Source organism: Ptychodera flava, chromosome 16, assembly GCF_041260155.1.
Source record: "Ptychodera flava strain L36383 chromosome 16, AS_Pfla_20210202, whole genome shotgun sequence".
Classification (NCBI taxonomy): domain Eukaryota; kingdom Metazoa; phylum Hemichordata; class Enteropneusta; family Ptychoderidae; genus Ptychodera; species Ptychodera flava.
In genome coordinates, this window is record NC_091943.1 from 3,458,087 (window position 1) to 3,530,175 (window position 72,089).

At 36.0% G+C, this 72,089-nt stretch overlaps 2 protein-coding genes across 12 annotated transcripts; one reads left to right on the plus strand and one right to left on the minus strand.

Moving 5' to 3' along the window:
* Positions 1 to 5,007: 5,007 nt before the first annotated feature.
* Positions 5,008 to 53,221, plus strand: LOC139152538 (TNF receptor-associated factor 2-like). 9 transcript variants are annotated; one of them, XM_070725747.1, is made up of 8 exons: positions 5,019 to 5,515; positions 39,071 to 43,103; positions 46,703 to 46,893; positions 47,542 to 47,643; positions 47,766 to 47,930; positions 49,723 to 49,797; positions 50,528 to 50,614; positions 51,346 to 53,213. In XM_070725747.1, exons 5-8 carry the CDS (start codon positions 47,823 to 47,825, stop codon positions 52,363 to 52,365), a joined length of 1,290 nt encoding a protein of 429 aa, XP_070581848.1. In that variant the 5' UTR covers positions 5,019 to 5,515; positions 39,071 to 43,103; positions 46,703 to 46,893; positions 47,542 to 47,643; positions 47,766 to 47,822; the 3' UTR covers positions 52,366 to 53,213. The 9 variants fall into 9 exon arrangements, with proteins under 9 accessions (XP_070581852.1, XP_070581847.1, XP_070581844.1 ...); XM_070725748.1 differs by having other exon boundaries at positions 5,020 to 5,515; positions 43,041 to 43,103; XM_070725751.1 differs by lacking the exon at positions 46,703 to 46,893 and having other exon boundaries at positions 5,008 to 5,515; positions 52,141 to 53,221.
* On the minus strand, positions 5,902 to 32,034 carry LOC139152537 (TNF receptor-associated factor 2-like). 3 transcript variants are annotated; one of them, XM_070725739.1, is made up of 9 exons: positions 31,357 to 31,476; positions 30,927 to 30,982; positions 22,389 to 22,425; positions 20,329 to 20,489; positions 18,474 to 18,549; positions 18,108 to 18,206; positions 13,756 to 13,827; positions 10,528 to 10,614; positions 5,902 to 9,860 (listed from the first exon to the last, which is right to left on the minus strand). In XM_070725739.1, the coding sequence occupies exons 1-9, from the start codon at positions 31,471 to 31,473 to the stop codon at positions 8,865 to 8,867; spliced, it is 1,701 nt and encodes a 566-aa protein (XP_070581840.1). In that variant the 5' UTR covers positions 31,474 to 31,476; the 3' UTR covers positions 5,902 to 8,864. The 3 variants fall into 3 exon arrangements, with proteins under 3 accessions (XP_070581840.1, XP_070581842.1, XP_070581843.1); XM_070725741.1 differs by lacking the exon at positions 22,389 to 22,425 and having other exon boundaries at positions 31,357 to 32,034; XM_070725742.1 differs by lacking the exons at positions 30,927 to 30,982; positions 31,357 to 31,476 and having other exon boundaries at positions 22,313 to 22,492.
* Positions 53,222 to 72,089: the final 18,868 nt, after the last annotated feature.

Genomic DNA, 72,089 nt, shown 5'->3' on the forward strand with positions numbered 1-72,089 from the left:
ATTCATGTTGACATAATTCGAGCTTTTCTCATCGTCTGATCACGTGCAAGTTTATAGGTCTGGTCTGAGTATATGACGTCGTAGAAACCTTGATCAAATTATGGTCTGTTACAGTATAACCTACCCATACAACATTCCATCGCTCAGGCTTGTTCCACAATGGCCGTTCATAGGAGGATGATAATATCTTTGCTTTATTGAATGAATCATTACGGAGATTCTGGAAAATTCACAACACAACACTTCATCACTAAAAGTGAGATGGCAAACTGATTTCTGATGACGTAACTGCAAACTGCACAGGCGTAGCAGATTCATTCCTTGGTTTTGCTGAAAAATATGCAAAACTCGAGCTCTGTACTATCAAGGTTGGCTTAAAGTGTTGAGCTTTCGTGAACAAGTTATAGCAGAAAAGATAATAAATCGTTTCGCACGTAGAAATAAAAGAAAATTTTGAAGTTCAGCCTGCCCGTTGTATACAAAAGTACTTCGCCTTCTGGTCGGTAATGGCGCACTCACACAGCGCATACCGCAACGTGTTTAGAAATGTCACTAAATGGCGAGTTGAAAGCTTTGTTAATTCCGTTGCCTCAAGCGTGTTTCAAGAGACCATAGAAAATCGTCCATATTAAGCGTTCACATTTGGTTTCCAGCCAGAAACTGTAATCTGTAGTTGGTTCGCTATCGCAAATAAACTTGAAATGCCACAGTAGTCTATATTGTCTGTGTTGATGTTCTCGCCAATGTCGGTTTTATTCTGCACATGCACAGCAATCAGTCTCCAACAAAATGTGTCGCCGTGTAGGCTACAAGAGTACACTCAATTTAATTTATAATATTTACTCTATAACAAATAAAAAGTAATACTTACCTACGTACCTTAACTTTACCTACCTAGCTACGCTTTATTTATTATTTATTTATTTATTTATTTATTTATTTATTTAGATGACCACTGGCTGCCAAGAGACCGTAGCTGGTTCGATAGACGACTATAACCGTAGACGTCTTGCAGAGAGTATGTCCCGACGGAGTGAAGCACCAAAACCTACCGCAAAAGCATTTACAGACGGGGGCCGGTTGTTATGTAACCCAACGGATCATCGCGAATCTGATTTTCCACATCTAAGGCATCGGAGGATTGCGAACGATTTGATCTTTCGCGTGAGGCAATACAGCATGTCGTGTGGAAATCATGAATAAGACCGCTTCCACAGTACCAGAAAGCCAACAAAGCATGATAGAAGGCGACAAAACAATAATGTTATGATTGCAATGAAATATCATGGAATATTATACTTTTCAAAACAATGATCATTGTGTAAATTTTAATTTTCAAATGTTCAAGGGAGCGAATGTCGTCATTTCGTCTATAAGAAATATAAATGAGGTCGTCCCGAAAAGCTTACAAAACCAATGTGCCCATTAGTTTGAGACACGAAGATTTTAAAATTGAAGACAAATTGACGTTGAAAACTATCATGCGAACTTCCTCTTTTACCATGCACATTTAATGATTTCATCAAGTTGGCTGCAATCTGGATGAGTCGTCGGTAGGAATCCATACCCAGTTTTCTAAAGCAGTTGGATCTTTTTTTTTCGGAGAAGACGTCGACTGTAAGTTGAAGGTCTGGAGGAGAGACGATGCACTACATAACCTTGGAGGACCGTTATTTTCTCAACTGTTATTGGACATACCAATGAAAGCGTGCCATGTGCTGACTTCTGCAGATTGAAACTGCCGATAAATCTGTGAAATATCAAACTGACGACATAAAGATGTCGTGTTACATTTTTCGACTAGTAGTAAGGTACAACATATGACACAGCAGACATTAAAATATTGGTCATCTCAATTCAACAGATATGTAAGTGTCTATTTGATTGAACAAAGTGTACTTAAAGGCAGGGTTGACCTACATATACGCAACAATGGGAACTCTGACGAAACAGCATGTTGCAGTGATTAATAAGGATTTTGTTATCTGTGAATACAGTGAACATCATCGTATGTCTGACTTGTACGGACACAAAACAATGTAAGCATTTTTTACTAGTATGTCCACCTTTTCAAATGATGAAAACACTTTCAAACAATGACAAAAGAAAGATTTTCCATAATGTTGATCGCTTAGTATTTTTATATAGAAGGTAGTATTATAGCAATATTCCTAAAAGGCAAACGATGTGTTGCATTGCATATCGAGGGATTAAGTAAAAAGTATGAGAATTCTGATGTTTTAACTTCTCTCATATAAGGGAGTAATTCAAATTACGATTCTGCACTCATTGCGTCCCATTCAAAACATAGCAAGAGTTTTGTCGTAGTTTTCTGTATTTGTAATGCCAGGGTCAAATCTCAGAGTTGATTATGATATTTGCATGGTCATAGCATAAAGGTAATCGATTTTAAAATTCCATCGACGATTACCTCCGTTTAGAATCGTTTTTTTCCTCAGTGAGGAAGAAAATATTTACAGCAGTGATATTCCCGGATTCGACGGAAAGGTTAAATAGATATAATTTATAACTCTAAGGAAAGGAAGTTAATGCGGCCAAACAACATTAGATCATACATAATGAAAAGAAATAGAATATGTAAAGTATTCACTTAAAGCCTCATAATGCTAACTTTCGATGATGTTTTTATTATTTTTATTTCATATATCAATTGCAACTTCTTATTCTACTCCCCAAAGAATGTCGTAACGCCCATTATTTAGCTTGTAAAGTTATCATTCAAATGTGTAAAATGCATTTTTATTGTTTACATTTGAATTGTAGTCCGGACCATGACGTCACTTTTCAACAATAACAGTGCAGTTTACATCAATGGGGCTGAGTTGACAAGCTGGATACTGTGTATATAAACATTTTTGGGGAGAAGAACAAGGAATTATGGTACACATTCAAAATAAAATGATGAAATTATCACAAAAAGTTATCATTACTGGGGCTTTAACAAATGGTGTCTATATTTTTGAAAAATGTTAAGTAAACACGGCGTTTTTTGACAGATATCAATTCAATGCTTTTATAAGGGAATAGGAGAATTGTTGATAATACATTGTGTAAATATATTTCATTCTTTTGTTGTACAAAGTTTGTATTCAGGTCATCAAAATAGTTTCCAATCTCAATAGTGGGAGGGTACATACATGTCTATTACAAAAATCACAATGCAATGATATCAGTAAATGACCGTCAAGATGTCTCAGACTATATGCATATAAGATATTTCATTCTTTGCATTGTAAGTTTTACCTCGTTAAGAGCTCCGTATATACGAGCAACTGTTGATGCATTTTCAGTCATTTTTATAAATACAGTTTTGTTTTTTTTATCCGACTTCCAAATTATTGCGAAATGCCACATGTTCAACTCGTCAACATAGCCGAATGTTATTGATGACTCGGACAAAAGATGCTGCCATTTTAAAAGTCAGCACTGTGGACTTTGAGTCAATCGAGCATAATGCCATGTAGTTGTTCTAATGATACTAATTGACTTTACCATGCTAGGACTCGGCCAAATAGTTATTCATATGTTTGCAATTGCTATAGAAGGCACAGCCACATTCTTACGAAAGATTGTGAGAGAACCGTTCCATTAAACTGGTAACGATTTACTATTACTTTGCGTGTTGCCTGGTATATCCTTTGAGAAGTACTTATGTTGACCTTTCAAATCTTCATTGCTATTATTTCCCTTTAACCTTACAACCCTTTTAGACATACTTTGGAATCTCACAACAAAGTTGTGCTGATTGAAGTCGACAGTTCAAATAAGGTCGCCCAAAATTCATACGTTATCGCAAAGGAAGAGGCAATATTTTGTAATTCGCGAACAGATTCATGATATTGTAAACTTGATGATGTTTCGAAAGTTTGTATGGTATTCGTGATAGTTTCTCATTATATGAAACACCAACCAGCCAAACTAATCGCGAAACTCCCTGAAATACAACATTGATGACGTCATAATGCGAGATTATCACTGATGATATATTGCATTATTGGGGACTACACGCGAATGTTCCGAAAATAATGAAAATCTTATTGAAGTCATCTGCCTCGTGTATGCAAACGTTTTTATTTCCTTTGCGACACCGATGACTAGCTTATTAATTATGTCGCCTGCTTGTAACCATGATTTTCAGTAGCGTTCACAAAATTGGTTGACGTTGTGCGCCAAAGTGATGCTTATACCTCCATACCTGTGGGGGCGTAGTTTTTATTTAAATAAAGACATGCAAAATCATCATAGTTTGATACATCCCAAAAGTCTGTTATCACATTATCATCGGTAACCGTTAATTTCAACTCCAAGCGACACTTAAGTCGGAGATATATGCGTGTTTCACAAGGATAGTATATGAGTTTATTTACCTCAAAATTCTACATAATCAGCATACGGAATAACCCCAGGACTGTAACGATATCTGAATTAATAATGTATGATTGTTCTTTCTGAAGAATTGAGGCAATAATCGTTGGTAAATGTTGTGCTAGAGTTGATATATTTAGATTTTTGCCATAACCGCATTGAAGAAACTACGGCAAATTTACGCTAACGGTTGTACTTTTCCTTGCGTAAAACGCATTGTGAAACATTAGTCCAGCGGTATGCAAGTGAATAAGGGCAGTTTCACGCACACGTTTTAATTCAGTTAGCTTTTTGCCGGCAGTAGTGTTTGTTTTGCTAAATAAATATAAAAGGCCGTCTTCTAATGTACGAATTAGCTAAATGTTGCATCACCAAGCTTGTTACATTTGACACTGATTGGATGTGCCTTTGTCTGTAAAATGCGCGGATTTCTGTTTCGATTAACATTCCATTTCAGTTACAATTTCACCGATATTGACAAGCGTACCCAAGAATAACAACGTGCGCCTCATGCAAGCGCCTCATTAGTGATGAACGCCCTCTATTGGCAAAGGTAGCTTCATATATCTTGCTGTTCTCTTCCTCTTGACGTGTTCAAAACAGCGTAATTTATCAGTGCCGTAACCCCTGAGGGCAGCTGTTGACTGACCTGTGACCCTGCAGTAAAGTGTTTATATTTTTCTGTTTAGTAGGAGTTGCACCATTTGAGAGTTAGACGCAGCGTCGATCGAGCGGATCAAAATCCAAGGATTTCTCACAAACATTTTTGTAAAGCTTCAGGAATGAGTTCTCTAATTCATCAAGTGGACGCTTACTGTACAAATGGAACAAAGTTTATCCGGTAACACACATGATGTATACATTGACCGATCGAAGTGTCGTAGGGTATCGTGTTGCGTTTGTATTGGATATATTTGTGTACAAGAGATATGTCGAGCTTGAGATCTGGAGTGCAGGCGACGGCTGCATAAGAGGGATACCAATCGAGTATACATGAACCCAACAATACTGATCAGAGGTATATTTGCAGAGAGTGCGATGGTATACTGCGAGACCCTATTCACACCGAGGCCTGTGGCCATAGATACTGCAAGCACTGCTTTCAACAGCTGATTAGAAACAGCTGCAGGTAAGAGTACAATTAAATTCTACTATTTTATTGTCATTGTGCAAATTTGTCATGTGGTTGTCACGCTGCAGTCACTGTGTTTTTGTAGTTCTTGCTAACCACATTTAGAAGTATACGTTACATGCGGTGAATGTTGGCCTAACCTGTGAATGTTTTCGTCACACTATTCAGAGATGACCTTTAGTAACAAGGGCAAGGTCCTTGCTGTCACAGCTGTCACAGCTGTTGACGTTTTCAACCTAGTGTGAAAGGTTAAAGGTCGTGGCCGGTCAGTATTCATCATGACACAAAGGTTGTTTAAACCATATCCTTTCTAACAGAGTTCGTGTTTTCAATAACATGTTTTCGTTGTCGAAGTAAGGCCTGGAACCTCCATGAATGTAGTACTGTATAAGTTTAATACTGACCACAATTGTAGTAAAATCGACCATAAAGGTAATAAAACAGTCAACCTGTAAACCTGCACGGTTATACGAAAAACTTACGTCATTTGCAAGACCACTCGAGTATTCAACAATGAGTGAAATACAATACACGTTAATTTACAGGACAACTTCTTGTCTGATCTAATGGTAACGGCTTGAGTACTTATTTATGTAAATAATGATTTTGTGATGTGACTTCCTGAAAAAACGGTTTATGAAAACCCTGGATGAAACCTTTAGTTCAAACTCAGAGCTGACAGCTCAGTGCATGCAGACAACACAGAGACAAACTACCTTTCTACAACGTTCGTACCGTGACAGAGAAGAAGCGGTACTTAATTTTTGTAATAAATAAATGTGGTACCGTACAAATAGCTTGTATCCAAGGGAAACTTGATCAGGATGTTTGGATAAGGCTCAGCTTGATGACGGTCCCTCGCTTTTCAGTGCCGGAACTGAACTCTAATCATATGTTGTGAATGAAAGTCATCCCGCTGATGTAGGAGCATTGAAATTAACAAAATGATGCGCCACTGCCCCTTATAATGCGGCTGGGTGTGAAAATTATTTTTACAAGCAACACTGAATAAAAATTTCTAGTATTTGACAGTGATTCATCATTTGATCGCCACTCGCTCCCGCTTTGCCCAACTGTGTACAAGACCATCTGCCCCCGCCTATGCCAAGTCATTGGGCACACGTACGTGCACCTGGACCTCATGACTCGATGATAGACGTCGACTTGTCAATCATCCCGGAAATCATAAACACTTGTTTGTGTCGCGCAAAAGTTTGTCTGCCCAACAACCTGTAAAGAAACTTTCAAAATCGACAAAGAAAGAAACTTTGAACAAAAAACCGATGCGGAAATAGCGGTGGCAACTAACAAAGATTTTTTATCAACAATGGGGAAGGAGCTGTTACAACATCGACAGCAAAGGCAGTACCTTGTAGTACCATTATAAAGTATATTTGCGTAGTTGCACATTTTATGATAAAGTGACTTCCAAAAGGATGTACACCAGCCAATGATTCAGCTAGAGCAGTGCCGTGCTGACCACTTCGTACGGAGCGACGTCGTTGATAACTCAGTGAAAGCTTGCAATGTTTATACGCCATGTATGTTTACCTCTTGATAACTTGCGATGATTTTATGTCTTATTTTAGTAAAGAACCATAAGAAATATAATAACTTTGATTTGTAGTTCTCAGAACAAGGGCTTGCAATTATGAAACAAATATGTCAACTTGGTTATCAGCTAAAATATATCGGAAAGTAGCTCATAAGAAATTTTGAGTTAACTCGAGAATTTAAGTCATAAATTACCGCCTTATCTGAATCAATATCGCCACGTTCGTAAAACGGGGTGTACAAGTCAATTCTTGGCTAGCTTGCACTTTCTTTTTTGCACCAGTGTGAGGGTAAGGGGTTTACCATTTTAGTTATCTCGGGCGAGGAATATTTCTTTATTATCATTTATTAATTACTTTATTTCGGACTGAATAAAAGTTCGTCCATAAACAATGAATGACATACAAAGACAGTCGCTAATACATAACAAGAAATTAAAAGCCAGACATTTAAAACATATTTTTATACTAAAAATTCACTTAACAGTACAAAAGATATCACTGTAACCGAGAAAAGCACGACCAGAAAAGAGAGTTGGAAGTTTGAATAGAGCATGGTGTTGAGAGGACAGTCCTACCGCTTCATAAGAACGAGAAAGTAACAATAGGAGATTCGATGCGGGGAATTTGTCGGAGAAGAAGTTTTCAAATCTTAGCTGAACGCGTAACGGCACTTGCTCGGAAATTGTATTTCCCCATGCAATCGTTTTTGTTCGAAAAAATTTTAGAATTTTATTTTCCACGTAAAATCATCCCTGGTTACAGTTCCTTCAATGAAATCGCTATGAAATATATTTCTAAGAAAATACGAGCAGAGAAAAATGTCATCTCGCAACTCTAACAGCATCTTAAGGGGAATTAAGTCATCTTTGGCTGTATGATACGCCCTAAACATACTGTTGGTAACCCATATTTTTCACAAACTTGCGTGGTTCTAGCGGAAATCAAGAAGGAAACTAGTCAAATTTTAAGACTCCTACAGAGTCGATGTTTGCTAAGACGTAGATTTACAGCTTAATAAAACATGAAAATTTCACACAAATACTAATGATCGTCTCTTCAAGAAACAATATGTGAAAACTGCAACAGTCTCTTCAAAGTTTAAAGACGTATTTAATGATACCTACAACCACATAGGAGATATGAGGGACAGTGTCGCAGCATGGATAATTTTTCATCAGCCGTCTCGGGCTAGTTTGTTAGTTTTTCCCAAGAAAGAACGAACGGTGAGCGTAATTTGCTTGTAACATGGTTTTATAAATGTGATTATACTTCTTCAACGTCCCAAAAGACTAATTGTCACCTGAAGTCCGAGGCTTGAGATTACTGTCTAGCTATATCTACATTTGAAATATTTATTGTTTTAAAGGAGTACTGAAATACAAAGAAACGCCTGTGATGACAGCTATTGACGAATGCGACCGACCTAAACTATGCAGTAGAGTTCCAACTTAAACAAATTTAAAAATATCATTCAGTCTACTGTATAAGAAAGTATACAAAATAAGGTGTATGTCTGTCTCTTATTATCATCACTTTGTTATTGTTTTTGTTTATTGCCAGAGTAACCAACATTTAAAGTGCACGCTGCGTGCACGCGTGTATGTATGTAGGTAGCTAGGTAGATAGGTAGGTAGGTATGCATGTACAAGCGCCCGTACATTCGCACTTGCTACACATTTAATCAACTTGAAATCTCTTTCAGTATAATGCACCCTTTCTGCTGCCCATAGACATTTCCGACCTCGGCACGGGGAGCCAGGATGCAGAGAGGTCATATATGTCACTAGTGTCTATGGTATACGCAAAAAGGCAGTGTCGTCTTTGACATAAGCGTGCTTTCCATCGTCTAACATTGACAATGGCATAAATAGAGGACACCCACTGGCGATGTTCATGTCACCTGTCGGTCGCTTGAAAGATGAGGAGTTTGGATCTGGTCGGAACGCGTCAATCATGTGTTCCCTGTTGTTCTGATCGATCCACATGTAGGTGACTTTCTGCTGGAACGGCCATCTTAAAATGGCGTCATTCTCTCCTTTCATGACGACGAAGAACAGTGACACGTGATTTCCTTTCCCCATTCCATCACCATTCAGGTAGATGCGCGCGCACATCTTGTATCCAAACTGACTTGAGAAGAAGTATGGTGAGTATAAGGACAGAGTTCGACCGGAAATCGCGTCACGCCTCTTTCTCCCAAATTCTGAAATCTTCCAAGTCAGGATCCCATCATAGCTTGCCATCTCCAATGACTGGATACGTAAATCCTGTTCAGCTAACGTGACATCCTTCAGGGCGATGATGCGATCTTGGGCTTTTGTCTTTTTCTCAATGGCTCCCAGAGTGTCTTTCAGCTTCTTCACATCACTTTTTACTTTCTGAACCAGGTCTGCATTTCGTTCGACTTCCCCGTTGAGGAAAACGATATTTGCTTCGTAAGTTGATACTTTTGTTTCAAGAATACCGTTCTTACTTTTAATCTCGCTGGTAGTTTTGCCGAGCTTGTCGATCATCTGTGTCAGGGATTGTTTATCTCCTCCTGTGACCTGTAACCTTGCACGATCAGGAAGATCTTTCAGGTCATCCTCCATGCGGGCTAAATGTAGTTGTAGGGTGTTTAATTTCCCACCGTGTTCTTCAACCGTGACAGTAAGTTGACGACGTTCTTCTTCGCTTTCCTCGAAGGTTTCTCTGAATTGCTTCAATTTATTCACGCCCTGAAGCAGCAATCGCATGTGATCCTGGACAGCGAGGGCGCTGTGCTCAGCTTCCTTTCCCATCTCGATCTGGGGAGGGAAGGAAGATTTCAAGAAACTAATGATGTATTTGAAAAGTGGAAAACTGATGATAAAGTTTTGAAGATGTAGAGCTGCGTGTAAGATTGATCAATAAAAAGGGCAATGTTGCAATTCCGCTAATATTTATGACTTTTCTCTGCTATGAGTTATATTTATAGAGGCGAAAAATAGAACGCTATCACGTCTTATGGCATCCCGTGTAGATGAGAAGATATTTCAAGAGTGTCGAGACATAGTGAAAGAGGAAACTTAAATCAATATTGTACTGCTTTTTATAACGACATATTTCAATTGAAAATCTTGTTTGTTAAAGTTTATGGGCCAATCGGACCTTTGATAAAATCTACTGAACCAAGACCATGAACTTTGGCCGTTCTATTTAAATAATTCCACAAACTACAGCCAACATAGGCAGAACTTGGAACATTTGTATTCACATGTTTTGTATGGTAAGGCACACCCTAAAAAGAAACAAAACCTATTTAATCGCTGCTAAGCTGTGTACCAATATTTAAACCACATAAATTCTGAATGTACGCCATTTTACAACAAAAAGTATGCGTAAATATCATTTCTTGATACATTACAATCAAGGAGAGAGACAAACAGTTCTATGTAAGCGCAGTATTATGTCTCACTGTGCAGTTTCACTTACTGGTGTCTTACAACCAATGTAGTAGAATTTACATGGCTGCATTTTCTTTGGGCAGTCACCATTCAGCATATCAGTATGATCTTGCATCTGCAGGGGCAATGAACAGTAATAAAACATGATAATGATTCACTACTCTCTTAAAACTGAAGTGTATACGGTATTACTACTTATTGTCATATTGAAGTTGCCGAGTTAAAGATATATGATCCTTATCAAATTATTCGCTCATTTACTAGCAAATCCTAATTTGTCTATACATACGATTGCAGACATTTAATAGATTGAAGTTTAAACTTAAATATTTATTAGAAAACTTCTAAATTTACAATATTCCCGGGATCTACATAGTTACACCATGATGAACTCCTTTTTTATAATTGATAAGAAGATGCTAACGATACCATCCTATGATTTCTATCGAAAGTTTCAGCTTGTCACAGGTAACCACTGTGTATACAACCCAATGCCCCAACAAGCACTAAAAGATTACCAGATATGAACTGAAAATGCTCATGTGTTTCATTATTATTGCAGTTATGTATAAATTTGAACCTTTGGCACATGTTTGCAGCTTCATTGAAAGTATTATGATCAACGTAATGAACAATATTCACCGCCGATTAACTCTAAAAGATCATGAAGTATACAAATACGGAATTAGCTAGAATAAAAATACCTTCTTTGACTGCTGTCATTGTACCACCACTTTATATGGCAAGTGTAATTGCCTTTAGCCAAGTCCTTCAAGCCATATATGCCAAACTATAAAGCTCATTAGATATGCAAATTATAAATTAGCTGACATGAAAATGTGAAATGACTTTCAATATTGTTTTAACCTGGTATAATCATCAATGTAAACAGCATGTTTTGCCAACTTTGATCAAGTAAATCCCAGTATATATCCCTAATTAGAAAAGATCATTGAAAATGCAAATTAGGAATTGGCTGAAGGAAAAATGCTTAATGATTTTCAATAATGTTTTATCGTAGTATCTCCAATATTTGTAGCAAGTTTCATCAATTTTGATCAAGTTAATTCAGATAGTTATCCCTAATTATGAAAATTTATTTAATATGCAAATTAGGAGTTGGCCGAAGTAAAAATGTCTTTTGACTTTCAATAATGTTATTTAACAGTATCTTTGATGTATACAGCAAATTTCAACCACTGCAATCAAGTCACTTCAGATATATATATGCCTAATTAGCTCATTAAATATGCAAAGTAGGAATCGGCTGAAGAGAAAATGCTAAATGACTTTCAATAATATTGTATCATAGTATCTTCAATACATGTAGCAAGTTTGGTCAATTTTGATCTTGTCAAATCAGATATATATCCCTAATTAGGAACGTTCGTTAAATATGCAAATTAGCAACTATCTTTCATGTCATCCCTTTATGGTTTCCACTGCTGATATATCTTGGTGTGATCAACATTTGTAGCAAATCTCATCAAATTGTGTGCAGTTGTTTTTAATTTATATTCGTTTTTTTCTAAAATCATTAATTATGCAAATGAGCAAAAAGTATGCAAGCCACACCAACCAAAAACTAATCAGTTCTTGCCATTTGCTAACTGAATCTATGTACCAGATTTGATTCTGATCTGATCAGCCGTTTTTGAGATATCGGACCAACAGACAGACAGACAGACAGACAGACAGACAGACAGACAGACATCGCTGCGACATATGCTCACGTGTGTGAACACGTGAGCAAACCAGATATGAACTGAAAATGCTCATTTGTTTCATTATATATTGCCAGTTATGTGCAAATTTGAACCTTTGCCACATGTTTGCAACTTCATTGAAAATATTATGATCAATTTAATGAACAATAATCACCGCCGATTAGGTCATGAATTATACAAATATGTAATTAGCTAAAATAAAAATATCAAAGTTCTTTTACTGCTGTCATTGTATCACCACTTTATATAGCAAGTGTAATTACCGTTGGCCAAGTCCTTCAAGCCATATATGCCGAGCTGTGAAAGCTCATTAGACATGCAAATTATAAATTAGCTGACAAAAAATGTGAGATGACTTTTGATATTGTTTTACCCTGGTATAATCATCAATGTATATAGCATGTTTTGCCAACCTTGATCAAGTAAATCCAGTATATATCCCTAATAAGCAAAGGTCATTAAATATGTAAATTAGGAATTGGCTTCAGTAAAAATGCTTAATGATTTTCAACAATGTTGTATCATGGTATCTGCAATATATGTAGCAAGTTTTGTCAACTTTGGTCAAGTTGATTCAGATATATATCTCTAATTAGGAAAGTTCATTTAATATGCCAATTAGGAATTGGCTAAAGAGAAAATGCTTAATGACTTTCCATAATATTGTATTATAGTGTCTTTAATGTACATGGCAAGTTTCATCACTTTTGATCAAGTCAATTCAGATAAATATCCCTAATTATGAAAATTCATTTAATATGCAAATTAGGAATTGGCTGAAGTGAAAATGTTTTTTGACACTATCTTTGATGTATACAGCAAGTTTCAACAACTACAATCAAGTTAATTCAGATATACATCCCTAATTTGGAAAGTTTATTAAATATGCAAATTCGGAATTGGCTGAAGTAAAAAATGTTTAATGACTTTCAAGAATGTTGTATCATAGTAGCTTAAATACATGTAGCAAGTTTCATCAACTTTGGTCCAGTCAATTTAAATATATATCTCTAATTAGCAAAGTTCATTAAATATGTAAATTAGGAATTGGCTGCAGTTTCAATAATGTTAAATCATAGTATCTTTAATATACATACCAAGTTTGGTCGATTTTGATCGAGTCAAATCAGACATATATCCCTAATTAGGAAAGTTCATTAAATATGCAAAGTAGCAACTCTCTTTCATGTCACCCCTTAATGGTTCCAACTACTGATATATATCGGTGTGATCAACATTTGTAGCAGATCTCATCAAATAATGTGCAGTTGTTTTTTCTAAAGTCATTAATTATGCAAATGAGCAAAAAGTATGCAAGCCACACACACCAAAAACTAATCAGTTCTTGCCATTTGCTAACTGAATCTATGTACCAGATTTGATTCTGATCTGATGAGCCGTTTTTGAGATATCGGACAGACAGACAGACAGACAGACAGACGGACACACAGACAGACAGACAGACAGACAGACATCGCTGCGACATATGCTCACGTGTGTAAACACGTGAGCAAAAAATGGCCTTTCACCTTTTCACGGTTGACTTTACTTCCACAGTAGGTGCATTCAATTTCTTCCTGCTTGCAGCGTTCATGGTGAGCCTTATGGAAACAAAAATGATAACATGTCAGCTATTCGTAAACGGACACAGCCCTGTATATGGTGGAACTATGCCGTAGGTCGCGCATTTTTAAAGAGACCAAATTTTTGCTAGATTTGACTGGTTGTTTTTAGTTAGCTCTTGAACTAAAGATGCTCTGTTGGTTATGACTGTACATTGTACTCACTCGTACTGCAAAATGCCTGGAACCGTAAGCTTTGGTGCTCTGTGTCAATATCCACTTAATATCATTGTGTAAAGGGACGGGGAGACACAATCGACCACACTGAGATGGAAGTCGGGGAACGAAAGGAGCAAGTCAACGCGACCTTCGACTGGGGTTTGAAATACCTTAAAATCTACATCTGCCACTTAGTGAAGTGCGCCGGGAAGAAGAAAGGGAGTAACGGCAGCAGACGTTTGTTTACTTCTTGCTCCTTAGTAAGTAAGCTTTTATTTGACATGTCACGTTTTTAAGTTGTCGGGTGTGAATGAAGGTTAAAAGGCATCACCATAGAGATATCACCTCAATAGTATCGCAAATAACTTTACACTGGTGACTTGTGACCCATGGAGACCTAACCCGACCTCTGGAGACTTCAAATATCGTGTTCAACACTGTAAGGCCAAAGTAATTAAATTCTTTGTTTTGCGTCCCTACCCGCCTAGGTTTTTAAGGTTTTCATGAAAAACACACACAGTGTATTTCAATAGGAAATTTTAGGACATAACCGCTTAGCTTTTCTGAACTAAAATTTTGTTACATTTTTTTATTTGCTGCAATCAAATTACATTGTGTTAATTTTCTTGTGTGTGTTTTTAGCCGCTTAGACGCGTATCTTTTCCCATTTAGAGTGGACGCAAAACAAAGAATTTAATTACTTTGGCCTAAACAATATTTCGTAATGCCTTAGTATAAAGAATTCATTACTCCTCGGACCTCAAACTTAAACTCTTTCTATCCGTAACTCGTCGGTAGATTCTTAATCTTCAATTTGCCTTTTCATGTGGTCGGTAATTAGTAAAATATATAACAATTAAACTAGAGCGTCCTACTTTCTGAACTGAACGGCTCAAATTCAAATTGCTGAGCTCTTCGGTCATAAAGGCTCATTCCACGAACAAAAAGATATAAAAAATCATTTTCAATAATCAGTCGTGGGATATTATGGTGTAACTAGCCTAAATGTATCTGAATGAAAGTCAACATTATGTCCTGATTAGGATATAATATGTGCAGTTACAGTACAGTGCATTATTCCTAACAAACCCAGTTCATAACGAAAAAATTATCAGCGGTCGTTATATATCACACCAGAGTGTAATGTCCTTGCATCAATTTTGAATAAAAATGTATCAGTTCAGGCATTGCTGTGTTATGCACTGAACATAGAAAATTGTAACAAAGCAAAATTAAATCAAAATGCATTGGTAGGGCATCGGGCTATGTGCTTGTACTGAGTATAAAACAAGCGACCTGACGGCCGATATAGCTCCGCTGTGTTTATGTAGAGAATAACTATTTTTAACACATGTTGATGAAGAAGGTGGAAATCTTTGATGGCTCAATTCAATGGCCAGAAAAAAGTAGCTGAAAAAGCTGGCAAAAGTACACCATTGAAGATTTCATCATACTTTGAATATATCACATCGGACCATCCCTTGGAACATGTCAACCAAAGCTTATCTGATGAGTAGTTTTTTTGAGAATAAAATTTTCTGACCAAAAATGGCAACAATTGCCCCCAAAAATAAAAATTGCAGATTTCATCATAATTTCAAAAGATCAAGTTTAGTTCATCTGTGGGAACCTGCATATCGAATTTCAAAGCTATCAGACCAGTACTTTTCGAGGAACACGTATTTTTGGCCAAATATTGAAAAATTGCCCCAATTGCAAAAATACGAAATTGCAGATTTCCTCATTATTTCAATAAATATCGTTTTGTTCATCTATTGGAACCTGTATAGTAAATACACATTTTTTGACCAAAAATGGCAAGAATTGCCCTCAAAATACAAAATTACATATTTCATCAGAAATTCAATATATATTACCTAGTTTATCTATAGAAACCTGTATACCAAATTTCAAAGCTGTTAGACCAGTACTTTTTGAGAAACACATTTTTTGACCAGAAATGGCAAAGATTGCCCCAAAAATACAAAATTACAGATTTCATCAGAAATTCAATATGTATTACTTAACTCATCTTAAAAACCTGTATACCAAATTTCAAAGCTATGAGACAAGTACTTTTAAAAGAAACACATTTTTTGACCAAAAATGGCAAAAAATGTCCCAGCATTACAAAATTGCAGATTTCATCATAATTTCAACAAATATCATTAAGGTGATCTATAGAAACCTGTATACCAAATTTCAAAGCTATCAGATGAGTAGTTTTGGAAATACACATTTTTTGACCAAAAATGGCAAAAATTGTCCCAAAAATACAAAATTAAAGATTTCACCAGAAATTCAATATATATTACTTAGCTCATCTATAGGAACCTGTATACCAAATTTCAGAGCTATCAGACCAGTACTTTTTGAGAAATACATTTTTGACCAAAAATGGCAAAAATTGCCTTAAAAATGCAAATTGCATATTTCTGCACAATTTTAACAAATCTAAATAGATCATCCCAGGGACATATGTACTAAATATCAAAGCTATCTTACCGGTAGTTTTGAAGAAGAAGATTTTAAAGGTTTTTTTACCAAAAATGACAAAAATTGCCTTAAAAATACAAATATGCAAATTTCACCACGATTTGAACAAATCTGACTGAAGTCACCCTATGTAAACTGCATATCAAATGTCAAAGCAATCGGACAAGCGGTTTCAGAGAAGATTTTTTTACCAAAAACAGTCAAAATGCCCCAAAAATACAAATATGCAAATTTCACCACAATTTGAACAAACTGAAGTAAGGTCTCCCCAAGTTAACTGCATATAAAATTTCAAAGCAATCGGACTTGCGGTTTTTAGAGGAGAAGGCAATTGTTGACGGACGACGGATAACGACGGACGACGACAGAAAATCAACCAATTTGATTAGCTCCGCGTCGCTGACAGCGGAGTTAAAAATTAATTAGTTCTCAAATGACTCGGTTGTGCCACTAGATACGAAACAATAACAACAAAATGGCTGATCTGCAACCGTTTAAGATCACATATTGACCAAAATCAAACAGCATATCAATCGAGGTAGATATATAACATCTGCAACCAAACCATTGCGAATTACTAATATTAACGTTAATAAAATGGCAAAAAAGCCAATAAAGATTGCAAGAGAGGAGATGCATATTTTGACAAAATGGTGGCCAGATTAGATCCTAGAAAAAAACAAAATAATTTACACATTCATTACAAAGGTCTTTGTCCTTGGATGTAAAAGGTTTGGTGAATCACAATTTTTGGTTTTGGACTTTGATACAATATACAATAAAGAATACAAGATACAATATAGAACAATAAATTCCATCAGTGAGCAAAACATCAAATAAATGAGAACGGAATTTTCTCCTGTGGTTTAGAATGCAAGGCGTGAGAGGGGCCTGTTTAGTTTAAAACCTATGACAGGGCAACCTACAGCCAGATTATCTTCACAACGATTGCGATTGAATACACTGATGAAAATGACATATGATCTTTGTTATAGATTGTACAGAACACACATGATGCTGACTACTTGAATTAGCGTGTAACAAATGAAATCAAGTGTGGAGCTAAACGGAACAGCAGTTCCTATAATATTAAGACCAAAATATCTTTTTAAAAACGTAGGATTGGCAAGATACCTGCTTTAGACTTAGGTGGCGCGGAAGACATTTACAGTAACATACCAGTGGCGCGGAAGACATTTACAGTAACATACCATTTGACAATTGTAAAGGTCGTTTGACAATATTCTTGTGGATGACAACATTACCATGCACTGGTCCATGTACAAATCTTTTTTATTTCAACTTCCCCAGACAAACTGTCTGCATGGGACATACAATGTTGTCGACTTTGCCAGCTGGCTACAGCTGAAACTATTAGTGTGAGCAGTTTTATTGCAGTTCACTGCAGTGGCTTCGCGCTCTATCACTGAAAAGGGTAGTATTTCAGTCTACTTTACACCAAGTGTTAGTGAAATTAGATGTCAACAAAATTAATTCTATTTGCGCTTTCAGGAACGTGAGCAGACTAAAACTATTAATTAAAAGTAATTTCAGCTGGCAAACCATGCAGTAATATAAGCGATGAGTGCAAAGGACATAGTCACCTCATATTGCCGAAATACTCCTTGCCACCTGCATCCAAGGTTCGTGCATCTTGTCCTTAAGTCTTTCATCTCTCGAAAAACTGCTCTGTCAGAAAAAAGCTAAAACAAACAGGGAAAGGTGTCTCATCAGAAACGTATGAATTTAATGATTATGGAATATTTTATAATTGACTGTTGATCAAAATGGAATTCGATTCTTCGCTGCATCCTCATGATACCAGTGTGCTTTGAAAGTATTGTTTTAAGTAAGAATACATTTTGAGTTAAGTAAGAATACATTTTGAGTTAAATAAGTCACAATGAGATGCTTAAACGTATTTAATGCAACCAAACGTATTACGATAATTGTTTAGAATGTTACTTTACCTTATCGATGTTAAATACGCTGATTTCAGAAGAGTCTTCCCTAGAACATGCAGGACACTGATATTGATCGTTTATCCTTTCAACAGAGAGAGAGAGAGAGAGAGAGAGAGAGAGGAGAGAGGAGAGAGAGAGAGAGAGAGAGAGAGAGAGAGTTTTATTATGTTATCAACCAACATCATACCAGCATATTTAATATTCAAGTTTAAAAACAATCGTCGACTAAATGAGGTTTTATTGGCAACGCTAGTACATATTGTATCATCTTGGTACATATTCTATCATTCTGGCTTCCTTTTTCTCCCGTTTTCATCATTCCAAAACAACTTTACTCTAGCTGGATCAATGGGAAATGTTCACACGTTCTTTAAATACTACAAAAAAGACTGACAATTTTTTATGGTAACAAAGTTCTTACATTTTAAATTCAATATTGCTTACGATAATTTTAATCAAGTTTTGAATGTCAGTCTTTCAACCCCTGCTATTTAAGAATGAGGGTATAATATGCCAAACAAAATTGTCTTTCTTGTCTACATAAGTCCAGTTGCAAATGTGATATTATATTTCGTAAGGTTTTGTCAAGTTATAGGTTCGAAGTAATTTTATAAGAAATACCAACATGGGGCTTATTTACCCCAAATATATGTTCTCTTCATCCTTCAAGAAAACTATTGCGAGCATTATAGTAAACTTTAGATTCTCTGCTCTTTGAAAATATATAGTATGAAGGGATTTTCAATTCTTTGATGAGAAATATTGCATTGAAAAAAAAAATGAGTAGGATATGGTTACGGTAGAACGCGCCTCAGTGACAGACAGTTGAACCCTCAAATTTCTACAATTCTGTTCTGATCTACAACTTATGGGGACTCATTTTAAAGCTCTTATTCACCGGCTTAGATTTTCAAAATAATTTTATTTTCCCTTATAGATTTACCACAGGGATGGCGGCCATTTTGAATTTCAAATATCGCAAGATTTTGGGTAATTTGTTTCGCTAGTTCCAAACTTTACACGGTGACTCCCGATTTTTATTGTTGATTTGATGAGAACATGGTTGAAAGTTTCATTCAGGAAAGTTTAAGCAAATGTTAAATCTTTCAATTCTGAGGTGCATACTACCTTAGGTAAAACGCGACCTTAATTCACGTTAATTTGTTCTTTGCCTTAGGACGAGTAAACGGTAACATAATGATTCTGCGCCAGCTGTACATGCTACATGAGATTTAAATAGTAACCCATGCTGGCAATCACACGTTGTTGCCTGTCCGAGGAATGGTACTCGTAGCAGATAACAAATTATCATCTTGCCCTTTTTATCACGTGTTATACATTTTATTGCTCAAAAACAAAACCCTTGTCTCCTTTATCGTAGCAATTTGGCCTGACACAGCGAGAAAGTAGTCACATGCAGAGTCGCCGCTGTGAACGGTTTCATTTGCCGATCGCCATGCCGAAAAATTGTTCAAACAATTCTAAGAATAGGCACAGTATTTTTTTCTGCTCGTCGTATGTACTCACACTATAACTCTACTGTATTGTCGTCTAATATTAAACTGGAATTACGTGTCGTACGCCCTCATCAGGTTGTCAAGAGTCTCCACAACCATGTTTTATCACTTTTTTTCAACATGCCACTTGACTAACTAGAAGACAATCACGTTAATAGAATGATACTCAAGGTGCAATAATGTCTTACTACAGATGTGCAAAATTTACCTTATTTTCAACAATCGCATGTTGATTGGTCGGATTGGAAACGTAAGGCAAAAAAGATCAGACCACCTTAGGTGTCTTAGTTTGTAACAAAACACTTGAAAAATAGAAATAATCACAAGGAGAAGTGAACACCAACCTTGGAAGTCTATGTACGCAGCTAAGACAAAATCGATGGCCGCAAATGCTCTGTTGTGGATCATTCAGGACCATCGAACAGGAGGTGCACAGGAATTTCTCAGCTCTTTCCTCTTGATCTAAGATTTCAATGCTGTACCCAGGCATAATGTGCAACGGAATCTAAAATAATCGCAAAGTCAAATTCATGAAAGAAAGATATATAAGTTATAGTCAGACCTGAATTTGAGAAATGATAGCATATATCTAAAGTAAAGATACAAAATTTTGTATCAGCATTTCATCTGCCTGTATCAGCCTACTTATTTAGCGTTTATCAATGCATTCAACATGACATTTGCAGAATCAGACCGAAAACTTTAATGTATTGTAACGTAATGAGGACAAACACAGAGTTGAGCACGTACAGGGACGAGTCAAACGTGACATCTGCACGGAACGTAACAGTAAGTCGGTCTCTTATAGCCGGCGTTACTCATCATTCTGATATGCGCGCCCAGTCGACATTTTAGAGTTCATCGCGCTAAGGAGTGTCGTGGCGGTTTTGCTGCAGAATAGCCTCATTAAGTACGAACATTTTTTTTGGCATTTGTCATCGCAATATGAAATCCGTGTAATTATTCCGCCCGGTCATTTTGCGCTGATCAATTTTTACATGTCCGAGGTCTCTCAGTATTCAAAGCCACTCCCAGTATGTAAACGCTCGCCATTTTATGAGTGATCTACAAAGGCACAGAAACATTTGTTCGTTTAATTCGCGATATGCGTTGAAGACTCAAATTCCAGGCGGTGGAATATCAATCAAAGTGTGATGCAAATGCGTAAAGGATGAAATTACACTGTCTTCACTCAACCTTTTCCTTTAGTACGTTAATAATACAAAAGCAATTTGAGAATAACCATTTTCCTTTCTACTAACGTGACCACATATGGAAAGTCTCGTAACGAAATGAATCATAATTTAATATATGGAATCACTACAAATCTTTGCGTGTAGACTTTGACCTTTTTACAATTATGTTACTATATTATAGCAGTGGTATTTCCAAAAAAATAAATGTGGAAGACAATAGAATTCTTACAGAAAAAATAAACAAAAAAGAGAACTTCCTGAAAGACGGTAATCCGAAAAGGAAAGACACGAAAGTTCAAATTCTGCCAGTGCTCATGAAGAGTCAAGTGAACCTATGAACATGTCTATACAGCTATCTATTAACAACGTATTCATAAATTTGAGTACTCTGAGTTCGAAATGGACCAGAAAATTATTAATTTATAACTGTAAGATGTAAAGATCCTTTAAAACCTGCTGAGAGGCAAATTTATATCCATGCTTCATAAGCAAATACGACTGAATTAAAAAACCAGAACCTGTAATGTATAATGATATTGGTCTACTTCCGGGGCATAGTGCACAGTTTTTATCTTTTCAGCTCAGATAATGCATGGCACTGCGTTGTTATTTTTGACAGGTGAACTCTTGTCCGGACTACAATTCGAATGTGAACAATAAAAGAGCATTTTACACATATTCGTCTGTTAAACGTTGGTAAGCTATATAGTGGGTGTTTCTACACGCTTTGGGGAGTAGGGCAGGCAACTGAAATACAAAGCTATTTTTCAGCAATGGACATGGCTGTAACAGTATAATTATCTACCTCCTGGAATATTATCTTGAAATTTTGTAGACCAAGCATGGGTACCCAGCCATCTTGGTAGTTCTATCAAGGTGACTGTGGGTATAGATGCCGTACGCTGAAATTACTGAGATGGGTCACAATCACCGACTTGAAGCAAGTTTACGATAAGGTCAATATACTATCATCATAATACGGGACGAAAGCTATAGTCATTATACTAAATATATTACAGTGTAAGTGATCTAAGGTTGTATTCATGAGACCCTTAAGAGATAGATCACTAGATTATAGAGACAATACTGTGAATACAGATGCTATGTAAGGTAGAGTTTAAAGAGCATTTACCTTATCTTTATCCTATCTGCTTGCAGTTAGTTAGTTAAGACTCTCACTCTTTCCATTCATCTTTTTCATTGCTTACCTTTGCTTTCGAGTCGAGCTTCGAATTTCTATTTAGTCTACAGAAATTTATAGAGAAACTAAGCGTCACCGTGAATGATGAATTTCAATGTGCTGAGTCATGTCTGAGCATGCGCATTTATCAACTTTATTTGGTACATTGATTCTGTTTAAGAATGGCAAGAACTGATTAGTTTTGGCTGGTATGGCTTGCATATTTCATTCTCATTTGCATAATTAATGATTTTAGAAAGAAACAAATGAGAATGGCTGCACAGAATTGGATGAGATTTGTTACAAATGTTCATCCACAAGGATTTATCCGCCATGAAAGACATAAAATTGTGACATAAAATTCAATGCTAATTTGCATAATGAACTTTCCTGATTAGGGATATATAGCTAATATAACTTGGTATGTATATTGAAGATTCTATGATTAAACATTTCTGAAATTTGCATAATTAATGAACTTTCCTAATAGGGGTATATATCTTGATTTCCTCAATCACAGTTGGCGGAACATGCTATGTACATGGAAGATACTATGATACAACATTATTGAAAGTCATTAAGCATTTTGCTTATGTCTATTCATAATTTGCATATTTAATGAACTTTCATAATTAGGGATACATATCTTGATTGACTTGACCAAAGTTGACGAAACTTGGTATGTGTGTTGAAGATACTACGATGTACCATTACTGAAAGTCATTAAGCATTTTTACATCAGCCAATTCCTAATTTGCATTTTAATGAACTTTCCCAATTACAGTTATATATCTTGATTGACTAAACCACAGTTCACAAAATTTGCGATGTCGTGGAAAATACTATGATACAAGATTATTGGAAGTCATTAAGCATTTTTTAAAGCCAATTCCTAATTTGCATATTAAATTAACTTTCCTAATTAGGGAGTTATACCTAGATTGACTTCACCAAAGTTGGCAAAACATGCTATGTACATCGATTCTACTAGGTTAAAACAATATTGAAAGTCATTTAACATTTTCACTTCAGATAATCACTTATTTGCATATTGAACGAACTTTCCCAACAGGGATATATCTGGATTGGCATGATCAAAGTTGTCGAAACGTGCTATGTATATTTGAAATACGCTGTAGCAATCATGGAAGTCGTTTAAGCAGCTTTAGATAAACTTATTACTAATTTGAATATATAACGAAAGTCCTTATTAGGGACATACAATTTGATTGACATGACCAAGTTGACAAAACTTACAATAAACATTAAAAATACTGAGTTCAAACATTAAAAGTCACTAACCATTTTACTTCAGTAAATTACACTTGTTATATAAAGTGGTGATACTATGACAGCAATTTAAGAAATTCAGCATTTTTATCTCAGCTAATTACATATTTATATGAGAACACAGAGGGCCCTTCTTGGGAGAGCTTTCTCTCGACGTGGGCTCCTGGTTTATCTGCTATTACATGAGTAATCTATGAGATGGCCCATGAAATTTTGGTAGAGTGAAAACTTAACGGCCTTTTGAGGAAATGGACGAACTCTGTACGAAATGGTCATTAAAATAGTTTGCAGTGACGATAAATGTTCTCAGTTTTATGATTATTGGATTATAAGTGCAAGAGCTGACAGATTATTTGAAAAATTTCAGATGATTTCGTATATGAGTATGACTCGAGTCTTGCTGTACTTCTTGCAATGCTGTATACAGCTCCATCTAACATGAAAGTGGAATGTAAAGATGTCAAGTGTAAAAACGTAATGGTTGGTATGATAAAGAATGTGTCGACGCCAAAGTCAAAGCGATAAGGGTATTGAATGAGTTCAGATCAACTAGATCAAAAGCTTTGTTGGATGCTTTAAAAATATGTAAATCTAACTACAGAAAATAAAGACGAGAACATGAAAGAAACGTGAAGAAGAAATTAATAAATGCTGCTTCTGAGTCTGATTCTAAAATATTTTGCTCCCTCCTGGAAAAAACTTCGGGGGCCTTCTTCACCTAATATTTCATCAGGTGGCTTGTTCTCACATTTTCAAGGCTTGTTTAACTTCGAGAGTGGTTTCTCGAGAAAGTGATGAGTTTTATGCTGAGATTCAAAATATTGTAGATGACTTTGATCCTCTGTTTGATAACAGTGGTTGTGATCATATTGACTGTAGTCTGCCTGATGAAGAAATGGCATTTGATGAAGTTGAAAAAAGTATTTCGAATTTAAAATGTGGAAAAGCACCAGGTTACGGTGGTATTCCAACGGAACTGCTTAAAAATTCTCCCAGAAAGTTCAAATAACTTCTGGTTTGTCAACTTTGTTTATTAGATTGTTTTTTTGTACAATAGACTACAAATACGTCGGTTGAGAAAAATTGCTCCATTCTGAAAACCAAGCAAGTTTTCTCAAAGGCTTTAGTTGTGTTGATAATATTTTATACTTGAGACAAATATTATTATATATATTTTTCTTTCGGAAGTCGGTTGTATTGTGCTTTTCTTTATTTTGAGCAGGCCTTCGATCGTATTAGTCATCATTTGATATACTATAAATTGATAAAGTATGGTCTTCATGGTGATTTTTATAGAACACTTCAATCTATGTACAAACTTATCCGTGTATATGTCCGCACAACAAATGGTGTTACTCAATCATTTGAATGCATCTATGAAGTCCAACAAGGGGTCATTCATTTTATGATCTTTGCGTTTTGCATTATTTGTAAATGATTTGGATCAACAACTCGAAGACACATTTTCTAGAGTTTATATGGGCGCCTTGAGACTGATAAACCTTCTGTTTGCCGACGATCTCTTTTTATTTAGTTACAATGCCATCGGCTCGCAGAGATTATTGAATAATTTGTCAACATATGGAAATTGAAAGTTAATGTTAGTAAAACTAAGGTTATGGTAATAAGGAAAGCTGGTGGGTTGAGAAATTATGTGAAGTGGTTTTACAATGGTGAAAAATTAATAGTTGTAACATGTTTTAGTCACCTTGGTATCACCTTTTCTTCCTATGCAGAAAGTTATAGCTGATCAAGCAAGTAAATCAATATTTGCTTTGAAGAAGACTTTGTCTAGGTTCGATACACTTGATGTGAAGAATCCAATGAAGAGTTTTGATTGTAAAAGTTTGCCGATTTTAACGTATGAAAGTGAAACATGGGGCTTCTACATGGCAGAGAATGTTGAAAGGGTCCGTGTAAATTTGCAAGTATGTGTTGGGTTTCTATAAAAATGTATCAAACCTGATTATTAATTGTGAGCTTGGTAGAATAACTTCCACCGTTTAAGACATGAGCGAATTATTTAATATTAGTTCAAAATTTTATAAATCAACTATAATCGCTTTGTGTATGAATTTTATAACTATCAATACAAAGAAGCTGAAAATAGTCATAAAGGTTTGGCTTTAATTGTAAAAAAAAAACTTTTGTCCTATTATGGTTTTGGCTTTGTATAGCTAAATCAAGGTGTAGAAGACGAATCTTCATTTTTGAATATTTTTAAGCAGAGAATTCGTGATAACTTTATACAGTCATGGAACTATATGTCAAAGTACACAAAACTAGATAACTACTGTGCATTTAAAGTTATTGAGTTTTACCTCATAAGTATTTATCACAACAAACTGCGATCAGCATTATGTCGTTTAAGATCCTTAACACATCACTTGAGGATAAAAATTGATCTTTCAAAAGGTATTCAACGAGAAAATCGAAAGTTTGTTTACTGTGAACATGATGCGGTGGAAGATGAATATCATTTTTGTTTGGTGTGCTAATTTTATACTGATTGACGTGAAAAGTATTTACCAAAGCACTTTTATCAAGGTTGTACTTTTCAGAAATTTATCAAGCAGTCAGAGTCTGGAAACAGAGTATTTTGCCAAATTTGTATGTTTTGCTTTCAAACGTCGAGAGAGACTGAACATGAGTAGAGAAGTATGATTGTTTTTGTCAAATTATATTTATATTTTTTGTAGTCCTCATTTCTGCAGGTACACATTTTTTATTATACTATAGGCTTGAGGCTAAATCACCGAAATATAATAATAATAATAATAATAATAATAATAATAATAATAAAGATATATAACAATTAATCAGTCGTGAATATTGTTCATGATGTTGATCATAACACTTTCAATGCAGTTGCAAACTTGTGGGAAAAGTTTAAATTCACAGACAACAGCAATATATACTGAAACATTTGAGAATTTTCAGTTCATATCTCGTTGATATTGTCATTGAAAGGCATAAGCTTAGAGAGATAATCATTAGTATTGTGAAATTACAGCACTTTGACGGGCGGGGAGGGAAGGGGTTAGGCTCAAACTCCCTGAAAAGTATTAACCATGATTGCGTGACCTGAGATTTAGAAATTATCCATGGTTTCAAACAAGATAAGCCTATCGACTGTGTTGTTGTTTACAAGTGATTGTTCTTGATATTACAAACTCTCTCACTGTTCAGGATAAATTTCGTTGATGGGTAAATAGAGCACATAGAGTTTATTGTACATGGCCTTCACAAAAATCAATATTCCAACAGCAATGTCTTAAATTGAAAACTGTCTGGTTGACATTAAAGATTGGATGACATCAAAACACTTACAACTCAACGAAAGCAAAACAGAAATTCTTTTTCGTTCACAACTTATGATCAGTCACCAAAACCCATTGACAGGCTGAGCGTTCAAGCTACATGGATCAAGTTCCATTCAACTAGCAGACACAGTGCGCAATATTGGATTCCTGTCTGACAGTAGCCATGATTTCAAGAGATACACAATTCAGACCTGTCAGAGTATCTATATACTTATCCGCCGTATTGAATTCATCGCGAAATATCGCTCTCAACAGACTTGGCTCTCTTGTATTCAACTCCTTCTGCCAAGCTAGACTACTGCAACCCCCTATTTATCGCTTTACCGGACTCATACATCAGATTACTACAAAGAGCACAAAACTCGACTGCCCGTCTCATCACAAACATAAGGGACCATATGACACCAATACTGAAGGAACTTTACTGGCTCCCCGTGTCTTACAGAATTCCGTGTAAAATCCTACTTCTCACATACAAATCGATGAATGGATTCGCTCCTTCATGCCTTGCTGAACTCATTGAAGTCAACACCCCTAGCAGATTTCAACGATCAAGTCTACAAACCACAATTAAAGTTCCTCGAACTCGATTAAAATCATACGATTACTTATCCTTCTCCTATTCTTCATCAATTCTATGGAACAAACTACCAGCTCACATTCGATCAGCTCCCGACATTCGCATCTTTAGATCTAAGCCTAAGCCTAAGACTCATTTCTTCAAGAGAGCTTACCTGTGACCTAGTGTTAAGCGCCAGTGAACATTGCTGATGGATACTAGGCTCTGTATAAATTATTTATCGTATCGTATATTATCTTATCGTACAAAGTAACCTTCAAACATTTCGGTCCATCACGTAAACTATTTGAAGGTCACTGACTCAACGTGCCCTTCACTAGCTGAAGGTTACTCACTGATCGGTCGAAAAAGTAAATAAGTTGTTTGTAAAGTTGACTGGCAGAGACTGGCAGTTTGTTAGTTGCAAATCTCTTATTTTTCTGATGTGAACTTAGAATATGATAATTGCTTAAAGGTCCTGGATCAAAATTTACCAAAATACAGACCAAAGCTACAAAGTTTCAGTTTTTTGAACTGCCTCTCTTCGGCATACGAAGATCATGCCCTATAGATCTGAATTAAAGCAATTATTTTAATATGTTCTTGTAATGTAAGTCCAGGTTGTCCCAAAGATTGTTGCACAAGCTTTTGCTCAATAGGCCAAAATAAATGATATGTGTTTCTGATACTCCTACTGAACCTTGAAAAATCCGTCCATCAAAGGCATGTTTTCCTCATTCTCAAAGAAAATTAGAGTAAATTAATTGTATTTCATGGGTCTGCAGCCGACCATTACCCCGACATACCCACCTAGATTTTCTAAGTCCTATTACCGAAAACATACATGTGGGTTTTTTATTTTGCCGAGGTATAGTTGTTTACCTATGCCAAAATGTCTAAACATGATAATTGCGTCCATGCTCTTGGACTGTGTAAGTGCGAAGTGGTTTAGTTCTGGGATTCCGTATATTTACATGGCACCGATTCCTCAATCGATATTAAATAAGTGTCAATCATTTTCATTTGATCATGGTGATGATGATGATGATGATGATGTTGATGATGATGATTTAGGTGTGATGCTTCGCCGGCTGCTTGTCTCCCACAGCAGATCACAACAACTAGCAAAAACGCCCCATTTCCTGACCTCAGCTTGTTTCTTTCATGTTTGTGGCTGTAATGCATCCAAGCCCGGTGAAAGGTGCTCGATGAGTAGCTTTGCTACACATTAACAGTGTAAATATATCAATAAACTGTCTTGATGGCCACATGCCTTCCTTCCAGATTGAGATCATTTAAACAATAGTCAACAGATAAGAAGCAAGCATTTCAAAAAAAGCCTATAAGTACAACTTTTCGTATAAATTTAATCACCAGATAGGGAGGCCACTCGGTAACCTATTTACACGATAGATTTAGGGTCAACAATATAGGCGTTTTTTCAAAGTGCATTGAGGAATTAATGTTGACAAATAACCTGAGGAGTGATGATTCAAGCAAATTTTAAGCCACATAACAAGCAAAATCAATAAAACAGAACCACTTACAAGGCCAAGTAATTCAGTTATTAGTTACATTTGTTGAAAGCACTCCAGACAACACGCATAATGAATATTCATGTCTCTGTAAGCTATCGGTCATTGTGTACAAGGACAAGACGCTTGGAACAGAACTAACAAGGTTAGGGGCTGTGTTGTTTTCCAAAGATACGTTTCCTATAGAGATACTTTTTAGTTGATAAGTATAGCTTCGAGGTCATAGCTATAACTGACATTTAATTATTCAAGTTAGATATAAAATTCAAGATTAAGGTTATTTATAGAATAAACCAATTTGAACTTTCCATGTATGTTCATAAACCACGAAGCCTTTTCTCGAAAGTTCCGTCAGGCACTTCTATGTCACACAACGGTATCATACTTAAGTGCACTATCCTGTTATCCCATAAAACTTGCAACATTATGTATTGCAAATTCTGTCCTTTGCCTGACCTGCCACGTCAGGCTTTTGATTGGTTTATTTGTCGTATGGTAATTTTCTAAATGTGGAGCTTAAGTTTTACGAAATCCTCAATTGTATCATGCTATTCCCGAACAAAACTTGTAAAAAGATACAGGATATGGTAAATTATGAATTAAAATGATTTAATATGAGAAATTTTCACAATCACTCAGGAGTGAAAATGAAATGTGCCTAATACTTTTATCTCTATCGCGTCGACGGTCGCTATTGAAGACACGGAGATTTTTCAGTACATTTGGATGTGCAAAACAATCACAACCTTTGTAGTGACAAAAGCCTTCGGGAGTATTTCTTTTCAGGACAATTGAAAGCCAATCTTCATATGCGGTTTTAGTTATTTCGTTACATAAACATGATAGTAGCGGTGAAAGTTGATGTAATGCAGTCTGTCACATGGGGAATCGAACAAAATTGTGAGAGAATATTTAAATACCTGTTGATTGTTTGGTTTTGGCTTTGATTTTTTTTTTTGCAGTTTTAACCATAGAAAATTAAATGTTTAATTGCATTTGTTTGTTTGTTTGATTGTTTTTTCTATTTATGTACCTATTTATAAACTATATCAGAAACTTTTGATGAGCGATTGAATTCAAAATTGTTTCGGAGGACAGTAGTAATAAAAATATCGTAAATTTCGAGCACTAGAGGTGATTTCTTTAAAATTGGACCTTACAGTCAACCTTGTGTCTTATCTCTTGACCACTTCACATCCACCTGCCATGTCAGGCTAGTCATGCCCTAATATACATATAACTAAAGCTGTAACGCACCATACTAGATTTCTGAACGGCCAACTTCTGCGGCTAATCTTTCATACGGCAGAACAAGTCACAAATGAAGACGAAGAAACAATTTTTTAAATGAACGAGATTTTTCAAAATTGTGCAAGAATGATAATGAAATCTTCTACGACGATGCCACCGTAATGGCAACCACGTGTAGTGCAGGCATTTATGACGTAGAGTATTCAAAATGGCGGATCATTCATTTGTTGTCTCTCTTACACTTTGAGATTTGGTAAACTAGCACTAATAAGAAAAGAGCAAATCCTTGCGGGAGTTTGTTTCAAAACACAAAAAAGATCGCATTTCACCAACAGTTTTCGATATTTCGTTGTAAGTGATCTTAGAATTTTAAGACTATGTCATACGATGCTGTTCAACTGTAAATAAGCTGTTTGACCTCGACTGAACTGTATTAACTCATTATTTCTATTGGTTTGACTAAAATAAGTACGTCTATTTATGAAGGACTGCTAAAACAAAAATGGAGAACTAAAAGATGTAGTGCAAAGTATTAAAACATTTAATGTCATACTCAGCTTTTAGGAAATGATCGGAGGTACTTCTACGTTTCAGAATGAACTACGTACCTTACGAATGTTCCCACCTGCCTTTCCATACGCGTGTTAAAAGAGCCCCCTAACACCTAAATAAAAAAGAAATCACATTATGGGTTCGTTGGGTTCGGAATTATCAAGAGAAAACATACCCAATAAGATGAAAACATAAGATAGCTGTTTAATAATAGAATGGTTTGGTGTTTATACATATCTAAAGTTAACTTCAATTTTCAATGTAAGGCAAAAATTATTTTTCTATTCAAAATCAATGTTTAACAGTATTTCATAGAATAGTTCCTTCTTAATCACAACTTTCTTGATATTTTAATCTCTGCACTGAAGTATGAATTCATACACTGAATTTCCACCTTAGCTGTAATTGGCAAATGTAATATATACCTTAATTTTTAAAATTTCTATCTGCGATGTAAACTGATCATGTAAGAAGAATACTATGTACCTTTTCAATCTTTAACACATGCAGACATGATTTATATAGACTTGATGCTTTCGTAAAACGTTGTCGGTCGTTGTGACAGAGAGGGAGGCGGCAATGCAGTTCTTGTCCAAGTGTCATATAACAGAAATACGTTTGGATGAATTCCGAGGGGTATGATCAATGAAAAGTGCGCATGTCCGATAACCCGGGGCAGGATAGTGGATTGGAAGGTATTGGTCACATATGATGTTGCAAAATTTCTGGGTGCGCCGCCAAGGGGTTACGTACTTTTTATCACACTTTATCGAGTCTTATGACAAGTTTACTTTTAGCTGATGATGCCGGCATACCTAACGCTATAGATCGATCCACCCCTCAACGACGCCATGCAAGTGTGACGCGCCGCGCCAATTTTGAATCTATGCAATGCAATTATGTTGCTTTTGGGATATGAATGGACTAGGTCTGAATTCTCAACGATGCATCATTTCTCGATGGCCAAGGCGTTACATATCGCACGGCGAATGGTCTAAAACCATGTCGGTTCGACGCCTGACCTATCGACCTGCCCAAATGCGGTAGAAATGTTGGAAATCAAGAAGCAAAAGTGAAGAAAACGCGAGTTATTTGAAGGCCTGTGCACTGCTTGGGAGGTCAAAGTCGGCCCCATCTTACAAATTCAATCGAGCCGCGGTATTTAAATCGAGACTTGCGGAACTGAGCATGCGTATATCGACTATTTGAACATTGCAGCGGGCTTCTTTCAGAACACTAAAGCACTCTACCATGACTACAGTAACACTTCCTGATAGAAATAAATACAATGGCGTCATCAATTTTGTGTACATAGTACAGGGTCAAAAGAGGAAGCAACTCAGTAAGTAAGTATGTAATTATACACTGCAAAGGGAAGTGTTCAAGGATAGAACACCAATTAAACGCCTTTTTGTAACACTTTTTGAACGCGTCTAGACGTTCAGGAATTTAACACTACGTGTTCAACCAACGTTCAATTTTTGAACACACGTGTGCAGATTTTGAACACTGTATGTTCATCAGACATTATATTCAACACTATGGTGTTCAATATCTGAACACACGTTGCACATGAAATGTGTTCAAAAATTGAACGCATTTACGCATTCAAAGGGCTGTAACACTTTTTGAACGCATGGATGCCCACTTGTTGAACACCTGTAATTTTGGGCGTTCGGAGGGTGTTCAAGCCTGGAAATAACAAACCGGACCACTGGTATTCAGTAAAATTATTTTATTCTAAAAATACAGTGTAAAATGGGCAAATAACCATGGCCGCTATGTAAAGTTCGTCAGAGGAAAACACCAACGGTGTTAACACCTACTTATCAAAAAAGAAACAAAAGAAAATTCTTATAAAAACTGTCGATCGTTTCCAAAAATATGAAGAAAGTAATGACAAAACAGCTTTTACTTAAATATTGTGGATTACGTTATATGTTTATACTTGTAAAAATGTACAAAAATATCTATTTTCAAAAAGCTCAAAATTTTCGCTTACTTATTGTGTTGAAAAGACGTATTCGTATGAAATGTTTACTCCGTTTTTGTAAGATGGTTTAAGACATTTCCTCTTGTATAGACAAGTGTAAACTTTGAAAACAGTTATTCAAGGCTTCTCTGATGCACATGGTATTCTTAGTTGTCCACACTAAGTAAACACAACATGTCAACTTGTAACAAAGTGTCACAGTAATTCACAACATGCAGAAAGTGTGTAAAGTGGGTCCTTGGCAGTGTAAAACCTATTTCCTTGTCCAACAAAAGTCCTTCATTAACGAAAAGGTGTAATTGTTTGTAATATCTTTATATAAAACATGAAATAAATCAGTGACATTTCAGAACTCTACTTCTCAGAAATTAAAAACACATTAACTAATTTTGACTTCGTTTCATAAGTTTTTTTCTGTGTATCAATAAGCATTTGCTGTTGAACCTGGAAATTTCAGTCCTCACTAACGTTCACTTGTAATAGAAAACTGCAGTCTGAAACCAATGGCAACAACCTAAATGCTAGCCATTTCAACACCAACATAGCAATACAACAAGCGACCTTCGTCTCGCAGTGTTGTGTATAGGATCTCTGACAGGTCACTTCAGGATGGCCTCACCAAATGTGGGGAAATAGCTGCAAAAAATACACAATTGAAGATTTCACCATGTTTTGGACATATCAGATTAGATAAATTTTTTTGACCAAAAATGGTAAAAGTTGCCCCCCAAATGAAAAAAAAATTATCATAACTTGAATATACCACATTCTGATATTCCTTATGTCTTAAAATGTCTGAAATATCTTTTATGTCTCAAAAATACAAAATTGCCTATTTCTGCATAATTTGAACAATCTGAAAAAGGTATTCTCAGATACTTATGTCCCAAATATCAAAGAACTTCAATTAGCAGTTTTTTGAAGATTTTTAAAGATTTTTGGACCAAAAATGACAAAAACTGCCATGAAAAATAAAAATTTTTAATATTACATCACAACAAGCACAAATTTGACGAAGGTCATTCTTAGGGACATGTTTACCAAAAATTGAAGACGTCCAACCACCAGTAAAGGAGAAGATTTTTGCCAAAAAATAGCAACATAAGCCTCAAAAATACAAATTTGCGTATTTAATCATAACTTGAACATATATGATTAGAGTAATGCCTGGGAACCTGTACTTTCTGTTGCTTTCTGTCTTAATTCTTCATTCCACCCTTGCATCTGATAAAAGAGACGACAAGTATTTGAAAGTTTATTCTCCAGTACTAATTAGTTGATCATGGGGTTCTACCAAAGCCCAGATAAATTAAGAACAAATATATAGAAACTTACATAAAATTCAGTTACTGACCCTCGAAAGTTTAAATCTACATTAGAGATGAACTGAGGTTCTCAAGCTTGTTTCCATACAGCTACCTGTACACTCATCTTCTTCAATTTCTGTACCATCAGCTTCTGTAATAATTCTTCGATTACCAGGTAAATCCAGCTTTTCACATCCTGAAAATAATGCAACAATAGGTAATATGACGACATGGGACTTTAAATGAAAGACAAGGTGGCCCTATAGGTTAAGGAAAATGGGTGACTTTGGTGTACAGTGCCTCTTTTCGTACCGTTACAAAATATTGGCTTCCTCTTGTCATCAACTGATGAAAAATAAAAAAAAAGCCAACTCTCATATGCTGAAACAATAGAATGTACACTCTGCGATGTTTAACTTATGTTTTACATGCGATTATGGTTACTAAAAGACATGTGTTAGCTGTGATTACGAAGCGGTAATGTGGCATATAGATCGCGCTCGGGTCAAAGGTCTGTGGCGATGACCCTTGACCCGAGTGCGATCGATACGCCATGGCCCTAAACACCGCTGCGTATTCACAGCTAGTGAATGGTGTACCAGCCACTGGAAGAAAAAAGGTTTCTTCACTTATTTTAGCTATTTCAAAGTACTATATAAATAATTTCAAAGGATAGTAATACAGATGCTTCAAAATTAACACCTTTTACTATTTTGGAGAGAAAACTTACCCTCTCTGGTCTTGCTTCCACACGATGACGACTTCAGCGTGCGTTTGCAAGAAAAATGTCGCAACTTCCGTTTCGGTGCATGACGGGATAAGAAAAGGCACCCAACTTGAACACCAAGTGTTTAGGAATAGAATGCCTTTTTCACGCCGATGTTAACATTAAAACGTTCATAGTTCATAGTAAAGTAAAAAACACTAAAGATTGTTAATTGTTTAACATTGTTGTAAAATTTCTGTAAACCTGAGTTTTTGAATACTTTTAGGAGATGGTTGTTAACACTCCGTTTTCAGGTCTAGAACATCACTGTTAATAATATGAACACTAGTGTTAACAGTATGAACACTAGACGACGTTCAAATTTGAACACCGACATATACATTTTGAACGCGTAAAGACGCGTCTAGCGTCCGCCATCATTACAGTGTGTAGGCGAGTCCACCTGCCCTTCTCCAGCTCACTAAATATACGCCCCGAAATTAAAACACTTAAAATTTTGCTCAGATTTTCCGTAAGGCAAATTTAAGCCATTGTCTCTCGAACTTAAGGTTAAAAGTCAAGAATCACAGCACATCATTTGTTACTACACAAGCAAATTATGCAATAATTCCAGAAACTTGGAATTCAGAATATCTACTATCACTGGGTTTAGTCTATGGTGAAATTTTCGATTTTCTTGCAAAAATAAGCCGATGGACACCTTATCTATCCAATGAGCTTCAAAATGAACCCCAACAAGTGGTAGACTAAAAATGTATAAATGTAAAAGTTTGAGAGTCCAAATATATGTCCCCGATGAGCATTCTACCTTAATTGTACTGGTGTTCGTCATGTCACCAACGTTTGAGAAGAGTTCCTTTTGAAAATGGAAAGTGATCATTAGCGATATTTAGGGGTTATTACACGAAGTTTGGGCGTATTCGAGTGATGTGTCCGTATTTTGACGAGTTGCGCGGTAACGAGTCAAAATGCGGTCACAGCACGAGACAGTATCGCCCAAACTTCGTGTAATAACCACTTTATCATACATGCATGCTTTGGTTATGACTGTTTTCCTACGGACGTTCTTAAATTAGCGACGAAATCAATTGAGTTCGACCTGCTTAATCCTAGCTGTACTTAAATATAAAAAGTTGGTTGCTTAGGAGTGATGACAACCGTAGCACTTCTTGATAAAATTCCGCTATTGGGCCATTCCACTTCAAGGGAGGGTCTATAGAGCACTTTTAAAGCGAACAATTTAAATATTAAGATATCGACACAGGTTTTCACAGTGTGAAGAAGATTCATTTTTAGTTTAAAATGACGTTGGAAGTAAAACATAGGCTGGAGTGTGTAAAATGAGTGTGTTTTCGTGTGTTGATGTAAAACCTCATACCTGTGTGAAAGTTATGAGGCCGCAAAAATCGGGACAAAATACTCGCTCCACGCCAGCGTTCGATTTCAAACTCGATCGAGTATGAACAGCTGAGAGCATAGAGCAAGCAGCTCTGCGACATCTATTAATGCACAGTGGGTATAATACCCGTACCAGTCATTTTATATCGAAGAATTATACATGTCCCCAGACATTAAATATGCCGAATTTACCATCTTAGAAAGGAATTTGCGAGTGGGTTAGGGAAAACCTGAAGTGAGTACACTATAACCTGTAATATAGTAATTCGATCGTGATTTTGTTGCTGTACAAATAAAACATTTCAAAGGTATTTACGTCGTCGGCTCGTATATTTTCGTCCCTGGCTGGCCTAAATAGAACTAAACTTCCTTTAACAATATAAACGAAAGTTTGATTTTCCCTAGATCTTCCATTGTATCTGAAATCCGCACCACTGCCACCGGACACGATCATGACCTGTGAATCTCACTGACAGGTACAAATCGGAATTATTACACCTCACTCATTCAGCGTGCACTGCCATTGGTTAAACACGACTCACGTGACATGTAAATGAACGTGTTGTAACACACCTCATCCGCAGTCTGTGTTCTAATTCGCCAATTGACAGTCACGTGGGATGCGTTCTTTTTGTGCTGATCCACGTAAACGACGTCATCAGGCATCATTTGTCGGAACTGTTGCCTGCCAGGCATCAGTTCCGAAAAATGATGCCCGCTGACGTCAAAAAACTATTGGCGCATGCGCGAACTGGAATGTAAACAAAGATGCCGTCTGCGGACAAGCGAAACGATAGTCGAGAAATTTCTCGGTTTATCCTACTTTCTGAAGAAGAACTGAATGCTCTGGTTTCAAACAAGGACTCGAAACGAACGAAGACGATAATCAAAGGTGCATTGAACGTTTTGCAGAAGTATTGCGACCCTGTCGGCAAAAACTTTTTCTTGCTGAACCACTCCAACATATTACATCATGCGACAACTTTTGTGTATGGTACGTGCTTATTTATGACTACGGATGAGGTGTGTTACAAAACACATATTGACTGGCCATTAGGGCAACAGCATACGTCTTTAACCCCTCGGGCCTGTGAGTCACCCCCAAAAACAGACTGTTTCCCTCGGCCTACGGCCTCGGGAAACAGTCTGTTTTTGGGGGTGACTCACAGTCCCTCGGGGTACAGACGTATGCTGTTGCCCTCATGACCAGTCAATATGTGTATAATGATGCCCTCTGCGAATGTGATGATGCCCTCTGCAAACTTGATGATGCCCTCTGCATTTGATATTACATGGATGACGTCATTTCACTTACTGCGCATCCTTTCTGCGCAAAACAAATTGTCGTTCGCTTGTTGTACTTTGCAGTTGGCAACTTATGGCTGCGAAACGTCATGCAATATTTGGTCTTCCGAACTTTGAAATACTTAAACTCCGGCTATTCAAAATTCAGCCGCTCGGCTTGTTAGCAGAAAGAAGAAAAGGGACCACATAACACCAGTACTACAAAATTTACATTGGCTTCCAGTCCAGAAACGAATTGATTTTAAAATTCTTTGTTTCACTTACAAAATTATTACAGGCCAAGCCCCCGACTATCTACACTGTAAAAATATCGGACGCTAGACGCGTCTTTACGCGTTCAAAATGTACGTGTCGGTGTTCAAATTTGAACGGCTAGTGTTCATATTGTTAACACTACTGTTCATATTATTAACAATGATGTTCTAAACCTGAACACTATGTGTTAACAGCCATCTCCTTCAAGTGTTCAAAAACTCAGCATCAAAGAAATTTTACAATACTGTGAAACAATTAACAGTCTTTTGTGTTTTTTTACTTTACAATGGCTATATTCAATTTACTACTGCCTCGCTGTCCGGCAAACGTACATGGATTTTGGTGTGACGAATTTCCTACTAAGTGAAAAATATTTCCGGTCTACAATTGCTGAAAGCATGTTTTTTCTAAAAAAGAAAGTATACAAAATAATTGTACACGCTTATTACGTGTTGAAATTTTGAAAATTTGAAAATAAAATCATAAAACTACCATGAACGTTTTAATTTTAACATCGGCGTGCAGAGGCGTTCTATTTCTAAACACTTGGTGTTCAAGTTTGGTGCTTTTTCCTATCCCATGATGCATCAAAACGGAAGTTGCGACATTTTTCTTATAAGCGCACCCTGAAGTCGTGATCGTGCGGAAAGATGACCAGAAAGGGTAAGTTTTCTCTCCAAAATAGTAAAAGGTATTAGATTTTGAAGCACCTGTATTAATATCCTTCGAAATTAATCGTATTGTACTTTGAAATAGCTTAACTACGTGAAGAAACCTTTTTCTTTCAGTGGCTGGTATACCAACAACAAGCTGTGATACGCGATGGTACTTTTGGCCATGGCCTATCGATCGATCTCACTCGGGTCAAGGGTCATCGTGACACCAACTTAAGCGATAACCCTTGACCTGAGCGCGATCGATACGCCTTGCATAGTACCGCTGCGTAATCACAGCTAACACATGTCTTTTAGTAGAGACAATCGCATGTAAAAAATCAGTTAAACATCGTAGAGTATACAATGTATTGTTTCAGCATATGAGAGTTTGGCTTTTTTATTTTAATCAATTGATGACAAGAAGAAACCAATATTTTGTAACAGTATTGAAAAGAGGCACTGTATATGAAAGTCTCCCCTTTTCTTTAACCTAATCAGTCTCTTGTCTTTCATTTAAAGTTTCATCTCGCCATATTACCTAGTGTTGCATTATTTTCAGGATGTAAAAAGTTGGATTTAACTGAAAGTCGAAGAGTTGTTACAGAAGCTGGTGCACGTGGTACAGATAATGAAGAAGATGAGTGTACAGGTAGCTGTCTGGAACAAGCTTGAGAACCTCAGTTCATCTCTAATGTAAATTTAAACTTCCAAGGGTCAGTAACTGAATTTTGATAAGTTTCTGTATTTTTTTTCTGCATTAATCTAAGCTTTAGTAGCATGCTATGATCAACTAAATGTTGCCGGAGAATAAGCTTTCACAGACGTGTAGTCTCCTTTATCAGATGCAAGGATGGAATGAAAAATTAAAGCTGAAAGCGACGGAAAATTCAGAGTAAAAATGTCCACTCTTAATTACTGAATTATCTGAAATTTTCACTCTGAATTTTCTGTCACTTTCTGCTTCAATTTTCCATTCCCCCTTGCATCTGTTAAAGGAGACTTCAAGTCTTTGGAAGCTTATGCCCTTATAAAATTTAGTTGATCATAGCATGCTACCAAACCTTAGAGAATTTTGTATTGTACCTTAACACGTCTCTTGTTCTTAGCAACTGGTTTTTAGCTTTGCCGTCAGCTAAATAGGTGGATGTGTAGCATTGTCCTCAAATTTGTACATCCCAAGGTTTTTCTTTAAAATAGCATGTACAAATCCTTTAATATTTGGATTACAGGTCCCCAGGGATTACCCTAATCACATATGTTCAAATTATGATGAACTATGCGAATTTATATTTTTGAGGCTAATTTTGCTATTTTTGGCAAAAATCTTCTTCTCTTTTACTGACGTCTTCAATATTTGGTAAACATGTCCCTAAGAATGACCCTAGTCAAATTTGTGCTAGTTGTGATGAAATATTCAATTTTTATATTTCTTGGCAATTTTTGTCATTTTTGGTCAAAAGTTCTTTAAAAATCTTTTTCAAAACTGCTAATTGAACAGCTTTGATATTTAAGACATAGATCTCTACTGATAGCCTTTTTCAGATTGTTCAAATAAAGCAGAAATTTGAAACGTTCAATTAAAGACATTCCAGACATTTTAAGATATGAGGGATTACCAGAATGTGATATATTCACATTATGATGCAATCTACATTTTTTTATTTTAAGGATGATTTTTATCACTTTAGGTAAAAACATTTGTATAAACAATTAATAGCAAGGTACACCAGAATCTGAAAGGTCTTAACGAATATGTTTTTAATTTCTGAGAAGTAGATTTTTGAAATGTCACCGATTTATGTCATTGTTTATTTAAAGATATTACAAACAAACAAAGCTTTTTGTTCATGAAGGACTTTTTGGACAAGGAAATAGGTTTTACCCTAACAAGGACCAACTTTCCCCACTTTCTGCATGTTGTGCCTTACTGGGACACTTTGACAACTTTACATATTGTGTTTACTTTAATGTGGACAACTATGTATCATATGCACTAGGGAAGCCTTGACTAACTTTCTTTTTCTTCAAAATTTACAATTGTCTATATAAGAGGAAATGTCTTTAAGAAACCATCGTAAAACAATGAAGTATGCATTCCATACTACACATGTTTTCAATACAGTAAGTAAGCCAAATTTTGAACTTTTTCAGTTGATATTTTGTACATTTTAAACAAGTATGAACCTTAAAACGTAATCCCAATATTTAAGAAAAACCTGTTATGTTATTACTTTGTTCATATTTTTTAAAACGATCCACATTTTTTATGGTGATTTTTAATGCTTATGTTTTTGATAGGAGGGTGTTAACACCGTTGGTATTTTCCTCTGACAAACTTTACATACAAATTGGCCAATGTTTATTTGCCCATTTTACAATAATTGTATTTTACTCTAGAAATGCTTTGTGTATTTTTAGAATAAAATAATTTTATTGAATATCAGAGGTCTGTAATGTTATTCCAAGGCTTGAACACCCCCTGAACGCCCAAAATTAAAGGTGTTCAACAAGCGCGCATCATGTGTCCTAGCCTTTAACACACTTATCGTTGAACGGCGTCCATGCGTTCAAAAAGTGTTACAGCCCTTTGAACGCGTAAATGCGTTCAATTTTTTGAACACATTTCATGTGCAACGTGTGTTCAGATATGAAACACAATGGTGTTCAATATAATATCTGATGAAAACGTAGCGTTCAAAATCTGCACACGTGTGTTCAAAATTGAACGTTGGTTGAACACGTAGTGTTAAATTTCTGAACGTCTGGACGCGTTCTAAAAGTGTTACAAAAAGGCGTTTAATCGGTGTTCTATCCTTTAACACTTAACTTTACAGTGTAGCAGAAATGCTTACAGTACGTCATACTGGTCGTACACTTAGGTCCCAGTCTAGTGGTGCGATCATTTTGCATCAGCCTGTTTGCAACACGGCTTTTTATGGCAATAGAGCCTTTTCTGTACGTGCTCCCCATTTGTGGAATGCTTTACCATTTGAGATAAGGCTTGCTAATTCTTATGACAATTTTAGAAGTCAGTTAAAAACTTATCTTTTTAGATCATTTTATTCCTAAACACTTTTTAAAATGTTATCTCTTTGCATTTTATTGGTGTTTTCTCGTAATTTTTATTTATAATTTACCGCTTTTTTTTAGTGTTGTGTAAAGCGCATTGATATTTTAAAAATGTAATGCGCTCTATAAGAAATAAATATTATTATTATTATTATTATCTTCTTTATGTACTGTTAGTATGTTAAGGCATGGGACTGAGACATTTGAACATTTAAGAGAAGCTGGGATCAAAGTTTGAGGAAGTTCTGGTCAAAATGACATGAATGGTGGCAACAATATGCTTTTGTAATATTCAACTAAGTCACGTCGCTAACAGACTATATTTTCCCGCCAAAACATATGAAGTATGTCAACCTCTAGACAAACCCAATTCAATAGTAGATATAGAATAACATTAAAGCAAGTGAACCAACTATTCACTCAATCAATATTTTAATTTGAATTAAATCTAAAGTTTCCTTCAACAGCCCAAAAACAGCGATTTTAAACATTTCTTTGACATTTTAAATACCACTAAGATACAAATTAAATTATTTATTTTTATGTATGTATGTATGTATGTATGTATGTATGTATGTATGTATGTATGTATGTATGTATGTATGTATGTATGTATGTATGTATGTATGTATGTATGTATGTATGTATGTATGTATGTATGAATGAAGGAGGCATCATGGGCCAGTGGCTAGAGCAGTGGACGCAAGATCACGGGATGATGAGTTCTAGGCCCCTTGCATGGTGTTGTGTCCTTGAGACTTTATTCCTCATTGCTTCTCCCCACCCGGGGTGATTGGTACCTGGTTGTATAAATGTGTGCGTTTAGCTCTGCTGAGCTTATTTGCTGCACATGTGAGGTGTTGTTTGCTCTCAGGGAGTTGAGTGGTATCAAATTAGGTCAGTGATCAATGTATGTATGTGTCTTTGTATGTTTTTATGTGTCTGTTTTTGTGCATTTGTTTGTGTGAATTCAGTAAATCTCGAATGTAGTCCTCACGACTTCTTCAGAGGCCCTTGACTGACGTTCTCTATACCCACCGCAAAGATGGCTTTGAAAGACAGAAAGTGTGAGCATGAAACCAAGAGTTCATCATTGGTAAATCATATAACACTCACTTCAACTACAGTTTCATAAAACTAATGGTTTAGACATCCAAACTGATGATATTTATCATTTTCAAACACTCACCATCTTCACTTGCATGTGGAATTAGGGTCATACGCATATTTCTTTGAACACCAACCCTGAAGAAGTGTCTATGTGAGACCTCAGCCTTATATATGACGACTCAATCAGTTTCGATGAGAACCAGAATTTATCACCTCCGGATTATCGTTACACCGTATTTATAGACTTGTCAATATTTTAATTGGTTACATTGCAGTGGAAAATATAAAGTATTTTGTTGACGTTAAATAATGATATCTATTTTCCCCTCAAATTTATAATCATAAATCAGAACTCTCAGTGCCGGCCATGTATTATCGACGGCATGGAAAGCTGTCTGCTCAGCTTGAACAAGGTGAGTTATACACTGCAAATACGTGATGTTTTTGTTACTTGTGTATACATAAAAACGATCATAATGCCGTCCCACTGTCTGAGAAAGTAAAACCGAACAAAACATGATATATTTTCGCGTATGATATGTCGAGATAGCAATTTTGTGCCGATTTGCCTCGAAGACATGGTTAAAGTTAGCTTTGACGTCTGTGGCCTACATTGTAATCTCATTGATGACCTACTCTGTATTTTCAATCATCGCTCAGGCTTGTGTCAATCAATATTTCAGAGTTGATCCAGGTAAATAAGACATGTATTCATCAGCCACCGAATAATAATGATCTTGCAACAAAGATAAGGCGACAATAATTCAGAGAACAACTATTATGTCACACAAAATATAATGTACCATGTGACAGGTTACAACCTGTTCGTCAGTTTATATGTACTTGTACACACACACACACACACACACACACACACACACACACACACACACACCCCGATATAAATGTAAACATAGGGCCAAAGTCCCAGAAGCTACTATAGACATGGATACAAAATTAAGTATTTCCTGACTGTATGAAATTATCTCACTAAGGTCATCCTAGGGACCTGTAAACCAAATATTAAAGCTGTCTGACCAGCTGTTTTGAAAAAACAAGCAACCCAACAGTCAACCGAGCTCTGCTGTGTTATGTAGAGAATAACCTTTCATGACACATGTATTCATGAAGAAGGTGGATATCTTTGATAGCTCATTTCAGGATGGCCTGACCAAAAATGGAAAAAAAAATCCGTAAAAATTCAGATTTGCATATTTTAACAAATCTAAGTTGGGTTATCCCTAGGGACCTGTATACCAAATAACAAAGCTGTCTGACCAGTGGTTATGAAGAAGATTTTTTACTACAAACGCCTTTTTTGGCGCTAATTTGCATACATACATACATACATACATACATACATACATACATACATACATACATACATACATACATACATACATACATACATACATACATACAGACTGACGGTGCACGCCGGATGGATACCCATCCCAATAGCTTCTATAGACTATATTAGTCTATAGTCTATAGTAGCTAATAAACGAGAGTTAATTACATTATTATGAAAGAAAACAAGACTTGCTTAAATCAAGATTTACGTCATAAAAAAATAAAAAAACAGCATATCTGTCAGGTTATAAAGAATCTTAAGCTGGTTACCTTTATCAGTATTTTCATCCTATTAACCAAGCACATTTTAACTTTCAAATTAACATTGCAAGTAAGTTCTGTTGAATAAGTTGAGACTGTACACACTCAGAGAAAGCACACTGAAGAGACAAATGTTTGAAACTTAAGAAGTTCAAGGTCATCAAAAGCATTATAAGGAATCATGTAACTTTCATTGCACTGTTTACACAGATTGCATAATTGCTATAAATAGCACATGAGGAATCTTACAGCCAAGCTTTACCATAAAAACCCTATCACTTTGACCACTCTTTTAATTGACCACTCTATTTTTTTCTTCAAAAAGTAATTTTATTTTATCCTTACCAAGTCAACCATAAATGGAAATTAGAACTTTCTCTATCTCTATTGACTATTTTGAGCAATTTCTTTTAGATAACATACAGGGCACAATAAGTGACAGTTCAGAATATGTCAAAGTTGGGATTCAGGAAAGTTGCCTTTACATATTTTAATCCTCCAATATGGTAAGCATTTCACTATGAACTGTCAAAAAAAGTTGAACTTTCTGATAATTCTACACTAAAATTATTTTGGCTTTGATGATTTCCTAATTAATTCAATTATTTAAAATCATATTGATTATTTTTTTCTGGGTGAATTGATAGGGTTTATACAGTACAAGAATTACATACAATGTAAGTCAAATTTTGACCGAAAATGACAAAAAAATTCCTTAAAAATACACATTTGCATATTTCATCACAATTTGAACAAATCTAAATTGGGTTACCCCCAGGGACCTGTATACTGAATAACAAAGCTGTCTGACCAGCGGTTATGAAGAAGAAGATTTTTGACCAAAAACGCCTTTTTTGGCATTAATTTGCCTATTTACAACAATATCAAAAAATAAAAAAAAACAGTTGCTCAAAATCATATTTTTAATCTACACAACAAATATCAAAGCAGTAAGTACTGCGGTTCTCAAGATATTTGAGTGGACGGACGCCTCACAAACGGACATACATACATACATACATACATACATACATACATACATACATACATACATACATACATACATACATACATACATACATACATACATACATACATACATACATACATACATACATACATACATACATACATACATACATACATACATACATACATACATACATACATACATACATACATACATACATACATACATACATACATACATACATACATACATACATACATACATACATACATACATACATACATACATACATACATACAGACTGACGACGGTCGCCGGACGGATACCCATCCCAATAGCTTCTATAGACTATAGTCTATAGTAGCTAAACATAATTAGCTTAATCTAGTAATGGCCCTCACAATGTTATTTTTACGCTCCCATATATGCATATGTATATATGCAAATAGGAGGTATTCGTATAAGGTGGCAAAATGGCGTCTGTGTGTAGAACATGTCAGTGCCAAAAATATGCAAATGAAGGGGGAAAAAGGAAAAATCCTGCAAATGGCTAAAAATCAGTAAGCATTGGTCAGATTTGGTTGAAACTTGGTATGCAGATTTCTTTAGGTATTCTAAATTATGTGTGCAAAAATTGGGATGAAATTTGCATGTTTGTATTTTTAGGGTATTTTTTCTGTTTTTAGTCAAAAAATCTTGTTCTCTGAAATCGCTCGTCTGATTACTATGAAACTTAATATTCATGTTCCTCAGAATGACCTCAGTCATGCTTGTACAAATTGTATTGATATTGTCATATTTGTAATTTTGGAGCAATTTTCCCAATTTTTGATAAAAAAATTTTTATCCAAAAACTGCTGATTTGATAGCTTTGATACATGTATTTGGTATACAGGTATCTAAGATTAATCTCAATATAATGTATTGAAGGTATGTTGAAACTGGCAATTTTTTTTTTATTTTTGGGGCAATTTTTGCCTTTTTTGGTCAAAATTTTTTTCTCCTAAAACTTCTGATCTGGTAGCTTTGATAGCTAGTGTACAGGTTCCTAGGGTTTATGTTAATTAGATATATTTAAAATTAGGATGAAATCTGCAATTTTGTATTTTGGGGGGCAATTTTTCTCATTTTTGGTCAAAAAATTTGTTTCTCAAAATTTACCAGTCTGATTGCTTTGATATTTAGTAAACCGGTCCTTAGGGTTTTTGTTAATAAGATATATTGAAATTAAGTTGAAATCCGGAATTTTGAATTTTTGGGGCAACTTTGCGAAACTTTTAGTTTTACTGGGATATCTTTCACTTTGTATTTTTAAGCATTTGTTTGGAATTTTTTCAAAATCTGCCAGGATTTTTTTACTGCATTTCAACACCAAATACAGTTTACCATATCAAATGCTTACTAAATCACCACATTATATACTCTTAGTTCCAGTAGGTATAAAATTACAAAAAAAAATCAGCCAGAGAAGGTTTGACAGAAAGAAAAGGTGTGAAAGTGGGGAAAAAATGAATGTACAGTGGATCGGATAAAAAAGATAATGTACCTCATCGATCTTCCAGACACCATCCCTTATCAAATGGTCCACCCTGCAGTGTATTTTAGTTTAAGATGTCAAGGTAGGCAAGGATTTGAAAGGAATAGTCAAGTTCACCACAGTTTAACTTTATCTCTTGTGTCATCATCCTTGTGTAATTTGTTAAGTTTGTAAGTTGTTCCAGATGTGGATGTACCAGCTGTTCTGGAAGAAAACAATGTTTACTTTTTCCTGTAGGGTTTCTGAGTTGATGATTGTATGTTGAAATTTCTCCATGTATCTGGTGTATGGGCAAAGTGTAAACATTGGTTGCATGTTATGTATTTCAGTCTATGTCAAATATTGTAAATTAAAAATCAAGAACAGTTAACTGTGTGCTTGTAAAAGATAACATATTTGTCAATGCATAAACTGCCTTGCAGATTGATTGTCTTAAATATTATCACAGAAGTAGAAAAGGAAAAGAAACTAATCAAATTGCTGTAACATATTCACTCTCAGTGCCTGTATAGGCCTATACTTAACTAGTTTATTATTACATTCAGCTGTATGTTATATCTTTATCACTCTCCATGGGCCAAGGCACACTTGGGGTCAGTGTCATCACTCTGTGCCAGTCTGTGTATGTCAGTCTGTCTGTATATGTATGTCCATGTTTCATACAATTGTTGACTTGTTTTGATAACTATATGGGAGCGAACAGTGATGTTGTCACTATTTTTCATTTTAGGTGTATTCTGACAAAGCCATACTTAGAGAATTAAATGAGCTCTCTGTACAGTGTCCAAATGACTCCTGTCCTTGGATTGGCGACTACAAACAATATGACCAGGTGAGCAATATCATAATAGTAACTTATGTATTCTACAATGATCGTAATAATCCCGTCGATTTCTAATTACAGAAAACAGCGTTTTCGTGTTTTCAATAATGGATCGCGTAAATTAATTCCAGGACCACCATCGTACATGTCCCTTGGAGCAGATTAGCTGCATCAAGGCTGGCTGTGAGATGATTGTAAGACGGATTCAGTTGACAGAACACTTGGAGAATGACTGCAAATTCAGAGTTGTTAAATGCCAGTATTGCCGAGTTGAATTTACACAGAAAGAGTTGGAGGTGAGAGATTTAAAGTAAACGCTACATAAACAAAGAACTAAACAAACAAAAGTTCACTGCCAATGGTTTGAAAACCCAACTAATCTAATTGCCGATCTTTTAAATGACTATTTGATTTATTATGCCCTAAAATAAGTCTTCGTAGTGATGTGATCAGACCATTAAAAACTTTGTAGGTCCAGAACGTTTTGAATTTTGTCAATTTTAATAGCGTGACCACACCAATCAATAGACAGTACAATTTTCAACACCATTCATGGTAACAATAATGCAAAGAATGTTTAATTGGGTAGGTGGGGTAACCGGAAAACTCATGTTTCCCGCACAAGGAATTAGCCTTTCGATGAAATTGGCAACAAGAATAGTAAATGATCTCAGGAATAAATTAGTGTGGTATTTTAAGAAGTTTTGAAGTATACTTACACCCTAAGGAAACGTCTAATCAAGTTCCTGTGTTGTATTTGGTGTGTTGTCGTATTTTGGCGGGATGTTGTTCCGGATGTGTATGTTAGTTAAGGCCATCGTCTGGGCTAATGTCGGTCAAAATGCTCAAAAAATCAAATTTTATTTTTTTCCTTCATTGTCACCCTCGACATGTATACTTTCAAATACGCTATATCATCCTTCAAAAAATATTAACTAAAATCGAGAAAAATCGCGTTTTGTTCCCACTGACCCCTGGTCAAATTTTATTTAGCCTAATTATATATTCAAAACAGGTAAATCGCTATTTTTTGTTGCCTAAAAACTTTGTTGTGTTATGGCATCATGTATGAAGTAGTGACTATTTGCTTGCTTATTGAAGCAGCTTTTTCAGAGGTAAAAATATGGCGTTGTGGAAATTGTGAGTTTGAGACTAATTGCAGTCTAAAAAAGCCAGATCAATGAGTAATCGGGAAGAAATCTGCAACAAATGATTCTGTTTTATATTTTGTGTGGATATTACTGTAAGGCACATGAAGATTTTCATTCAGGTATAGCAATTAAACCAGAAAACAAACCATATTAGACGTTATGGTGTCCATGTACATAACAAGTAAAGAATCTCACATGAATTTCATTATCATGCTGATTATAAAATCAATGTTTTTTTGATAATTAACAGGTCATTTTTCACTTAGAAAGCAATTACAACCAGTCTTCTGTAAATAGAATTCTAACTGACAATTTAAACTTGTCCAATACCCTATTTTGAGGTCGTAAACTTTGCATGAAGTATGAGTATCACCTTTATGTTGTAAACATTTCAATCCAATACTCCTAACAATTGTGTTTTGTACTGCATTCGTTTCTTGTGGCAGTAATAACTCTTGAAAGAATGGTTGGAATGCAATGAAAATCAGCCAACATATGTGAAATTAAATACTTTACAAAATAAATCTCAAAAAACAAGGTCATCTAATCATGTCATAGTAGAAACTTGACGGAAAGTTGTGAAATTTATTAATTTTTCAATCTTACCGAGATGACTATGATTTAATTTATATTGACATCTTATACAGTCATAGATTTAGGTTCATATTGTAAAACATATACATCTGAATGCTACAGAAAAAATTCGGTTGTTGTATGACTTTTCGTTCAATAGATATCTTTGCCACAAATTTCCTCATATTTTTAATCCTGAAATTGTCGCCAGGGCAACCGAATATCCGGTTTTCCCCCTGCACTGCATTTTACCATCTACTGCAACAAAAAGATGACAAACTCTGAAAACAAGGTACTACACGGTTTGTGTTTTAAAATAGCCCCTACAATAGCCTTAAATTCTTATCTTATCTCTTTAAACCAGGCACATTTCGAAACATGTTCTGAATATCAACAAACTGGTGAATTCTGCGAAAAGAACGCCCGTGTCCGCAGAAAGGTAATAGGTTTACACCGAAGTGTCTCAACTTCAGGCTGTTTAGCACACAGTTAACACATTGTGCAAATATCGTATGATACGGTAGTGTTTCCTTTGAGACAAAGCAGGTGTACGAAGCTGCAGCGCAGGCAGGCGGTGTAAAATACGCACAAGACATGAGCTCATGTAAATATAATGAATTCCAGTAGACACACAATTGCTTTCGACCAGTCAAGACAACCGACATCATTTAATTGTCACAAATCATATCTCGATCAGCTGCCACTTTACGAGAACACCACATCGTCTCTATTACATTTTAATTTTGAAGCGAGTTAACTGAATTTGCCAGATCTGCCAAAACCATCATTAAATCGGTCAAATATATTACTAGGGCGCAGTTATTATGATAGAATACTGCATCGGTCGAGTATTTGATAAAACCAATATACTAGAGTCTGATCTCTCAGGTAATAAGCAGTAAATGCATGTAGTAGACACTAAATAAAGGTCCAATAATCACTATCATTCAAGGCAAATAAATAACTTAAAAAGGTCGAATCTACAAATAGAAAATATCTATAATTATATGGTCTTGAACAGCCTTTTAGTATTCCAAAAATCATACCGACACGTCACTGAAACAAAAGTAATCTTGTATCCTGTACATGTCTGGCTTAGTTTGTTGCCATTAAACCAAGAATTGGCCTTGCTCCGCAAGATACAATTTTCTTTATGATATATACTACAGATGAAGGATCAACGGAACGCCGAGAGGGACGTATGTGGAAAGAAAGTGGTAGCCTGCAAATTTAAGGATGTAGGGTGTAACGTTCAGGTAAGAACGTGTTGATATTGAAGCCCCAATAGCTGCTGCGAATGTGTAATAAACGGATCTCCAAATATCCCTAGTTTTCCTGGCGTTTTCTTTGAATAAGACACATTTAAGACTGAAAAAGTGTATAACACCGTCATAAATGTCGAAAGTGGCAGGTAAATTCAAACGTTTGAACATTTCCCGCCATTTTAAAAAACTAATCATATGAGAGAGAAAATAAATATTACAACAAAAAAAATGTTGGCTATCGTGTTTTGTGCATTCAAATAAATGGCATCACGCTTGTCTTTTTTCATGATCACAACGTGTATGTGCAGGAAAAACTGCATTTTTTCGCGGGCGCCATTTTATGAGTACGCCACCTGTTTATTATTTAATCCGTTAAAACTTGTAGGCATGGTCCAAATCAGCCAGCAGTGACACTTGGATACATGTCCTTCAGTTAGCACATTTACACGAACCAACTTTGGCTTGAAAATAAAATCTTGAAAATAATGCATAAAATTCACAGCTATTGGGGCTTTAAGAAAATCTACATAGCAGTAATTAACCCCTTTGTTTATAACGTCTTTATACAATCCCTAGAGTTAAGATGGTTTAAGTCAAGAGTATGTTTGCCATGCTATTGTCCACATTTATGATTATCAGCAGCTAATGTCTCGAATGATCAGATACCGACTTGAACATTACTTGAAACAGAACAATGGACAATGCATACTGTGTATTTATAGGTAGAGCAAGGTCATGGAAGCGAATACAGCAGGCGTTTTATAGGGCCTGGGGAGCATTTATTCATGTTACTTCAAACTGTCATCCGGGTCTCATCGATTGTTCAAAACATGAAGGGATATGACAAACTTGACGAAGCAAAAAGGCAGTCTGAACTTCAGGGGAAAAGTTTACAAAGCTTGACATCTGAAGTAAGGAAAATCGAAACACAATTACAGCAAATAATTAATGATGCTTCCGTGAGTGACAAATCACATCTATCTACGACTGCAGCGGAGCGTCTTGACGGATTGTACTCACGCACATCTGACATGCGCAACAGGCTTACTATAATGCAAACGAAAGTATCCACTTTCGAAGACATCGCGGCAGTCATTAGTAATCAAATAGAAGGAGACACAGGGAAGTATGAAACTTTACAAAGGCACAGAAAAGTAGACAGAGAAATCATAGAATCCCTAGAACGTAAAGTTAAGGCTCAAGACCGAATTGTAGCTTTGAAAGATGTGGCATTGGCCGAACAAGATCTCAGAATACAATCCTTAGAAATGGCAAGTTACAACGGTGAGCTGATCTGTAAAATTTCAGATTTTAAGAGGAAAAGACAGGACGCTATATCTGGCAAAAACTTGTCGATATATTCTCCCTTTTTCCATACCAGTCGTCATGGTTACAAAATGTGTGCCCGAATTTATCTTAATGGGGATGGGATGGGTAAGGGTAATCACGTATCTGTATTCTTCACAATAATGAAGGGAGCATTTGACGCCCTCTTGCAATGGCCATTTCGTCAAAAGGTCACTCTGATGTGGATAGATCAAAACGACAAAGAACACGTGATTGACGCTTTCCGACCTGATCCGACATCATCTTCGTTCAGAAGACCAACACAAGATATGAACATTGCGAGTGGCTGCCCATTATTTATGCCACTTTCACAACTAGGCAGTCTAAGAAACGCCTATGTTAAAGACGATGTCGCATTTCTGAAGGTGATTGTTGATAAATGCGACTTAATTTAGCAAGAAACTTTCTATTACTGTATATAGCCACAGTTGTATCCTATTTTCTTGCACGTTCATTTTATGTAGGCAAGTAAGCAATCGTAGAGTAGGTTATCAGTGATATTTGTTAAGTTAGCATGGGCAGTTTGGCTTTGAGTCAGTATTTGGTGTACTAAGAACAATTTTCCTTATGAGACCAATTTAAGACATGAACAACGCAAGTGAGTGTCTGTTCCGTTTTGTATCCATTTTCACGTCAAAAAGAGATGTAGTGTATTTAAAAGGTTATGAAGGTATATTTAGTAACCTTGCATGAAAATTCAACATTTAAAGCAATTTTATGAACTTTCGTTCATATTATCTCTTTAGCCCATCTGAATCATGTCAGCAATTTCAGTTTCCGCTGCTGGTACTTCCCTCAACTCACCTTGATCTATTGTATTTCAATTTTATTTTCACCATTTAATGTACGTTTCAGAGGTTCTGAAAAATATTTTGATAAACACCACACTCGAGATCAACATTAGCCACTTTTTAAACAGAGTAATATTCATTTTTACAACCTCACTCCGATATGAACACTAATCTCCATTATTAAGTGAATTCTTGATGCTTGATTGTATATAAGCAGTATAATCAATTGTCACTATTTGTCAACAAACGTATTTCCTCCAATAACATTCGGTACATTAGTCGATTTTTCAATATTCAATATATTTCTGATATAATTGAGTCCATAAATATGTATAATAATCTTATCATGAAATATATCAATAAATGAAACAAAATTTAGCAAAGATCAGTGTTCGTTTAGTAATTCTGCCATAATTAAATTTGAAATTTGTATCACTTTGAAATGATCAAGAAAGAATTTTTGATTCACTTCGCTAGTCTCTTAATACATGAAGTCTAATATAGTCTATATTAGTATATATATATATATATATATATATATATATATATATATATATATATATATATATATGTGTGTGTGTGTGTGTGTGTGTGTGTGTGTGTGTGTGTGTGTGTGTATGTGTGTGTGTGTTCATGTTTGATTAATTCATTCACATATAATCACATTAATGGTGTTATTATATTTAAAATCATTCAGAATTATGTAATATTGTATGACTAAAGCAAAGAAGAAGGGAACTTTTTAAGGGGAAAAACATTTCCGTTTTTCTTCTGTATGTAACTTGTGTTTTGATAGCGTGCGCTTTCTGTTTGTTATCTAATTCAAAAAATCCTTACAACTTATGAGGGATATGAATACTGAAGTACAGTTACCATATTCCATTCCATCAGGGAACAATATATTTTACGTACTATTTGGGAGTCTTCTACTTACAACAACTATTTACGTACAATAAAACTTATACATGACGGTCTTTTCAACCAATTCGTTTGCGTGTATCAGTTTAAAATCCCCTGACTTGCATATATTGTTCAACTATGAAATGGCATATTCTCTTGAGGTATTGCAAGTACCGCTAGCTTTCATGTAATTTGGGGATTATTTATTTGACAAAATGTCTCAATTGTCTTGTTAATGTAAGTAAAACTTATTAAATATATGATGCATCTCTTCTATGTATGTAACCACGATTTCTTTTTTTCATGGCCGATAATACTCTAATTTGGATGACTGGCTATTATAAAGAGTCTATCCCTTTGAGAAAATGCAATTGCGTCGTTTGTAAAATGTAGAGTATATCCAAACGCCTGTGCTTATCAATATTGCGATCTGTTAAACATTGACAGTGGCATCGTTTAAACTAACAAATTACAATTTCTTCTGCACGAAATTTAGCATGGGACGTTCTAGGATAGGAATAAGTTTTCTTACTCTAGCTGTTGATTTCATCGCTTACACATATTCTCCTGCGTATTTGTAATTTATCTTATATTGATTTCAAATAAACATATTATTTCTTCCACTGCAAGCCATGTGAGACTCCGATGGAAATTATTCTTAATTGTATATAGGATTACCATTTCTAAACACAGAAATTGGCAACAACCACTACAACGATAACAAGAACAACTCATTAGGAACAACGGCAATAATAGTAGCGATCAATGCATGCAACGATGATAATGATCAAGCAAAGTGGTGGCTTTCACAAAAAGAGTCTTCAGATTGTTCTATGCCATAGTCTTTCGACAGTAGTGCGCCCTCAAAAGGCGTGTTACATAGGCTAAACGAACCAAATCGCCTAGGCTTTGGAAGTACACGATAGAACATCAAAACTGGGTTGCGAACAATAAGCTGTGAGAGAGCCTGGTTTAACTCTTGTCAACTTTTCAAGAATTAATTATCTGACATTAAAATCATATCTTTCATAGCGTAATCGAGTGATCACTTAAGCTTATTGAGAACAAGGTTAAATGGCTTAGACCATACACTACTATTTGTGTTTGTATGCTTTTCAATTTTAGGTCTGTATATCACATTTATGACAATTTAATCTTGAACGGGTCATAAGAACATAAGGTCCTTGGATCATAAGGTAGTGAAAGTCATAAACGTAGACAAGTATATATGCATGGGTAACCTCTGACTATTCTGAAAGCAGTTAGCAGTTTCCTTAATCTTCATGGTGCGTAATGAATAGATAGATAGATGGATAGGTAGGTAGGTAGGTAGATAGATAGATAGATAGATAGATAGATAGAAATTGTATAGATAGTGAGTGATGAAGATGGTTTACCTCTACACGAGTATTGCGAGCAAGATATGGAGCGGATTTCGAGTAAAGAAGGTTCAAATAAATCAAAGTGTGTGCACGGTGATTATACCAGAATGTCGTAGTTTCAACAGCCTTACAGGTCAAGGCGATGAATAAGCTGAGGCTATCACTATATTCATCCTCTAGTGGGCGCTTTTCTTGCTCATGTGGAAAGAGACATTCATAAACATAGTATCACACTTGATATGCGTGATTATTTCAAAGCAGCGTTTGGGTCATTTGGTCAGCGTGATCAAATTCCACGCCTTCATTCATCAGGCCTGCTTACTTAGTGAGTTCAAATGTCGATTAGATAAAACATGCATTGTATACTCTATGTAACTGACACAAGTGCCACTCATGTCGAGTTCTACAAATGCACATGTTAGTACCTCGTTTTGCATAGTTCATGTCATCAAACAAGCTATAGCAACGAACATCTCTTGTGAAAGATTTCTGATATTGGATGCTTGTCATTGATCAGGACAGATTCCTGCCTGGCTGTCAGCACTTCGCTCACGGCCGTTCATTACTGAAACAAACACAAGCAGTATGTTTCACGTCCCTTATAACTTAAAACCGAAGTGATATCTTACTCAAGCTAACCTTCCCATGTCAAAGGTTCCTTTTAAAGTTTTGCATAAAGATAGTCGACCAATCTCAAGCTAAATATCTTGCACACCATATTTTCGCAGAATTTATCTTCGTTTTAAAAAAATTATAACAAATATCGACTACCAAAGTATACTTTTCACTAGAGGTTGACAGTGTTTCATACCTATGAGAAAACACTTTACAAGTACATCTTGGGCCAAAGGAAAACAATTTAGGTATTACTTTTTCCCGAGGGTAACTTTCAAAACTAAGAATACTTATTCTCCTGTTTCTGTAATGCCGACATAGAACAGTCTTGCAACATTACAGTGGCATTTGTTACCCCAGGATGACTTGACCCTAAACCGATACCACAAAGCAAACAAAAGGAAAATGCCTATTTAAATTTTGAGACGTATTTTTTTGCAATACGGCAGCCCTTGTCACTTTGCTACGTTGTGTGTGAATAAAATGTTGTCAGTGTATATGATTGAAAGTTGAAATGATTCTAGAAAATGTGATGTGAAACTCTTGCGTGCCCAAAGGATTTTCTTATTTTGTTAAAGTGGTCCTTGTGACAGGAACATATACTATGATCTTATTTAGCAAACTCCCCGCAATAAGGCTTACTGTCCTCGAACTGTTCATGGCAAATCCCTAAAAAGGTACTGTTTGCAATTTGAAATGTTTCGTTGTAAGTGGACAATTCCATGGAGTCATGTCATACTTTTATGCACAATTTAGATTCGCACTTGAGTGTGCCTCAAAAAATATATAATGAAAGTTGCATACGATGTAGTTCAACCTACTTTATGTTTACAAGAAGAAAAGATATCTTAACACCTAAATTTTAAGGGATAGTATTATTTTAAAGGGTCTTTTTCAGTTCCAACGTTTGAACAGCATAGCCTGCAATGTGCAACGCTGTCCTGATGGAACATCTGAACAACTGGCAACAGCTAATGACGGTAAAAGCATCAAATCAGAAACCATGACCCAAAATTTACCACTTCCACCACAGAATAAAGGAAGTGATATGCTATTAGTCTAATATAGTGTAAGTGATTAGATACACGACAAGTCTCAGCCATTACAAGGAAAATTCAGCTTTTTAAAAGCTTATTTATCACACTGTCGTTCCATGGTTTGGTGTAAGTGATCGAGTCGAATGATCAGTGAGCGAGCTTTATCCAAGCAGCAAGCGGCCGCTCTCTGGCTCCAGTAGCACAGCTGAGAAATAGTCGGCACACCATGGGCATGCCCGCCCTTTCCATTTGTTCTTAAACATGGAAAACCGGCCTTATAATTTGCATTTGTACTCGAAATGGTTATAGATGTAATAGAATTGTAGACTTAGTAATAACCTTGTATTAAACAGGTATCAAACAGAATCACACTATCTAAACACTACCCGACTTTTGATGACCTTGGGATCGGTCATGCGGTAATAAGATCGAGCGGTTTCCAACGATTATATCATGCCAAAATTTGGATATGTTTCCTTTGTTTAGTATTAGGTGATTGTAGGGTTCGGCATTCACGGACCGTCACAATGTTTACAATACAAGGACATGCATCCCACCAGGCCGTCCAGTATTTATGGTACTCATAAATAGTGGGCAGCCCAGTATATAAGTCCTTTTTTGTGGAGGGACTGTGCCCACAAACTAAGCGCATGTACACTGCAAATAACATTGCCTCACTCCTCCTATAAAGGGCCGCGATGTATGAGAATATCATGTTATATCATTCACTTGAATTTAAAAAAGCGGAAGACACATACAAGCTTGTGGCCAAGAGTGATGTTTTAAGTCGCCCAGGGACCCGATAACTAGTGACTTTCGGATTGAAACCATTATTTGTTTCCACAGGACCTTAGCCACCGACGACAACTTTCTTTCTCTACAGCCGTTTTACAGTCAGTCAGCACACCACACCTTTGTATCTTGCCGGTGTAAGCAAAACATCATAAATTATTTCAACCTATCCATCAATCGGGCGGATAAATGGGATGTGTAAGTTACAGCCAGTAAGTTTTTTCCCTATAATTATCATTAATCCATCAAGGAGTGCGTGTCAAGTCGGCAGCTCTCTAAGGCCAATAGAAATTAGGACGTCGGGTATTCGCGGGTTTTAAGCCAGTTACACATTGCGCATGAACTCTGACCTACTAATTCCATAGAACACTGTGGTTGAGGCTACACCAATACTAGGTTAGGTTAAATATACGCACTGTAATTCAATTGCCTAAATTTGAGGCAAAACTCTCTCGATAGAATTAAAGTGTTTGAAATCTGCCGGAGCAGTGAAAAGTGAGACAGATCGATCGCCTGCTCTACGATGATACAAGTCTCGTATCTAGAGTTGGATGAGGTGTTGGAAAATCAGATGATGTTTCTTTAATTACACGACTCACTACACTATTTAATCGAGTATATCAATGTCGGAATATGAATGGATTAAATCAAGATTTGATCTCGACCTGGTTATTACAATGTATCGTGCAAAGCGTGGTCACTCATTTCGATCTCAAAGGCGTACGTTGTAAAGGACATGATCATTTTTCCGCGCCATTACGATGTAAATGACATATGCGCTTAGGTCGTAGTTTAGTAGAGTTACGAAGGTGTAATGCTGCTGGGCATCTTTCAAAATACTTGTCGCAGTTCCCGAACATCTACCAATTGAAATTTCATGGGTATAAAATAGAAAGTTTCTCCTAGGAAGTGAAAAGCTTAAAGTTTTACTTATTGACATCACAAGACCACCTTACAATATGACAATAACCAAAATAAAGATATATTTGCTGTCAGTAGACCTTAGAGTAGATCTAGTTTGAATGCCAGTCCATGAATCAAAAACTATTACACTGACATTGATTTTCAACATCTTTTTATTAATCTTAAAATTGTAAATCAAAATTCAGAATGATTAAATACCATGTTGTTGTTGTATACATCTTCGTCTAACAGATGTAGACCTTCACGTGTAAAGTCTGGTGGTCAAGCGTTGATCAACTCTCTGGCAATTACAATCCATCTCTTGAAATGTTCTAGAGGTGTTTAATATCTGAAATAAGCAAGAGGAAATCAAAAAATGAAAATATTACTGTAAGCTTTTGCAGTGAATATTTGTGAGTAAATGAAGACAAGCAAGGTTATCCTTCTCATTCATCTTTCAGTCGAGTTCGCAAATTTTATTAGATTTATACCTCAGCTGTAAATAAGTAAACATCAATACCACTAAAACAAGCCTGTAAGCAGGGTACATTTTCTCAGTCTGAGTGCATACGTAAACTCGCATAAATCATTCATTAGTAGCAATATTTTAATGAAACATTGAAACCTTGTTTTCATCACAAATTCATGTTTATTTTTCTCATTTTGCCTTTGGCAAGTGATTGCTTTACTTCACTCTAAGTAGAAAGGCTGTGTTAGTCATTGAATGTCAATGTGTGAGACACAACCAAAATCAGCTTCTGTCCGTCATGGCAAACATGTTTAACACACAGTAATTACAGGAGTAATTATATAATTAATTAACAATGATATAATAGCGTTTCATGCCGCCACATTTTGAATCTATCATAATGATTGGAAACTGTAAAACTGTACTGTATCCGAAGTCTAAAGATTGAATTATCGATTATGATCATATTAAATAGTCGGACTAGCCGTAATCTCAAAACGTTGCCTTAATTTATATAACTTAAAATAATGATTGAAAAGTACTGTACATAATTCCGAGGAAGACCGATTTTTCTTTGGTAATGAAAAATGTAACAAAAGATGGCGATGCAACGCCGATTGCTATAAATGTTCTCGGTGTGCATATGGCTCCTCTCTTAAAGCTAATAAGTTTTGATCTTTCCGACAAAATGCTTCGCAGTATATAGTACTTTGTACACTGTCGTACCTAGAAAGTTCTCTTAGTTTTCTGTTCTACTTTATGACCTTAGCTTTCTCCCAGAGTAGCCTGCTTGTGAAAGTGAACTCCAAAAAAACCATATGAACTGGTGCAATCATTGAAGCTATTAACGGGGTCAGCGCTATTGTCTGAAGTGCCATGTTTTGTTCAGTAGACAGGGCCGAAAAGCCAACCAAACCTACGAACAACTGCGTTATCAATTTTTTTACCCTCACGAACGATGTACATTGCACCCAAGTGATACCAAAATTTGGTCTTTGATGGAATTATTACGTAAAGATACAGGAATCTACGTGACAGCCATTAGCAAAACCCTAACCATAAACATAAAGGTTTTACAAAGGCAACTTATTTTATTATATGTACAGGCCATAGAATCACACTGAAATAATAAAGATCTTAAAGTAGGATCTACAATTGACAATCATTGCATATTTGACCATGTTTTGAAATCGACTGACAGCTTGCTCAGTGAAAAGGTCAGGACAAAACAAGTGATGCTGTCATCAAACTATTGCTGAGGTAGATTAAATGATGCCATAATCAAACCCTCATTACCGTGGATTATTCATACAGTGTACAGAATTATGAGCGCAATATTTTTGAAGTGAAACTCTAAAATGCGTCATCATGAAGATCTGCTTTCGCTCTAGCGTTGATAAATCACCATGAACATCTGCTTACGCTCCTGAATTGAAAAGTACTGATGAAAATGTTCAGAGTGCAACTTTCACTTTTAGTCACTTCGATGATATCAAGTGGTCATCGTTAATTTTTAATGGTAACTTCAATGATATTAAATGGTCATCGTTAATTTTTAATGGTAACTTTCATTCTGAGAGTAATTTTACACGGATAAATCTTGTCATTCATTCAGTGTGATTGAACCTGATAAACCTTAAACTTCCTGTTTAACTTGCTTCTTTCAGTAAATTTAGTTTTCCGTGCAATTTATTGCGATCAGCAAATCTCCGTATTAAATAATATTATTTAAAACCACACAACAAACCCAAGTATAGTAGCCACTACTGAATTGAATTAAATGAAAGAATTGAATAGAATTGTTGTGTACGTTGAATAGGTCAGCTCTAATTCACAGCTGGCATACCGTGACTTCTTGTACAAAGGAGTAGTTTCTGTTTGCCATTGCCATGACATTGATTTACGGTATTGAACTGGATTGCAAGCTGCAGAGTGGTATCCAGACAACGGGGAATTTATTTCAAACATAAATATAATACACCCGGATCATGTCTGCATCATGTCTGCATCAGCATCAATTAGCCGTGTATCTGTTGCCAATACAAGATGAACGCGCGAAAAGAACACTTGTATATCATTTTCCCATATAGACATTTACGTTGATTTACTGTGATTTGCGTTGGCAATACTGGAACTCGATATGTTGTCTTAGGGATGGACCATTAGACCTTGGGAGGGGGAAGGGGGTGGTCACAATGAAATTGTGAAAATTTTTTTTTTTACTATTGTAAATTTCTGAAATTTCTTTTTCCAATTGAGATTAGCTGTGCAAATTTTTTTTTTCAAAGTAAAGTTTCAGATTTATAATTTTTTTTCGTTCGTCGCTGTCTGAAGATAAAGAGGGCAAACATGTGGTGCCAAGCACCACAAGCGGCCACGCAAGCGGTCACTGGGAAGAGGTCAGGAGGGGGTGTCCCCTCCTGCGTTGGAGCTTTTGAAAAATAGAGATTAAAATGGTGTTATTTGGTGGCACTTGGGGAGTATTTTTGCGGGGGGTGGTCAGGAGGGGGTGTCCCCCTCCTGCCGTTGGAGCTTTTGAAAAATAGAGATTAAATGGTGTTATTTGGTGGCACTTGGGGAGTATTTTTGCGGGGGGAGGTCAGGAGGGGGGTGTCCCCCCTCCTGCTGTTGGAGCTTTTGAAAATAGAGATAAAAATGGTGTTATTTGGTGGCACTTTGGGGCATTTTTTCGGATTACACATCTTCCTCTGAAACATGGTCTTCTTGCTCCTCAGTAGCTTCGTATAGTTTTGAAATTGACTATTTTGGTTTCCTGGCTTCCCTTTCTAATGCGTGGTGAAATGCCTACATTCACCCCACCAAACATCATGCATATCTCATGATTTACAATTGATTTTGACAAGCTGAGAAGCTAAAATAAGCTAAATAATACAGTGAAATTTGCATATTTGTGTTTTTAGAGCAATTGTTGCCCTTTTTTGATCAAAACATCTATTTCTCTGTAGCAGCATGTCCAAATTGATTGGATGTGTATAGATGTGTTGAAATTTCAATATTTGTCTTTTTGGGCAATTTATGCCATTCATGGTCAAAAAATCTGTATTCTCTGAAAGGGCTTGTCCAATTTCTTTGAAATTTGCTACACAAAAACGATTAACCATGCAGATTTATTCAGTATTTGCTATTGAGAAACTTTCAAAGTTCAACCCTTTTGTGTGTTTTTGTGTTGGGATTTGTTGGATAGATGGCATTCTATGTAGTGTATTGTTGAATGTTAAAACATGTGTTGCTGTTGTTATTTGAGGTTTTTTTTGAGAAAAAAGAATTGAAAATGCCTTTTTAAAAGCAAAATAATACATAATGACTTGATATGTTGTTTTATCATTATTGACGTGTTTTTACTTGTTCACCCATTCTTGCATTCATCATTGTAATAAAATGCTGTGAAAAAAATGAAACTGATGTGGCCTGCATCTGTTTACCTTGATCTTAAAAAGCAAATACAACTTTCTGTCTTGACAACCATACAATAGTTTCAATGTTTTACCTAGTGTACCTGCTTGGTTTGTACGCAGGAAACAAGTAGAAAACAGGCTCTATAATTTCATAATTTTCAAGTGATCAGAATACAAAAGTCCTGAAAAGATAAGATAATCACAACTTCCAGTATAAGGGATACAGTCACTCTAAATGTATAAATTAAAATTAAAAATGTGCCGGGAGGATGTATTAAAAATACAGAAAGTTGCTTACTGTCGGTAAAATCTAAAAAAATTCAAAATTTTAAAGACTTTTGCAGATTTTTTTTACGCCTTTGTCTTCTTATTTATTTTTTTTTTATTTTGCAAACTAGTTTGAAGATTTTTTTTTCCTAACTTTCTGCTCTGAAAATTTTTTTTTCTGTTTTTGACCACCCCCTCCCAAGATCTAATGGTCCGTCCCTTACTTGAGCAGTTGCCAACAATGCCAGGCGTAGTTATCGTCTGGACGTAAATATCAGTCGCTCACAGAGAAATCAACCCGGCAAAACTTAAAACATTGTTCGGAAGGAGGTCAAAGCAATAATTATATCTGATCCGTACAAACGAGGCTTGAAAATGATGTGTTCTGAACAGCTAGCTTGATGTGTGGTGTTGTTTTGACTACGCGTTACTTCCTGCTTACAATGTTTCAACTTTCGCAGAGTTGGTTTCTTTGTTATTTTCCGATATTATCACACAGGTGATAATTACGACTGACAGTGTTGGCAACTCCTCAATTTGGACAGTATGTCTAGTTCCCATATTAAAAAATGTTCAACGCAAACCACTGTACTTAATCCTCCGTGTCAAATGGCTGGCATTATAGACACGTCAATAAGACTACGCAACAGATCATATATATAATAACTATAATCAATCCAATACCACACCACAACGTTCCGCGTACAATTTAAGCTTAACACATTTTGCGATTAGAGAAACAAAACATTATGATAAATTGCCCTGCATTTCATGTAAACATTGTAGACTTAAACTGGCCCGTATCGTTTGGCTTTTCTCGACAGCAGTTACTGGCTTATTCGCAGTCTTACGCAAGTCGACTGTTTGCAATATCTGTGGGAATGGACACAGTTACAAAAGGCCCTTTAACATGCCATCGGTAAATTTAAATGAACGAAGACAGTAATGTGATACTATAGACGGAAATGCCTGGGACACCATCTGTCGTGTGTTTAGTATCACTTGACTCTGTTCGTTCATGAAGATTTGGAGATGCCCTAAAGGGCCCACTAGAATTGGCCAATCGAAGTGATTGTGATTATTGTCGTTTTATCACGCCATTTACATTCGCATATAAAATCGGGTGTTAGGCCATCGTGATATAAAATACCTCTGCTCTTCTCTGTTCAGCCGATGTGACTCGAATGCTTTGTGAGTTCCAGAACAGCATCACTTTGACCTTGTTTTACCATCAACGCACAATCGTAACAAGGACCGACTTTTCTTTTACGAAATTTATGTTTGTCTTAGCATAATCTAACTCTCTGGGTTGGGGTTGAAATAGACTCTCTCACAGCCCCTCGTCCGCTACGCAGCTCCATCCTCAACTATATTGGGATTCGCCCTCAATGGTCTTCTTATTGAGAATATAAACCCTTCTGTTCACTCAAATGACAAATCGCTCGTTTCTAAATGTCCAAATATATCAAATAACACTTTCAATGGCTAAGTAGATTGAGTTACAAATGCCTCTTGTATACTGGTATCAATTAACAAGAGCTTGATGACTGAGCGCCCAAATCGTCCTTTTTACGGTAGCTTGTATACGGCGAACAGCCCCTGTAAAACATGGACTGTCCGCCGTGCACCTATAATCGCAAGCGACTGTGGCTCAATGTGTAGTTAAAGTAGTTGAACGAAATTTATACGCCGATATTTTAATTCTTCTGAACGGTGTTTAATAAACAGAAAAAATACAGATACAGTTGGACTTAATAACACGGTGAATTTGCTGAGAGGTTACGTGTGTTATCGTCGCCTCTTGCACCTTCGAAATATCACACTCGTTCTGTACTGTTCATTTTATCAAGCTACCCGTAAGAACAAAGGTCTCCTGTCAGATGTGGACTCGATTTTTGACAAATAGGCTGGCTCTTTTATTGTTATCCACAAACATAACAACACAAATATGCATGCCTTTACACGGCTATGCGTCCAGATAACATCTCAGGTATTTTATGAAACCGTTGTGCAAATCAACTTGCTTACCCATCGATGGTTTTGTTCAACAAATCAATTGAGAAAGGTACATTTCCAAGCCGGCTTAAGCAAGCAAATGTTGTACCTATTGTCAAAAGTGGTAGCAAATCCGATGTCACAAACTATGGATACGTGTCACTTCTCTCATTAATAAGCAAAACATTTGAGAAAGTGATCTTTGATGATATATCTAACCATGTCAAACAGTACATATGTAACTCACAGCATGGCTTTATAAAGACTCGTTCTACTCAGACCAATCTTGTGATCTATGCTGATTTGCTTGCAAACTGTTTTGACGAGAAACTACATGTTGATAGCATCTACACTGACTTCTGTAAGGCTTTTAACTCTGTGAACCATAGACTGTTAGTACACAAACTAGAAAGTTACGGTTTTCCTAGTCAAGGTCTACAGTTGTTTAAATTATATTTAAGTAGCCGTCAACAAAGAGTAGTTATTGACAATCTCCTTTCTGAGTGGGGCCCAGTATCATCGGGTGTACCCCAGGGGGTCACTACTTGGCCCACTGTTATTCAGTATTTATTTCACTGATTTACCAGGTGTTTGTATAGATTCGCAGGGTCTTATATGCTGACGATGCCAAAATCTTTAGACCTATTAAAACTATTTCAGACTGTTTAAAACTTCAAGAAAAATGTTGATAGAGTCGCCATTAGGTGTCGATCTTTGAAACTCGATTTAAACGTCACAAAATGTTATGTGATCTCTTTTACCAACAAGAGGGTTTTAATTGATTTTGACTATTGTATTTTAGAAACCATTCTTAATAGACAGGGAGTTCTTTTAACCTCAAACTTATGTTTTTCAGATCATATTTCTTTTACTGTAAATGAATATTTTGGAATGTTTGAAAGTTAGTTACCAAGATGCCGTAATTGTCTATCATTTATTGTAAAATAACAATGTAATAGTGCTAAAACGAGTCAAATATTGTCATAGCACATGTAGATGTATACCAAATACCAAATATTAAGCATGAAAGGCGGCACCCTACTTTGTATGAGTTACATGTATTCCGAGGCTGAATATAAAAAGAAGATGAGTGAGAGGCGGAAACCCTGTTATAATGATTAAATGGTTGCCCTGCACTTGATTATCCACGTTCTAAAGCTTCATTTGCTGTTTTTAACTTTATTTTAAACTTTAAGACTAAGGGCGATAATGTCAGTCGAAACTTAAGCAGATGGATCTGCCTATTACCAAGATGCATTTTATCTGACTTATCCAAATGGATAATATGGCTTATCCAAGCCGGCAAACTCAAACCAATTTTTCAGAAATTTGCAAGCTGTATGTCTACTTCCGTGAGACATGTCTACTTGTAGACATGGCGAGTGGAGGAATCTATACCAGTTGGTGGTAAACCACGAACCACGAACAAATCAGCCACGCGACCTCAACCTCTTGGTGGCCTAATTTGACATATTGACCAAAGGAGGTGTGTATGGGTTAGCCTACTTAGCTATCGCAAATGTCAGCCATGTAGAATATTTATAAACATGCAATGACCTTAATCGTTCTTCAAATTTCATGACACTTTGGGTGCAAAGGGTTAAGGTAACCATGGCGGCGAGCATCTCTTGCTGAGGTCAATTCACTTGAGTGCACTTCACTTGTGTAACTGCATGGCCCTTCAAACTTTCTTCCAATGACCACCAACATTACACAGCACAAAAATGTACATTCTCACATACTTACGAAATGTTACAGAAATGCCTCTAAGTAACGTTAACACGCTACAATTGGAACAATATATGTGTTTAAAATCTGTCTGTAACAACAAAGGATTGTTGTTTAATAACAGTCTATCGCGATAGTGGAATTTCACTTGCCGTATGCCACTGTTGTCAGGCATAATTATCACCAAGGCGGTAATATTTGTCAATCACAAAGAAATAAACTCTGCGAAAGTCGAAACATTGACATGGAGAAAGTCACGAGTTGTCAAAACAACACCACAAATCCAGCTAGCTGTTCATAAGTATCGTTTTCAAGCCTCGTCTGTGCCGATGATGTATTGTTGTTTGGAGTAGGTCTAACCTCGTTCAAAACAATGTTTCAACTTTCAGTTTGTTTCTTTGTGATCGACTGATATTACCGCCTAAACGACAATTACACCGGGCAGTGTTGGTAACTCCACAAGTTTGACTGTATGCTGAGTTCAAATAATGCAAACAATTAAATATAAACCCTGTAATTGCTGGCTGTTTTTTCTATTCGTGAGATCTCGCCAAGAGAGATCTGTGCAATTAGTCTATAAATCCGTTGCATTTGAATAATTTTTGTCTTCTTGTGTTTAATGAAACACATACACCTGTTTGCTGACAAATGCACATTTACGGAAAATAACTTACTTTCATATAAGAACCAGACATTCCTTGAAATCTGAGTTTCACAATTAGAATAGATGGCAAAATGAGATAGGGCATGATTGTGTACATTGTGTCAATCAAATCAGACATCCACATTTATACCGGTGTAGATAATAACTGTCTATTACCAGTAATTAAAAACTATCTACTTTTGATTGACCAATCAGAGTGCTCAATTCAGGGTGTTTTATTTACTCGTAAAGCCTTGATCACCAAATTCCAGAAACGAATGACAGCGCCGTAGTAAAGTACTGTCCAATCAAAAGTGAACATGTCATATTCTGTAGACATCTGGTACGTTTTAATATTCAAATTTGGTAACACAGCGGAAACCAGCTGCAACACAAAATCTGCTGTGCCCTAGGGCATTTATAGGATGTTCCATTACATTGGAAGGCTATTTCACAAATAAAAGTTGTAATTCAATTTCATATCCTAAACATGTTACATTGACAAAGGGGACGGTTGACGTAAACACATTGAAAACGAAAATATATCAGTTAGAGGCGATAGTTTTTAAGTCGGATAAAGCTTTATCCTATACCTGTAGAGTGTTATTGGTTTCAGATGAAAATTCGTTAGAGAAAATTACTCCTCGAAACCGGCAATTACTGCCTACCCAGAATGCCACCTAATCAAAAGAGGGCGTGTAAAGCTATGAAAATTTTGGGCGTCACCTTTGTTGGTGTTTCATACTGAAATTTTACAGGCAAATATGGCATGGCAGTTAGATTTCACGCCCCTAACAATTAAACCCATCAGACATAAAATCCACGCTAACATCCTTTTTTTTCATCTCTCTAGTCAAGCTAGTGAACGAGTTAGTATGTTGCCACGACACTGGTGACACAGTATTTGCAATATCATGAAACGATAGGCCAAGTGTTTGCAATACGATACCGGTCATGAATTTTGTATTTTGAATTGATAGGATTATTTGTGTCGTCTCAACGGTTTGTATTTCATGTGATTTCATTATTATGTAGTGGTCTGAGACGTCTGAAAAGGAAAACGAATGGTGTGTTTAAAAAGTTAATGCAGCTTGCAAAATGGGTGCTTTTGTGCTACTCTTCTGTAAGCTGCAGTCCTTAATTCATTTCTTTTCGCATTAAATCTTATTGTAATCGACCCTTTACTTTGAAAGTCTCTTATGCTCCCTTTAAAGTTTTATGAAGTGATCAATTTAAGTTACACATCTTAGTCAATGTACACATTTAATAGGCATTATCATTAGCCAATTGATACGGATACTACACATCTTCAAATGGCATTAACCTTTACATAAACGTAACTATCCTTCATTAAATGAAATTGTTGATAGCCGTTCTATAACCAAAACGCAGGATTTGCTAAAAACAAATTCAATTCATTATAATGATTGTGTAGTGTTGTGATTTCGTATGACATAATTATAGTCCAATAAGAGGTGAAATATTTCGAATGATATCTATATCATGATGTATTTATTTGTACTATGCACCCATTAGATACATGGGTTAGTCTGTTTATTCGCGTGATAAGTCTGCCGGACCTATATCGTATTTTAATGCGGCTACTAAAGTATTTGATCACGGTGCATGTTAGTAAACCGATAAAAATTGTCATATGGTCAAAAGGTCGGAGATTAGCAGGTGTTATGATTATATACTATTGGCTCTAAAAACTGATCTAGAATTTAAGCTAAGTTTACATGGTGCTTTTCATGTTGGTTATTTTTCTTTTAAAATTACTGGCAATGAAATAATTCGGCTTGACTATAAAATCAACATAGCCTTATTCATTTACCAAGCTATATCAAACTAAATTAGCAAGCAGCACTAGCAGACAAGTTTAAGGGTTTGATCAATTTTGCCTTTTTATTTAACATGGACATTTGTTCGCGCATGAAATGTCTGATGTTTGAGTTCATGCGCTGATTGTTTTACTTTTACAGGTAGTCACGTATATATCTCGCGCATTAAAATGGCACTCCCACTTGGTAACATTTTTAAAACACATTTTTAATGCCAACGGTCTATATTTGACGTGGCGACTGAAAACGTTCGAGCGGTATTTAATGCTTTGTTAAAAAGCGAGAGGAAATGAAAAATTAGACTGCAGGCTTTTACAATGATCATTTTTTCTTAGTGTAAGAAGACAAGCAAGTTCCTTTTTCTTATTCGCCCTCTCTATCATGTTGTAAAACTTTGTCAACTTTCTCATCCATCCGTTAATCTTTGTATATGATGAGTAAAAATCAATACCGCTATACATTTGTGTCGGAATCAACAGACGTGTAAACATGGTATATTTAGAACGTTTGCTAACATAACTCACATGGCTCACGTAAATTGTATTCAACGATGTATGTCGGTGTAGTATATAATACTTGTCGGAACTATGGCAACGATTTTGCGGATCAGCGAGCTTATATACCGTTTATAAATTAAATAATGTCTTTATCTTACATTTATACTGAATATCAAGCGAAGGTGCATGGGAGGCAGCAATCCTCTGAATTTTATGACTGCACTATCCTTTGATTATCCACTTTCTAAAGCTTTATTTGCTGTTCTTTGACCTTTTACACTGATGGCCGTGCGGTGAGTACATGTAATGTCAGTCGAATGGTGTGAGACATTTTATGTAGTTAATCACAGAGAGTATCATTGTATGTGAGTTAATAAACAGATGGATTTGCCCATTCTAGAAATTTGGCTTATTTGCATTCATTCACATGCTAGTTTTTCGTCTTGAAGAAGCATGGAGGGAGCAACAAATGAAGTGCAGCTTTAGATAAGTAATATCGTAAAACGTGCAATTTTGAGTAGGCATATTATATGCCTATAAGTTTCATAATACTAAATTTCAGTAATGACAGTCATTAAAAATTTGGCTTGTCATAGTAATAAATCTTGGAGCGATTTGTTCTTCAAAGTGTAATCTAGTAATCAAATATCATCTCCTCATGCATGATTGAAGGAGTGCCCTTGTCGTAAAAGAGCCTTTAGGCAGCGTCCGAAATACTCCAGTGTAAAAAATGAGCACGATGTCGGCGTTAGATGACTACTACGGTCCACACTACTGACAAGCCCACGCACGACACTCATCCGCAATCAGTAAAGATCAAAAGCTAACTCGCCATTTGCCGCTCGATATGAGTACTCGAAAGAGCAACATTGTCAAATATCACACTTAACGTAATCTTGCGTATCGGCTTCTTTGAATTGTCATCTCAATAATTTTAACCCTTGATGCCACCGCCGATCTCCTCGTTGTTGTTCCCACGCTAGAGTATGAGTTTGTTAACTATGAACCAACAAATCAAGGACAGGAAATCGTATGACAAGTGTTACTGCACAAAATCTAATGTAAGCATTCGACACTGGCATAATACAATGTGCTGCCTCGAAGCAACGAGCATGCAGTGAATGGTAATTGAATGTTGTTTTCTGCGATTCTAGCACAGTAAATCGGGTTGCAGGGGAACCTTACGGATCTATTGAACATACAGGTAAGGGTTTCACATGTAGTTCAACGCTATTGGAAGGTACCTGGCTTGCAATCTTTTTCCGGTCGATTTACATGGATTTGTTGTAGTGGGATTTTTTGTTTCGCTGGGAATAGACAAAGCTGTATTGGTCAACGTATAACACATGCAAGCTTAAGTCTGATCAGCATCTAGCTATCAGGGCAAGTGAGGCTGATCTTAGACATAATCTACATTGCATACTACATCAAAAGAGGCATTTTACGGTCCTCCTTCCATTGAAGAGAATAGGCTGATTCTGTTCTTAGAATCCTCATACTCCTCCGTTACGTTATGTCAGTGAATGATTCCTATGATGGCTGACCTGACGTTATGTCAGATACTTGCCAGATCGGCTTCTATCTATCAGGTATCTATCTATCTATAAGTTGTCAGACGGGCTGTAATAATTTATTGTCGCCCTGGTTCTCATACGCCATCAATATGATTGCGGACAGTGAAGAAACTCTTTCAAGTTTGTAGTATCCACTGTATGTTTCCGTACACTATGCGACACTTTGTGTTTACATTGAAAAAAGCGTGACTCAAAAAGCTGGCTCTGCTACTTCTTAATCATGAAAAAGCTTCATAAACTTTGAAATAGAGCCGTTGTGCAGCCCATCTCTTCAACCTGATAACTTTTGATCTTTCCGACAGACGTGTCCCGCACCAGACAAAAGAAACATACTCTTGCAGCATAAGCTCAGTGCGTTCTAATATTCACTCTGTGTTAAACCTTTATTTAAAATGAAACTGACGATATGTAGCTGCTGTTTTATTGAATTGCATTAAAAAGCTCCTGTACTTCAGCGGGAAAATCACATAACAGTTAAGATGTTCAACAGTGACAAAAACAATCCAGCACAGCACAGGCGGATCAGACGTTATCAATATTATTGACTTTTTATCATTGTTTTCTCTATCAGTTCCTCTCCTTTTCTTCATGCTCTGACTAATTGGAGTAAATAAAATAAATGATTATATAACCTTACCTAGCCTCTTGACTGTGTATTTGTTTTACACCCCATTACAAGGACATTTATCTCTCATAAAGACATCTTGTAATTAATTAGTAATCACAATTCCCTGAACTTATCAGGCAATTTATGAGTTGGGATGTAAATGAAAAAGGAAAAGGTATGAAGATCTTGGGAAACGTGTCCGAAGTAACTTTTCATATCTTGCGTATGAAAGCCATGCTTCCTATACACCAAATTTCAAATCGGCCAGGCCCCTAGGTCATCACGAGAAGTCATTTTAAGGTTTTGGGGAAATCCTTTATGGCCGCAAGGTCACGTTACCGATCGAAATTTGTAGGGTTAGGTGCACGAGTACTACTATGTGCCTATTAGCCTTGCAAGTGTGAGAAGTTTACATCGAGTGATTTTTGAGTTCTTGGTGAGCAAAAAAAAGTTGGAAGAACATGAAGAGGAAGTAAAAGAATATTGATTGCCTACAAAAACAATAACGGCCCATGCCCATAGGCTTGGGCCCCTAATAACGTCTGGTCCGCCTGTGAGCACAGCAACTCTTAAAACACTCCAATTCAGCGACACTCTTTTGTGAACTGTGTGCACGTAATTCAGGTTTTCTATGGCTTATCAATGTCCGTCCTCAGGGATGG

Bases quoted from the DNA above. Each gene is read 5' to 3' on its own strand.
- LOC139152537 (XM_070725739.1), bottom strand. From the start codon at position 31,473: ATGACACTTGGACAAGAACTGCATTGCCGCCTCCCTCTCTGTCACAAC. The intron at 18,550-20,328 runs GTTGGTGTTCAC...CTCTGTTGAAAG, and splicing joins TGCGTACATAGACTTCCAAG to GATAAACGATCAATATCAGT. The intron at 18,207-18,473 runs GTAAAGTAACAT...TGTTTGTTTTAG, and splicing joins GCGTATTTAACATCGATAAG to CTTTTTTCTGACAGAGCAGT.
- LOC139152538 (XM_070725743.1), top strand. From the start codon at position 43,074: ATGGAAAGCTGTCTGCTCAGCTTGAACAAG. The intron at 47,931-49,722 runs GTGAGAGATTTA...TCTTTAAACCAG, and splicing joins TTACACAGAAAGAGTTGGAG to GCACATTTCGAAACATGTTC. The intron at 50,615-51,345 runs GTAAGAACGTGT...GTGTATTTATAG, and splicing joins ATGTAGGGTGTAACGTTCAG to GTAGAGCAAGGTCATGGAAG.